Below are 72,089 nucleotides of genomic sequence, written 5' to 3'. Positions count from 1 at the left end.
ATAGACGAGTATGAATTATTAGATGAGAGGGAAAACTGTAGGCACGATAGAATCTGAAAGAAAGATACAACTTTTACTAAAATGTCTTGTAGCCTCTTGCTCATAGATGTGGCACACTACACTCCGATGGGCAAAACTCTACTTAACGTGGCTTATCAGACTCCCTAGGACTCTTTAAAATCCTTAAGCTCTGGTACCAAGTTTGTAATGACCCAAAATAGCCTCCCGAGATGTCACACAGTGCTTAAGGATACAAGTAGCCTCAAGCTAACCCTTTGAGCATGTTTTTAGTAATGACACTCATTTCAAGATAAAATAATTAAAACACCAGCATAGTCATATCATATGAAAGGACATACAAAGAAAATGCTCGATTGAAATGACCACAAAGCTAGAAACCTCAACAAAACCATAATATGATAACTAGTCTGACAAAGCCTCTACTAATCCATGAACTAGAGAGCCTTTGGGATAGGTCCCCAACTGACTCAAAATAAATTGAAAGTAATAATATAGTCTCTCAAATACTGAAATATCTGACTATAGGTCCCCGAACCATGAGGACTCATTACTGTAGAAGTGTAGACAGAGGTACTCAAAAGTCACTAATAAGGCTGGGACTGAGCACTTGTACCTATATTATAAGACAATATAGCACATAGACGTATATGTGGATTAGCAATTGGAAATGTACTGAGTATGTGGGGGTGCATGCGTTTATATAAAAAAACATCAATAATCTTTAATCAAATCATGCATGTAATAATTAATGACTCACATGGATTGAATAATTATAAAATATGAAGCTCATGAATCATGTAAAATGGAACATGTAACACAATCTCGTGAGTCATTATTTTTTCAGCTTTGAAATTTGTGCTCTTCTCTTTTTCTCATTATTCAAGGCTAAAGAAAACTTTAAGAAATACTTTCAACTCATGCATATGTCTCATGGAGATTAAAACAATGCTCAAGAACTCTTAACTCTTTTAAACTCAAATACTTGGAATTCGAAATCATATAACTTTGAAACATACTTGAAGGCATTTTGTTCACTTTAGGAAAATATTCCATTTCAAGCTTTAGAGAAAAATATTCATAGCAAGGTGTAAGTCCCCACAAAATTCTCTCGTAGTCTGAGCCTTAGAGCATATTCAGTGAAATATTAATCCGGCCTTACAAAGTAAGAAGTGTCTTTCTAAGAGAGAAGAATTTGAACCATGTAGAATTTCCCTAATATCGACTTTTTGTCATGTAGATCATTGAATAATCTTTCCGTCGATACAAAATTCACCTAAATCCGACACTCGGGCAAAGATTTAGAGCTATTTTAATGAGACAGTGTACCACTTGGTACTTCTGCGCATCGCGGAGCCAGTGAAAATGCAATCATCAAAATCCAGTGAGCCTCCACAATTATGGTGTATTTCAATTTTAGAATTATCAATTTTCAGTGCACCAACATGATTCCACCGCGTCGCGGTGCCTTTCCAGTTCGCAACCAAGCTGGCAACGCGATTTCCACCGCATCGTGCCATCCAGCAGTTTCTCGATTGTCCAATTTCCAGTGAGCCAGCATGATTATGGCATGTCGCACCAGCATGTAAAATTGGGATTTTTCAGTTTAATTCCAAGGGCGAAAAGGGTCTTTTCCCAGCCACTATATATACTCCTCAACACAGGATTTGGCATCATTTCACCCAAAATACCATTGTTTTCTCTTAATTCTCTTCAACATAAAAAACTAAGGTTTCTACAAAATCAAAACCCTTCTTTCTTCTTCAATAGAAATCAAGAATATCGCCATAAACTTTCAAGAAAGAGTTTCTCTAAGGTATGTAGATATTGATTCTTGGGTCCTTTTCATCAAAGAAACTCAAGAACCCTTTTCTAAATTTCAAAGCTTTCATGTGTATGGGCTTTCATGATTCAATAGAGTTGAAATTGATGTTCATGTTATTATTGAGTGGTGATTCATGTTTTTTTACAAGGTTTTCAAGGTTTGACCTTAGTATGTGATATTCATGTGATATTTATGATAAACCCTCTTCAAGTTGCTTGTTAAGTGACGTGTTCATGTAAATTAAGTGTAGAAATTGTTGAATAAGCAAATCATGCATCCCATATGCTTGATAAAATTTTATGTAACTGAATTAGAGCCATTATAGCATGTTGACTAGAAATCCCCAATTGTGTGTAAGCCCATGCATGCCAAGTATTTGTTAAAAAGCCTTAGTGAATGAATTATGGCATAATAGCATGAAATTCCCCAATTATGTGCCCTTTGATACATGCTAATACTTTAATACATGATAAGTGTTTGATGAATGAATTGTAACATAATTGCATGAAGTTCCCCAATTACGTGTTCTCTGGTACATGCCAAGACTTAAATATGTGCGAAGTGCTTGATGCAAGGCCATGTTGAATGGAGTATGATCCAGTAGCATGTACCCCTATGTTATTACATGTTTAGGATTCCTATATTCTTTAAGTGATGCCTTAGTGATTGTGATGGTGAATAATTGTCCATGTTCTTGATTATTCAAGAATGGTTATGTTTTACTTTTATATTATCGAGTCCTGGGGTATTTATAATCGACAATTAGCTACTGTCTAGAGGCCGTGTCAGTTTTCAAGATAATTCTAGTTGAGCCATGATTCTCAAAACTTAACGAGTTATAGAACTCTGTATTCTCAGACAGATATAGAATTTAAGATATCTCAGTAATCTCTGTAATCACTGTAATCTCAGTATCACTAGTAATCTAGTCTCAGTTCTGTACAAGCTCAGATCTTGTAGTATTCAAGTGTTCATTTCTGACCTCTATAGTAATCAAGTACTCTATTCAAATCTCTGTGTCGTTCTGTCATAAAATGAGATTCAACTTATCTTAGTTAGACCATACGAGAAACATGATCAGTATTAGATTCAACTTAGCTTGTGTTCAGTTAAGAATCAGTTCTGAGTTTTTCAGTTGGGAGTAGGAGCTAGCACCGAGCGAGGATAAGGATGACGGATCCTTGTTAGAGAGGCAGAGTCGTTAGGAGAAATTCCTGAACTCCAAAACTACGTAGACAGTGCAGGATACAGGAGTCACCTATCAGGAAAGGCTAGTCACCCGTCAGATAGGCTTGACTATTAGATTACCTTATGCTTGACTTCCTGCGAGGGTCACCCATCAGATAGGCTTGACCAGAGAGGTCTTTACTCGTGGCATGGTATTGATACCCTTCCAGCTGGGGTTACAGGTTGGACCCCAACAGTTGAGATTCGGGGTATATCGGTTAAGTGTCTACTTCCCATAGTTGCAGTTTCAGTATCAATCTTAAAAAACCAGGACAGTTAGATACAGTCATCTATCTTAGTGAGGAACTCAAATATTTCCAATTATTCATGGACCACCCGTCAGATAGGCTTGGTCCCATATAAAGTTATTCAATATAAGATCTAGAGATCACCTATCAGATAGGCTTGATCTCAGTCTCATATTTAGTTTAGTATTCTTGTTATCAGATCTAGAGATCACCCATCAGATAGGCTTGATCTCTATCTCAAATTCAGTTATGTATTCTTGTTATTAGATCTAGATATCACTCGTTAGATAGGCTTGATCTCAGTCTCAGATTCAGTTAAGTATTCTTAATATCAGATCTAGAGATCACCCGTCAGATAGGCTTGATCTAAGTCTAAGATTCAGTTGAGTATTCTTGTTATCAGATCTAGAGATCACCCATCAGTAGGCTTGATCACAGTCTCAGATTTAGTTGAGTATTCTTGTTGTTGATTTGAACACAATTTTTTCTTATCATTGATAGTAGATTCTGGAATCATCAGTTAGAGAGGTTTGATATACAATGCAGTCAGTCTTGAGTAGAAAGCTCAAAAAAATTTCAGTCAATGATGTGAGTAGATTTAGTCAATTAACTTCAGTATCCTTAGATTCTGACATCACTTGCTAGATAAGACTGATCCCAACTCTAGTACTCAGTTATTGGTATCAGATAATTCAGTTGTTCAGTATATAAGTGTTAGTAGCTAGTTCAGGTGACAGTAATGTAGTATCCAAGTTTTAGTATTTAGAGTCGTGATGGTTGTAGTTATGGTTTGTGCATTCATGCATGTTTTCTCATTTAGTACTTTCATGATTATTCAATTAAGCAGTTGTTCATGCATAAGCCCTTGCATTTAGCCTAACCTTATCTGCATACTCGGTATATTCCCGTACTGACGCATTTGCGCTATGGTGTTTATTTGACACCATAGGTTCAGAGGCATGAGATCCAGAGTACCCTTAGCAGCTCAGTCCCAGTTAGCAGCAGTAGACATAACAGTTAGTCCTCTTCATTCGAGGATGATCCTTTTATCATTATTGCATCAAATTTTATTTATTTTCAGTATACACAGTTAGTTGGGGATATGTCCCATCAACTCCATAGCTTAGACAGTTTAGAGGTTTTTTGGACAAATGTATCAGTATTCAGTTTTCAATTTTAAGTATTTTTAGAAGTTTAGAACCTTATGGCCAGTTTCAACATTTGCTATCTATATTATGCAGTGTTCACTTACAGATATTAGTAGAGGGTTAGCTTGTGGTCCTTTGGGATCATGAGTACCGTGTGATGTTTTAATTCTAGAATATCGGGTCATTACACAAGGGAAAGTATTTTAGTTTTAAAGGAAAATATCTTATATCAATGGAAAATACTTTAGTTTAGGGAGTTTCTCTTAACCGACATAAACCATGCGAGCTACATGGAGTCCAACGTTTTGTCCTCCTAAGGAAGAGACCTCACGTTGGGGACAGGCATCATAATTTTTTTAGGGAGTATGACCTAGGTCCAGTGATCACTAAACAAACTCAGCCTCGGGCCCAATATTAACTCGGCCTCAGGCCAAATGATAATCATAAACTCGGCCTCAGGCCCAACCTATGGTGGCTCATAGATTTAGGGTAAGAAACCGTAGTAACTTACCCGCTCGGTGCTAAATACTACTCCCTTTAGATTATCTGCGCTCATCTCATAAAAATCCACTTTTAGAAATAATCTCATGGTTCACCACGAACCCAATAATGATATCTGTACTCTCATGTAGGAAAATAGATTTCAAAGCTCAATGACCATTAGCTCAAAACATTTCTCAACAATCTTAGAGTATTCAAATCATGAGTGCTTATAGCACAATAGTTCATAAAATCTCAAGTCTCAAGTAGGGATTAATAACCCATAATTCAATGTCAAGTTAAAACTCATGAAAAGCATAATATATAGCATATAGATTCATAACTCATGTAAAAATCTGGAAATTTCAGCAATTTATTTCAAAATCTCAACATACTCATATACTTCAATGTTTCAAACATTTCAACTATTAACTTATAAAAGATTAAAATCATTGGGTATAGAACCATCTACAATTTCTCAAGAAAACCTGTAAAATATCATGCCATTAGACTCTCAATTCAAGGAAAATATCAAAAGCTTGCAACCAATAACAATGGGTGAAAAACCCTAATTCAATTTCATGTAAAATCTCATAAATTATAGAGAATTGTGGTTTAAATAAACCTTTGGGTATAAGGGTGAAAGGATTACCTTTGATCAAAACCCCACATACCTTGAATTAGAAGCTTTGGATGAACTCTCGCTTTTGGAACTCTATTCGTACTCTTGAATGAGGATTCTTGAAGCCCTTGACTTGGGAACGTTGAATCTTGACTCAATTAAGAAAATCTATGGTGGATTCTAGAGATTCTTGGAAGAGGTTTTGGATACTTTAGTGTTTTTGTTGAGAGAAAACTTGAGAAAAATTCATAGAAAGTTTGTAAATGACCTTAATTTTGTGTTTGCACGGTTTAAGAGGCTTGAAAAAAGTCCAAAGTGCCCTTTTAAACTTCTAAACGAAGCTGGAAAAAATTGAACTGGGAACCTGATTTCATTGGCCACCATAACGCGCCACTATCGTGGTGGCTCACTGGAAATTGACAAATGGAAAATTGGTAGTCACCGCGACACGGAGCCATTGCGTTGCCCACTTGTTGGGACCTGAAACTTCAGCGCAATGCATCACAATCGTGCCAGGCCACTGGATATTGACTATTGGAAAATTGGGGTCCTCCGCGATGTGCTACTATTGCGGAGTTCCACTGGAAATTGATATTTTTCAAATAGACGCTCTCCGCGATGCGCCAAGAACTAAAATGACACTGGTTTACAACTAGGACTTAAATTAGCCATAACTTCTTACCTGGGTATCAGATTTCAGCGAATCTTATATCGACGAAAAGCTTATCAAATTTCTTATGTGATAAAAAGTTGAAATTGCAGAAATTCCATTTGGTTAACATGATACTCACTTAGAAAGTCACTTCTCAATCTTTTAGGTCCGGAATTATACTTCACTTGACATGCTCTAAGGCTCAGACTATGAGGAAACTTTGCGGGGTCTTACAATATCTCTCCCTTGGAAATATTTGTCCTCGAATGTCGCTAGTCGGACTAGGAACAAAGGAAAAACAGAGTACACATAGCTGAAGAAAATTTGCTAAATAGCTCAACATGTCTCTAAACTCTTGAATACCTCAGAAATTGTAAGAACTCATGCAAGAATAGATACATAAATGAACTTTAGATTAGAACAACTGAATTAAGGAAGAATTATACCTTCTGATTGATCTAAACTCACGGAAAAGAGGTGCGGGTACTTGGCTCGCATGTCTGCTTCTGCCTCCCAAGTAACACCCTCAAAAGACTGGTTCCACCATAAAACTTTGACCAAGGGAACTTCTTTGTTCCTTAGTCTACGGATCTTAAAATCTAGGATCTCAACAGGAATCTTATCAAAGGAAAGACTGTTCTGAATATCGACATTCTCTGAGGGATCTACTACAACGGAATCACCAATATGCTTCTTAAGCATGGAGACATGAAAAATAGAATAAACAACTGACAACTCTGCGGGCAACTCAACCTCAGAGGCTACCTTACCAACATGGATCAAGATTCTATACGGGCCAACATAACGGGGACTAAACTTTCCCTTTTTACCAAATCTCTTCACCCTTTCATGGGTGAAATCTTCAAGTGTACCAAATCACCCACTTCAAACTCAAGATCTCTTCTCCTCACATCGGCATAAGACTTTTGACGACTCTGGGCGGTCTTCTACCTCTCTCTAATCAACTTAACTTTCTACATCTCCTACCATACGAGGCCTTAAATGGTGCCATCCAAATTCTAGTATGGTAACTATTGTTATAGGCAAACTCTATCACTAGAAAATGCTCATCCCAATTACCCTTAAAATCAAGAGCACACGCCCGCAATATATCCTCTAGGATCTGAATAGTGATCTCTGCCTGACCATCTATCTATGGGTGAATAGCAGAACTCAAAAGAACTTGGGTACCAAGACCTTACTGAAATAACCTCCAAAATTGAGAAGTAAATTGAGTGCTTCTATCCAAAATGATAGACGAGAAATCTCCATGCAGCTTGACTAACTTCCAGATATACAACATAGCATAATCCTCAGCTTAATAAGATATGAGCATGGGCAAGAAATGCATGGACATAGTCTGCCTATCCACAATAACTAAAATAGAATCATGATGATGACGCGAAAGAGGTAACCCAGTCACGAAGTCCATATTCACCACCTCCCACTTCCAAGTGGGTATACCAAACTCTTACATTGGCACATTGTACACTTTGCTACAAATCCAAATATATCTTTTTTCATGCCATTCCACCAATATATTTCCTATAAGTTGAGGTACATCTTGGTAGTGTCGGGAAGAATAGAATACCGCACCATGCGCTTCAGCCAAAATCCTCTACCTCAGATCATCAACATATGGAATACTCAATTTACCTTGCAATCTCAATACACAATCTCCCCTTGGGAGAAAACCTCTACCTTATGGTCATAAACTACCTCCTTCAGTCTGGCCAAACTAGGATCTCTATCTTGCTTCTTCTTCAATTCCGAAACTAAAGAGGATTCAGAACTACTCTGGACCAAAGTACTTCCCTCCGCTAAATCAAGATACCTAACACCCAATCTAGATAGACAATGCATATCAAGATTTAAATCCTTCTTACCTTCCTCTACATGAGCAATAATACCTATAGACAATCTGCTAAGGGCATCCGCCACTATATTGGCCTTGTCCGGGTGATACAACACACTCACATCATAGTTTTTCAACAACTCCAACCACCTCCTTTGCCTAAGATTCAATTCCCTCTAAGTAAACACATACTGCAGGATCTTATGATCAGTAAACACATCAATGACACCATAAAGATAATGTCTCCAGATTTTCAAAGCAAAGACCACAATAGCTAACTCAAGATCATGGGTTACGTAATTCTTCTCATGTGGTTTCAACTGTCCAGAGGCGTAGGATATAACCTTACCTATTTGTATCAACACATAACCCAAACCAATTCTAGAGTCATCACAATATACCACAAAACTATCTGTACCATCAGGCAAAGTCAACACAGGGGCTGAAGTAAATCGATTCTTCTACTCCTGAAAACTCTTCCCACAGGAATCTGACAACTGGAACTTAAATTTCTTTTGGGTCAACTGGATCATAGGAGGCATAATAAAAGAGAAACTTTCAACAAAACAATGATAGTAGCCTGCTAGACCCAATAAACTTTTAATGTCAGATGGAGAGATAGGTCTAGGCTAATTTCTTACAACTTCTATCTTTTAGGGGTAAACTCTAATACCTTCGGCTAAAATAATATGACCTAGAAAGGCTACAGACCTTAGTAAAAATTCACACTTACTGAATTTGGTAAACAACTGGTGATCTCTAAGAGTTTGCAACACAGCTCTAAGGTGATTCGCATGGTCATTCTCATTAAGGGAGTATACAAGGTTGTCATCGATGAAGATAATGACAAGCATATCAAGATATGGCTTGATCACTCGATTCATGAGGTCCATAAAGGCTATTGGGTCATTGTTTATCCCAAAGGACATGCCTAGAAAATCAAAGTGACCATAGCGGGTTTGGAAGGCTGTCTTTGGAATATAACATTCCCTCACTTAAGTTGATGATAGCCGGATCTAAGGTCTATCTTAGAGAAATAACTTGCACCTTGCAATTGATTAAAAAGGTCATTAATTCTAGAAAGAGGATACTTTTTCTTGATGGTGACCTTGTTAAGATAAGGGTAGTCAATGCACATACGAAAGGAATCATCTTTTTTTTTTGCATGAATAAGATAGGTGCACCCCATGGAGAAATACTTGGCCTAATGAAACCTTTGTCTAAAAGATCTGTGAGTTTTTTTTTTCAACTCCTTAACCTCAGCGGGTACCTTATGGTTTAGTGGAATAGAAATAGGTTGAGTAACGGGAAGAAGTTCAATCCTGAATTCTATCTCTCTATTGGGAGGAACCCCTGGGAGATCTTTTGGAAAAACATCTGGAAACTCATTAACAATATCGATTGACTGAATAGTTGGAGCCTCGAACTTAGTGTCTTTGACTCTAACTAGGTAATAGATGCAACCCTTGGATATTAGCTTTTTGTCTTTGAGATAGGAGATAAAATCACTCTTGGGAGATACCAAACTCCTGGACGTCTCAAAAGATGGTTCATCAGGAAACTAAAACTTGACCACATGGGTACGACAATCTATAGATGTATAACAATAATGAAGCCAATCCATACCTAGAATAAGGTTAAAATCTACTATGTCTGACTCTATCAAATCAGCAAGTATGACTTCATGAAGAAAAGTAATAGGACAATCTTTATAAACTTGTTTAGTAATAACTGACTCCCTGACGTGTGTAGAAACTAGGAAAGGCTCAGGAATCTTTTCGGGACTTATTTTGAAATTCATAGATACAAGCGGGGTCACATAAGAAAGACTTGACCAGGGGTCCAACAACACATAGAAATCAAAGAAAAGGACAAGGAGCATACCGATAACAACGTCGGGAGAGTCCTTCTACTCTTGATGGGATAGTAAGGCATAGAATCTGTTCTGGCGCTAAGCGCCAGAAGTGCTAGATGAAGCATCCTGAGCAGGGGCGGGATGGTGTACAGGAGCTGGTGCACTAGTAGCCTGTTCCTGAGGTCGGGAATCTCTATTCTCCAATCTAGCATAAGGACAATGTTTAAGTCTATGGCCCTACTTTACACCAGCAAAAAAACCCCTCAGATCTACAAAACACTCTCCTAGAAGACTCTTACCACACTTAGCACAAGGAGGATAGTGGGGCCTGTTACAAACACTATTCTATGACCTAGACATAAATGATATATCCCCTTACTCCTACCTACTTCTAGGTGTAGGAGCACTAGCTGATGAAGGCACTGGCATAGATGGACGCTTCTAAAACTGAGGACGATTCCCTCGAAGGAACCAAGGCTGGCTAAACTTATGCTATTTAGATCTAGCCCTCTTGTTACCCCTCACTTAATCTCTCTCCCTAATCTTATTAACCTCTATCTACTGGGCATGCATCATTAACCTAGCCAGATACATATCCCTATGCAACATTAAAGTTTTACACTCCTTTAGTACCAACCCAAAAACACCGGTCACGAACTTGCTCATACTAGCACGGGTGTCAAAAATCAAATCAAGATCATACTTGGCCAACTGGTTGAACTTCAAGCAGTACTCATTAACAGTTATAGAGCCCTGCCTCAAGTTCATAAACTCCTCAATCTTTTCCTTCCTCATCTCAAGTGGAAAGAACTTGTCCAAGAATATATCTTGGAAAACCTGCCAAGTCATAGGAGCAACATCCTCACCTCTACCCTTCCTCCATGATACAACCCAGTCATAAGCTATGTTCTTTAACCTGTAAGATGCCAACTCAACACTTTATTCCTTAGAAATATGCATCACCTACATGATCTTTCTCTCCTCCTCTAGGTACAACTATAGGTCCTCACCATCCTTGGACCCATAAAACTCTGGCGGATGCATCTGCATGAAATCATAGATTCTAGCTATGGCTACATCACTTCCCTACTGATTAGCAACAATGGCTTGGTTATTGGCCCAAACATTGGCAGTGACTGCTTAGGCTAACGCCTGAAAGGCTACCTAAAACTCGGCATGAGACACAGTCTTATTCAAAGGATCTATAAGTGGGGGTTTCTCATCATTATTCCTGTGGGCATTCGCTCTTCGGAGAGGCATTTTTTGAAATAGATGAGCACAAATTATTAGATAAGAAGGAAAACCATAGGCATGATAGAATCTAAAAAAAGAAATAACTTTTCCTAAAATATCTGGTAGAGTCTTGCTCATAGATATGGCATGCTACACACCGATGGTCAAGACCCTATCAACGCGGCTTGTCAAACTCCGTAAGAACCTTGGGCTATGATACCAAGTTTGAAATGAGATGAAATAGCCTCCCGAGATGTCACACGATGCTTAAGGCTACAAGTAGACCCAAGCTAACCCTGTGAGCCTGTTTCAAGTAATGACACTTATTTCAAGATGAACTAATTCAAACACCAGCATAGTCATATCATATGATTGGACATATGGAGAAAATGCTCTGTCCAAATGACCACAAAGCTGGAAACCTTAACACTACCAGAATCTGATAACTAGTTTGACAAAGCCTCTACTAATCCATGAAGTAGAGAGCCATTGGGACAGGTACTTAACTGACTCAAAATGACCTAAAAGTAATAACATAGTCTCTCAAATAGAGAAATGTCTGACGATAGGTCCTCGAACCATGAGGACTCACCACTGTAGGAATGTAGACAGAGGTACTCGAAAGTCACTGATGAGGCTGGGATTGAGCTCCTGAACCTACATTATAAGACAGTGTAGCACATAAACGTATACATGGATCTGTAATTGGGAATGTACTGAGTATGTGGGGGTGCATGCATTTATATAAAACAACATCAATACTCTTTAATCAAATCATACATGTAATAAGTAATGACTCACATGGCTTGAATAAGTATAAATTACAAAGCTCATGAATCATGTAAAATGAAACATGTGATACAATCTCGTGAGTCATTATACTTTTCGCTTTAAAATTTGTACTCTTCTCTTATTCTCATTATTCAAGGCTAAGGGAAACTTTAAGAAATACTTTCAACTCATGAATATGTCTCATGGAGAGTAAAACTTCTTCAATTCTCAAGAACTTATAATTCTTTTATACTCAAATAATTAGAATTCGAAATCATATAACTTTGGTACGTACTTGAAGGCATTTTGTTCACGTTAGGAAAATATTCCATTTCAAGCTTTAGGGAAAAATACTCATATCAAGGTGTAAGACCACACAAAATTCTCTCATAGTCTGAGCCTTAGAGCGTGTTCAGTGAAGTGTTAATTCGATCCTAAAAGGGTAAAAAGTATCTTCCCAAGTGAGAAGTACTTTAAACCATATAGAATTTCCCTAATATCGACATTTTTTTCATGTAGAGAATTGAATAAGCTTTCCATCGATACCAAATTCGCCCAAATCCGACACTTGGATGAAAAGTTAGAGCCATTTTGTTGAGACAGTGTACCACCTGATACTTTAGCGCGTCGCGGAGCCAGCCAAAATGACAATTATTAAAATTCAGTAAGCCTCTGTGATTATGGTGCATCACTTAAAGGCTTGATTTCTGAATTGTCAATTTCCATTGCACCAATGCAATTCCACTACATCGCGGTTCCTTTCCAGTTCACAACCAAGGTGCAACACGATTTCCACCGCATTACGCCATCAAGCAATTTCCCGATTGTCCAATTTCAGTGAGCCAGCATGATTATGGCGCACTGCGCCAGCATGTAAAAATGGAATTTTTCAATTTAATTCCAAGGGTGAAAAGGGTCTTTTCCCATCCCTTATATATACTTCTTAACACGGGATTTGGCCTCATTTCACCTAAAATATCATTGTTTTCTCTCAATTCTCTTCAACATAAAAAATTATGGTTTCTACAAAATCAAAACCCTTCTTTCTTCTTCAAGAGAAATAAAGAATCTCTTCAAAAACTTTTGAGAAAGAGTTTCTCTAAGGTATGTAGATGTTGATTCTTGGGTCCCTTTCATCCAAGAAGCTCAAGAACCCTTTTCTAAATTTCAAAGGTTTTATGTTTGTGAGTTTTCATAATTCATATGAGTTGAAATTGATTTTTATGCTATTATTGCATTGCGATTCATGTTTATTTACAAGGTCTTAAAACTTTGACCTTAGTATGTGATATTCATGTGATGTTTATGGCAAACCCTCTTCAAGTTGCTTGTTAAGTGATGTGTTCATGTCAATTAAGTGTAGAAATTGTTGAACAAGCAAGAATGCTCCCATATGCTTGATAAAATACTTATGTAAATGAATTAAAGCCATTATAGCATGTTGAATAGAAATCCCTAATTGTGTGTAAGCCCATGTATGCCAAGTGTTTGTTAAAAAGCATTAGTGAATGAATTGTGGTATGATAAAATGAAATCCCCAATTATGTGCTCTTTGATACATGCTAATACTTTAATACATGCTAAGTGTTTGATGAATGAATTGTAACATGATAGCATGAAGTTCCTCAATTATGTGTTTTCCGGTACATGCCAATGTTTAAATATGTGCGAAGTGCTTGATGCAAGGCCTTTTTGAATGGAGTATGATCCAATATCATGTCCCCCTATGTTATTACATGTTTAGGATTTCTAAATGCTTGAAGTTCTGCCTTAGTGATTATGATGGTGAATGATTGTCCATGGTCTTGATATTCAAGAATGGTTATGTTTTACTTTTATGTTATTGAGTCCTGGGGGTATTTATACCCAACAATTTAGATGCTGTCTAGAGCCCGTGTTAGTTTTCACGGTAATTTGAGTTGAGCCATGATTCTACGAACTTAGAGAGTTATAGAACTCAATATTCTAAGATAGATACAGAATTTAAGAAATCATAGTAATCTTGGTAATCGCTGTAATCTCAGTATCGCTAGTAATCTAGTCTCAGTTCTGTACCCAGCTCAGATCTAGTAGTATTCAAGTGTTTATTTTTGACCTCTGTAGTAATCGAGTACTCTATTCATAGTTCAGTATCATTTAGTCAGATAATAAGATTCAATAGTATTCCATCAGATACGAAACCAAGTGAATTCAGCCTAACTCAATCAAACCATTTGAGAAACATGATCAGTATCAGATGCAACTTAGTATGTGTTCAATTAAGAATCAATTCAAAGTCTTTCAGTTGGGAGTAGGAGCTAGCACCGAGTGAAAGCAGGGATGGCGGCACCTCTTCAGAGAGAAAGAGTCGTTAGGAGCAATCCTTGAACTCCAGAACTGCGTAGCTAGTGCAGGATACAGGAGTCACTCATCAGGAAAGGCTAGTCACCCATTAGATAGGCCTGACTATTATATTGCCTTAGGATTCACTTTTTATGAGGATCACCCATCAGATAGGCTTGACCAGAGAGGTCTTTACCTATGGCATGGTATTGACACCCTTCCAGCTCGGGTTACAGGTTGGACCCCACCAATTGAGATTCGGGGAATGTCGGTTAAGTGACTATTTCCCACAGTTGCAGTTTTTGTATCAATCTTTAAAAACCAAGACAGTCAGATACAGTCATCTATCTTAGTAAGGAACTCAGATAGTTCCAATGATTCATGGACCACCCATTAGATAGGCTTGGTCCCATATAAAGTTTTTCAGTGTCAAATTTAGAGATCACCCGTCAGATAGGCTTGATCTCAATCTTATATTCAGTTGAGTATTCTTGTTATCAGATCTAGAGATCACCCGTCAGATAGGCTTAATCTCAGACTCAGATTCAGTTGAGTATTATTGTTATTAGATCTAGAGATAACCCATCAGATAGGCTTGATCTTAGTCTCAGATTCAATTGAGTATTCTTGTTATTAGATCTAGAGATCACCTATCAGATAGGCTTGATCTCAGTCTCAAATTCATTTGAGTATTCTTGTTGTCACATTTGGACATGATTTTTTTTATCATTGATAGTAGATTCTGAAATCATCCGTTAGAGAGGTTTGATCTCCGATGAAGTCAGTTGAGAGTACAAAGCTCAAAAAAATGTAGTCAATGATGTGAGTTTATTTAGTCAATCAGCTTTAGTATCCTAAGATTCCGAGATCACTCGCTAGATAAGATTGATCTCAACTCCCGTACTTAGTTATCGGTATTAGATAATTTAGTTGTTCAGTATCTCAGTGTTAGTAGTGAGTTAAGGTGATTGTAATGCAGTATTTGAGTTTCAGTATTTAGAGTCGTGATGGTTGTCATTATGGTTTGTGCATTCATGCATGTGTTCTCATTCAGTACTCTCATGATTATTCAGTTAAGTAATTGTTCATGCATAAGCCCTTGTATTTAGACTAACCTCATCTGCATACTTGGTACATTCCCATACTGATGCATTTGTGCTATGGTGTTTTATTTGACACCATAGGTTCAGATGCATGAGATCCAGAGAACCTTAGGAAGCTCAGTCCCAGTCAGTAGCAGTAGACATAACAGTGATTCCTCTTTATTCGAGGATGATCATTTTATCATTATTGCATCAAATTTTATTTATTTTCAGTAGACGGAGTTAGTTGGGGACATGCCCCATCAACTCCATAGCTCAGATAGTTTAGAGGCTTTTTGGACAGATGGATCAGTTTTTAGTTTTCTATTTTAAGTATTTTTAGAAGTTTTTAACCTTATGGCCAGTATTCATATTTATTATCTATATTATGCAGTGTTTATGTACAAATATCAGTAGAGTGTTGGCTTGTGGTCCTTCGAGATCATGAGCACCGTGTGACGTTTCGATTCCAAAAAATTGGGTCGTTACACAAGGGAAAGTACTTTAGTTTTAAAGGAAAATATCTTATCTCAATGGAAAATACTTTAGTTTAGGGAGTTTCTCTTAAGCGACATAAACCATGCGAGCTACATGGAGTCCAATGTTTTGTCCTCCTAAGGAAGAGACCTCATGTTAGGGAGAGACATCATATTCTTGCCAGGGAGTATAACCTAGGTCCAGTGATCACTAAACAAACTCGGCCTGAGGCCCAATATCAACTCGACCTTAGGACCAATGATAATCATAAACTCAGCCTCAGGCCCAACCTATGGTGTCAAATAGATTTGAGGTAAGAAACTGTAATAACTTACCCGCTCGGTCCTAAATACTACTCCCTTTAGATTATCTGCGCTCATCTCGTAAAAATCCACTTTTAGAAATAATCTCATGGTTCACCGCGAACCCAATAATCAAATCTGTACTCTCATGTGGGAAAGTGGATTTCAAAGCTCAATGACTATTAGGTCAAAACATTTCTCAACAATCTTAGAGTATTCAAATCATGGGTGCTTATAGCACAATAGTTCATAAAATCTCAAGTCTCAAGTAGGGCTTAGTAACCCATAATTCAATCTCAAGTTAAAACTCACCAAAAGCAAAATAGATAGCATATAGATTCATAACTCATGTAGAAATCTGGAAATTTCAGAAATTTATCTCAAAATATCAACATACTCATATACTTCAATGTTTCAAACATTTCAACTATTAACTTCTAAAAGATTAAAATCATTGGGTATAAGACCCAACTCCAATTTCTCAAGAAAACATGTAGAAAAATCATGCCATTAGACTCTCAATTCAAGGGAAACATCAAAAGATTGCAACCAATAACAATGGGTGAAAACCGCCAATTCAATTTCATGTAAAATCCCATAAATTGCAGAGAATAGTGGTTTAAATAGACATTTGGGCACAAGGGTGAAAAGATTACCCTTGTTCAAAACCCCACATACCTTGAATTAGATGGTTTGGATGAACTCTCGCTTTTGGAACTCTATTCGTACTCTTGAATGAGGATTCTTGAAGCCCTTGACTGGGGAACCTTGAATCTTGACTCAATTATGAAAATCTCTAGTGGATTCTAGAGATTCTTGGAAGAGGTTTTGGATGCTTAGGGTTTTTGTTGAGAGAAAACTTGAGAAAAACTTCATAGAAAGCTTGTAAATGATCTTAATTTGGTGTTTGCATGGTTCAATAGGCTTGGAAAAAGTCCAAAGTGCCCTTTTTAACTTCTGAACAAAGCTGGAAAAAATTGAACTGGGAACCCGATTTCATCATCCACCGTGACGTGCCACTATCGCGGTGGCTCACTAAAAATTGACAAATGGGAAATTGGTAGTCACTGCAACGCAGAGCCATCGCGTTGTTCCACTAGTTGGACCTGGAACTTCAGCGTGATACATCATAATTGCGCCAGGCTACTGGAAATTGACTATTGGAAAATTGGGGTCCTCCGCGACGTGCCACTATTACGGAGTTCCACTGGAAATTGACAATTGTCAAATAGATCCTCTCCGTGACTTTGACAATTGTCAAATAGATCCTCTCCGCGACGTGCCAAGCACTAAATGATGCTATTTTACGACTAGGACTTACATTAGCCATAACTTCGACGGAAAGCTTATCAAATTTTCTATGTGATAAAAAGTCAAAATTGGGGAAATTCCATATGGTTAACACGATACTCACTTAAGAAGTCACTTCTCAATCTTTTAGGTCCAGAATTATACTTCACTTGACACCCTTTAAGGCTCAGACTACGAGGGAACTTTGTGGGGTCTTACAATATCTCCCCCTTGGAAACATTCATCCTCGAATGTCGCTAGTTGGACTAGGAACACAGGAAAAAAAAAGTACACATAGCTGAAGAAAATTTGCTAAACGGCTCAATATCTCTCTAAACTCTTGACTACCTCAGAAATTGCAAGAACTCATGGAAGAATAGATACATAGCTGAATTTTCGATTAGAAGTGCTGAATTAAGTAAGAATTATACCTTTAGATTTATCTGAACTCATGGAAAAGAGGTGCGGGTACTTGGCTCGCATGTCTACTTCTGCCTCCCAAGTAGTACCCTCAACAGGCTAGTTCCGCCATAAAACTTTGACAAAGGGAACTTTTTTGTTACTTAGTCTACGGATCTGAAAAACTTGGATCTCAATAGGAATCTCATCAAAGGAAAGACTGTTCTGAATATCGATATTCTATGAAGGATCTACTACAACGGAATCACCAATATGCTTCTTACGCATGGAGACATGAAAAATAGGATGAACAACTGACAACTTTGCGGGCAACTCAACCTTATAGGCCATCTTACCAACACGGCTCAAGACTCTATACGGGCCAACGTAACGGGGACTATGCTTTTATATTTTACCAAACCTCTTATCCCCTTTCATGGGTGAAATCTTCAAGTATACCAAATCACCCACTTCAAACTTAAGATCTCTTCCCCTCACATTGGCATAAGACTTTTGACGATTATTGGTGGTCTTCAACCTCTCTCTAATCTACTTAAATTTATCCATAGCTTCAAATACTACATCAGGCCCAATCAAGGTAGCTTCACCCACTTCAAACCAACCTATGGGTAATCTATATCACCTACCATACAAGGACTCAAATGGTGCCATCCCAATGCTAGCATGGTAACTATTATTATAGGCAAACTTTATCAATGGCAAATGCTCATCCCAATTACCCTTGAAATCAATAGCACATACCCACAACATATCCTCTAGGGTCTGATTGGTTATCTCAGCCTGACCATCTGTCTGCGGGTGAAAAGAAAAACTCAAAAGAACTTGGTACAAAGACCCTGCTAAAATGCCCTTCAAAACTGAGAAGTAAATTGAGTGCCCCTATATGAAATGATGGACGAGGTAACTCCATGTAGCTTGACTAACTCCTAGATACACAAACTAGAATAATCCTCAGCTGAATAAGATGTGAGCACGGGCAAGAAATGGACGGACTTAGTCAGCCTATCCATAACAACCCAAATAGAATCATAATGATGATGAAAAAGAGGAAACTCGATCAAGAAGTCTATATTCACCACCTCCTACTTCCAAGTGGGTCTACCAAACTCTTGCATCAGACCATCAGGTCTTTGTGCTCTACCTTAACCTATTGGCACATTGCACACTTTGCTAAAAACCCAGATATATCCTTCTTCATTCCTATAAATTGTCCATAAGTCGCGGTACATCTTAGTAGTGCCGGGATGAATAGAATACTGCTCTATGCACTTCAGCCATAATCCTCTTCCTCAGATCATCACCACATGGAACATACAATTTACCCTGTAATCTCAACACGCCATCTCTTCCTTGGGAGAAAACCTCTATCTTTTGGTCTTTAACTTCCTCCTTTAGTCTGACCAAACTAGGATCTGTATCTTGCTTCTCTTTTATTTCTGAAACTAAAGAGGATTCAAAACTACTCTGCACCAAAGTACTTCCCTCCATTGAATCAAGCAACCTAACACCCAATCTATCCAGACAATGCACATCACCAGTTAATTCCTTCTTACCTTCTTCTACATAAGCAATACTTCCTATAGACAATCTGCTAAGGGTATCCACCACTACATTAGCCTTGCTCGGGTGATACAACACACTCGTATCATAGTCTTTTAACAACTCCAACCACCTCCTTTGCCTAAGACTCAACTCCCTCTGAGTAAACACATACTGCAGGCTCTTATGATCAGTAAACACATCAACATGGACACCATAAAGATAATGTCTCCAGATTTTCACAGGAAAGACCACAACAGCTAACTCAAGATCATGGGTTGGGTAATTATTCTCATGCGGCTTTAACTATCTAGAGGTGTAGGCTATAACCTTACCTCTTTGTATCAACACACAACCCAAACTAATTCTAGAGGTATCACAATACACCACAAAACTATCTGTACCATCAGGTAAAGTCAACACAGGGGCCTAAGTAAGTCGAGTCTTCAACTCTTAAAAACTTCTCTCACAAGAATCTGACCACTAGAACTTAACTTTCTTTTGGGTAGACTGGTCATGGGAGACGTAATAGAAGAGAAACCCTCAACAAAATAACGGTAGTAGCCCATTAGACCCAAGAAACTTCCAGGATTGGAACGACCTATGTTGTAAGGGAGGAGAGAAGGTGAATCAGCTTTCTTTGGTCACCTCTCCTATCTGGTCAAGTAGCTTTCACTTCTTCCTACTTACTTTATTATAATATAAGCTGTCAGATGAAGAGATCGGTCTAGGCTAATTTCTTACAATTTCTGTCTTTTGGGGGTCAACTCTAATACCTTCAGCTAAAGCAATATGACCTAGAAAGGCCACAGACCTTAGCCAAAATTAACAATTACTGAATTTGGCGAACAACTAAGAGTTTACAAGAAAACTCTAAGGTGATTCACATGGTCATTCTCATTACAGGATTATACAAGGATGTCATCTGTGAAGACAATGACAAACATATTAAGATATGGCTTGAACACTTGATTCATGAGGTCCATGAAGGCTACAGGGGCATTGGTTAGCCCAAAGGACATAACTAGAAACTCAAAGTGACCATAGTGGGTTCGGAAGGCTGTCTTTGAAATATCACATTCCCTCATTTTAAGTTGATGATAGCCGGATGTAAGGTCTATCTTGGAGAAATAACTTGCACCTTGCAACTGATCAAACAGGTCATTAATTCTTGAAAGAGGATACTTGTTCTTGATGGTGACCTTGTTAAGTTGACGGTAGTCAATGCACATACGCAAAGAACCATCTTTCTTTCACACGAATAAGACAGGTGCACCATAAGGAGAAATACTGGGCCCAATGAATGCTTTGTCTAAAAGATCTTTGAGCTACTATTTCAACTCCCTAAGCTCAGCAGGTGCCATATGGTATGGTGGAATAGAAATAGGTCGAGTACCGGGAAGAAGGTCAATCCCAAATTCTATCTCTCTATTGGGAGGTACCCCTGGGAGATCTTTTGGAAAAACATATGAAAACTCATTAACAATATCGACTGACTGAATAGTTGGTGCCTCAGACTTAGTGTCTTTAACTCTAACTAGGTGATAGATACAACCTTTAGATATTAGATTTTTGGCTTTGAGATGGGAGATAAAATAACTCTTGGGAGATACCGAACTCCCGAACCACTCAAAAACTGGTTCATCAGGAAAGTAAAACTTGACCGCATGGGTACGACAGTCGATAGATATATAACAAGAATGAAGCCATTCCATACCAAAATCCACTATGTCTAGCTCTATCAAATTAGCAAGTATGACTCTATGAAGAACAGTAATAGGAAAATCTCTATAAAATTGTTTAGAAACAGCTGACTCCCCGATGGGTGTAGAAACTAGGACAAGCTCAGGAATTTTTTAGGGACTTAATTTGAAATTCATAGCTACAAGTGGGGTCACATAAGAGAGACTTGACCCGGGGTCCAACAACACATAGAAATCAAAGCAAAAGACACGAAGCATACCAATAACAACATCGAGAGAGTCCTCCTATTCCTGATGGGATGGTAAGGCATAGAATCTGTTCTGGCGCTGACCGCCAGTAGTGCTAGATGAAGCATTCTGAGCAAGGGCGGGACGAGATACAGGAACAGGTGCACTAGTAGCCTGTGCCTGAGGTCAGGTACCTCTGTTCCCCTATCTAAGGATAATCTCTAAGTCTATGGCCCTGCTTGCCACAACCAAAACAACCCCTCAGATTTACAAAATGCTCCCCGAGATAACTCCTACCATACTTAGCACAAGGAGGATAGCGGGGCCTGTTACGAATGCTATTATGTAACCTAGATGGATGCCTCTGAAACTAAGGGTGGTTCCCTCGATGGAACCTAGGTTGGCTAAACTTATGCTGCTCAGATATAACCCTCTTGTTACCCCTCACTCGATCTCTTTCCCTAATCTTATTTGCCTCTATCTACTGGGCATGCATCATCAACCTAGCTAGATCCATATCCTTATACAGCATCACAGTTCTACACTCATTTAGTACCAACCCAGAAACACCAATCATGAACTTGCTCATACTAGCGTGGGTGTCAGAATTCAAATCAGGAGCATACTTGGCCAACTGGTTGAACTTCAAGCAGTACTCATTAACAGTTATGAAGCCCTGCCTCAAGTTTATCAACTCCTCAATCTTTGCCTACCTTATCTCAAAAAAAGTAACTTATGTAAGAATGCATCTTGGAATACCTGCCAAGTCATAGGAGCAGCATCCTCACCTCTACCCTTCCTTCATGATCCAACCCAGTCATAAGCTACGTCATTCAACCTGTAAAATGCCAACTCAACACTTTATTCCTTAGAAATATGCATTACCTGCATGATATTTCTCACCTCCTCCAGGTACAACTATGGGTCCTTACCGGCCTTGGACCTATAAAACTCTGACTGATTTATCTGCATAAAATCATGGATTTTAGTTGTGGCTATATCACCTCCCTGCTGATTAGCAACTGTGGCTTGGTTATATGCCTGAACATTAGTGGTGATGACTTAGGATAATGCCTGAAAGGACATTTAAAACTTGGTATAAAAAATAGTCTCATTTAAGGGATCAATAGGTAGGGGTTGCTCATTATCGTTCCTGCGAGCATTCGCTCTTTAGTGAGGCATTTTTTGAAATAAATGAGTATGAATTATTAGATGACAGGCACAACTGTAGGAATGATAGAATCTGAAAGAAATAAACAAATTTTCCTAAAACGTCTTGTAGCCTCTTGCTCATAGATGTGGCACACTACACCCCGATGGTTAACACTCTACTCAACACGGCTTGTCAGACTCCCTAGGACTACTTAAAAATCTTTGGTTTTGATACTAAGTTTGTAACAACCTGAAATATCCTTTTGGGATGTCACACGGTGATTAAGGCTATAAGTATCCCCAAGCTAATCCTTTGAGCCTATTTTTAGTCATGACATTTATTTCAAGATGAAATAATTCAAACACCAGCATAGTCATATCATATGAAAGGACATACAAAGAAAATGCTCGATCCAACCAACTATAAAGCTGAAAACCTCAACACAACCACAATCTGATAACTAATGTCAAAAAGCCTCTACTAATCCATAAACTAGAGATCCATTAGGACAGATCCCTAACTAACTCAAAATGAACTGAAAGTAATAACATAATCTCTTAAATAAAGAAATGTCTGACGATATGTCCTCAAACCATGAGGACTCACCACTGTAGAGATAAAGACAGAGGTACTCGGAAGTCACTGACAAGGCTAGGATTAAGCACATAAACCTACATTATAAGATAATGTAGCATATAGACATATATATGGATCAACAATTGGGAATGTACTGAGTATGTGGGGGTGCATGCGTTTATATAAAACAACATCAATACTCTAATCAAATCATGCATGTAATAAGTAATGACTCACATGGCTTGAATAAGTATAAAATGCGAAGTTCATGAAGCATGTAAAATGGAACATGTAACACAATCTCGTGAGTCATTATACTTTCAGCTTTGAAATTTGTACTCTTCTCTTATTCTCATTATTCAAGGTTAAGGGAAACTTTAAGAAATACTTTTAACTCATGCATATGTCTCATGGAGAGTAAAACTTCTTCAATGCTCAAGAACTCATAACTCTTTTGAACTCAAATACTTGGAATTCGAAATCATATAACTTTGGAACATACTTGAAGGAATTTCGTTCACGTTAGAAAAATATTCCATTTCAAGCCTTAGGGAAAAATGATCATATCAAGATGTAAAACCTGACAAAATTCTCTCGTAGTCTGAGCCTTACAACATGTTTAATGAAGTGTTAATCCGACCATAAAAGGGTAAGAAGTGTCGTCCCAAGTGAGAAATATTTTGAACCGTGTATAATTTACCTAATATAGACTTTTTGTCATGTAGAAAATTGAATAAGCTTTCCGTCGATACCAAATTTGCCTAAATCTGACACTCGGGCGAAAAGTTAGAGACATTCTAGTGAGACAGTGTACCACCTGGTACTTTAGCGCATCGTGGAGCCAGCCAAAATGGAACTAATCAAAATCTAGTGAGCCTCCATGATTATGACACATCACGCGAAGTCTTGATTTTAGAATTTTCAATTTCCAGTGCACCAACGTGATTTCACCGCATCGCGGTGCCTTTCCAGTTCACAACCAAGGTGGCAACGCGATTTCCACCGCATCGCGCCATCAAGCAGTTTCCCGATTGTCTAATTTCCAGTGAGCCGGTGCAACTATGGCACATCGTGGTAGCATATAAAATCGAGATTTTTTTAGTTTAATTCCAACGGCGAAAAGGGTGTTTTCCCAACCACTATATATACTCCTCAACATGGGATTTGGACTCATTTCACCCAAAATATCATTGTTTTCTCTCAATTCTCTTCAACATAAAAAACTAGGGTTTCTACAAAATCAAAACCCTTCCTTCTTCTTCAAGAGAAATCAAGAAATCAAGAATCTCTCCAATAACTTTCAAGAAAAAGTTTCTCTAAGGTATGTAGATGTTGATTCTTGGGTCCCTTTTATCCAAGAAGCTCAAGAACCCTTTTCTAAATTTCAAAGATTTTATGTTTATGAGTTTTTATGATACATGTGAGTTGAAATTGATTTTTATGCTATTATTGAGTTGTGATTCATGTTTGTTTACAAGGTTTTCAAGCTTTGACCTTAGTATGTGATATTCATGCGATGTTTATGATAAACCCTCTTCAAGTTACTTGTTAAGTGACGTGTTCATGTAAATTAAGTGTAGAAATTGTTGAATAACAAAGAATTCTCCCCATATGCTAGATAAAATGCTTATGTAAATGAATTAGAGTCATTATAGCATGTTGACTAGAAATCCCTAATTGCGTGTAAGCCCATGCATGCCAAGTATTTGTTAAAAAGCCTTAGTGAATAAATTGTGGCATGATAGCATAAAATTCTCCAATTATGTGCTCTTTGATACATGCTAATACGTTAATACATGCTAAGTGTTTGATGAATGAATTGTAACATGATAGCATAAAGTTCCCCAATTACGTGTTCTCTGGTACATGCCAAGACTTAAATATGTGCGAATGCTTAATGCAAGGCCTTGTTGAATGGAGTATGATCCAATAGCATGTCCCCCTATGTTATTACATTTCTGAGATTACTAAATACTTGAAATGATGCCTTAGTGATTGTGTTGGTGAATGGTTGTCCATGGTCTTGATTATTCAAGAATGGTTATGTTTTACTTTTATGTTATCGAGTCCTGGGGGTATTTATCCTGACAATTTAGCTGCTGTGTAGAGCCTGTGTCAGTTTTCATGATAATTTTAGTCAAGATATAATTCTTATAACTTAGCGAGTTATAGAACTCTGTATTCTTAGACAGATACAAAATTTAAGAAATCTCAGTAATCTCTGTAATCACTGTAATCTCAGTATCGCTAGTAATCTAGTCTCAGTTCTATACCCAGCTCAGATCTAGTAGTATTTAAGTGTTCAGTTTTGACCTCTTTAGTAATCTAGTACTCTATTCCAAGCTTAGTGTCATTCAGTCAGATAACAAGATTCAATAGTATTTCATCAGATACGAAACCAAGTGAATTCAGCCTAACTCAGTCATACCATACGAGAAACATGATCAGTATCAGATTTAGCTTAGTTTGTGTTCAGTTAAGAGTTAGTTCAGAGTGTTTTAGTTGGGAGTTATATCTAGCACCAAGCGAGGGCAGGGATGACGACTTCTCGTCAGAGAGGCATAGTCGTTAGGACCAATACCTGAACTCCAGAACTGCATAGCCAACGCAGGATAAAAGAGTCACTCGTGAGGAAAGGCTAGTCACCCGTCAGATAGGGTTGACTATTATATTTCCTTAGGATTGACTTTCTGTAAGGGTCACCCATCAGATAGGCTTGACCAGAGAGGTCTTTACCCATGGCACGATATTGACACCCTTCCAGCTAGGGTTATAGGTTGGACCCCACCAGTTGAGATTTGGGGCATGTCGGTTAAGTGACTACTTCCCACAGTTGTAGTTTCAGTATCAATATTCAAAAACCAGGATTGTCAGATATAGTCATCTATCTCAGTGAGGAACTCAGATAGTTCCATTGATTTATGGACCACCCGTAAGATAGGATTGGTCCCATATAAAGTTATTCAATATCAAATCTAGAGATCACCCATCAGATAGACTTGATCTCAGTCTTATATTCAGTTTAGTATTATTGTTATTAGATCTAGAGATCACTAATTAGAGAGGCTTGATCTCAGTATTAGATTCAATTGAGTATTCTTGTTATCAAATTCAGATATCACCCATCAGATTGGCTTGATCTCAGTCTCAGATTCAATTGAGTATTCTTATTATCAGATATAGAGATCACCTTTCATATAGGCTTGATCTCAGTCTTAGATTCAGTTGAGTATTTTTGTTATCAGATCTAGAGATCACCCATCAGATAGGCTTGATCTCAGTCTCAGATTCAGTTAAGTATTCTTGTTGTCATATTCTGACATGATCTTTTCTTATAATTGATAGTAGATTCCAGAATCATCCATTAGAGAGGTTTGATCTTTGATGTAGTCAGTCGAGAGTAGAAATCTCAAAAAAATTAAGTCAATTATGTGAGTATATCTAGTCAATCAGCTTTAGTATCCTCAGATTCTGAGATCACTCGCTAGATAAGACTAATTTTAACTCCAGTACTCAGTTATCGGCATCAGATAGTTTAGTTGTTTAGTATCTTAGTGTTAGTAGTGAGTTCAGGTGAAGTAATGCAGTATCCAAGTTTCAGTATTTAGAGTCGTGATGGTTGTAGTTATGGTTTGTGAATTCATGCATATGTTCTTATTCAGTACTCTCATGATTATTTAGTTAAGTAATTGTTCATGCATAAGCCCTTGCATTTAGCCTAACGTCGTCTGCATACTTGGTACATTCCCGTACTGATGCATTTGTGCTATGGTGTTTTAATTGACACCATAGGTTCAGAGGCATGAGATCCAGAGTACCCTTAGCAGCTCAGTCCCAGTCAGCAGCAGTATACATAGCAGTAAGTCCTCTTCATTCAAGGATGATCCTTTTATCATTATTGCATCAAATTTTATTTATTTGTGGTAGACGGAGTTAGTTGGGTACATGTCCTATCAACTCCACAACTCAGACGGTTTAGAGGCTTTTCGAACAGATGTATCAGTATTCAGTTTTCAATTTTCAGTATTTTTAGAAGTTTTGAACCTTATGGCCAGTTTCCACATTTATTATCTATATTTTTTAGTGTTCAGGTACAGATATCAGTAGAGGGTTGGCTTGTGGTCCTTCGGGATCATGAGTACCGTGTGATATTTTGGTTCCAGAAAATATTGTCGTTACAAAAAGGAAAGTAATTTAGATTTAAAGGAAAATATCTTATCTCGATGGAAAATACTTTATTTTAGGGAGTTTCTCTTAACCGACATAAACCATGTGAGCTACATGGAGTCCAACATTTTATCCTCCTATGGAAGAGACCTCACATTGGGGAGAGGCGTCATACTCTTGCTAGGGAGTATAACCTAGGTCTAGTGATTACTAAATAAACTTGGCCTTGGGCCTAATATCAACTAGGCCTTAGGCCCAATGATTATCATAAACTCGGCCTCAGGCCCAACCTATGGTAGCATGTAGTTTTTGGGTAAGAAATCATAGTAACTTACCCGCTCGGTGCTAAATACTACTCTATTTAGATTATATGCGCTCATCTCGTAAAAATACAATTTTAGAAATAATCTTATGGTTCACCACGAGGCTGGGACTGAGCACTTGAACCTATATTTTTAGACAATGTAGCACATAGACGTATATGTAGATCAACATTTAGGAATGTACTGAGTATGTGGGGTGCATGCATTTATATAAAACAACATCAATACTCTAATCAAATCATGCATGTAATAAGTAATGATTCACATGGCTTGAATAAGTATAAAATGCGAAGTTCATGAAGCATGTAAAATGGAACATGTAACACAATCTCGTGAGTCATTATACTTTCAGCTTTGAAATTTGTACTCTTCTCTTATTCCCATTAATAAAGGCTAAAGGAAACTTTAAGAAATACTTTCAACTCATGCATATGTCTCATGGAGAGTAAAACTTCTTCAATGCTCAAGAACTCATAACTCTTTTGAACTTAAATACTTGGAATTCGAAATCATATAACTTTGGAACATACTTGAAGGCATTTCGTTCATGTAAGGAAAATATACCATTTTAAGCTGTAGGGAAAAAATACTCATATCAAGGGAAAGTATTTTAGTTTTAAAGAAAAATAACTTATCTCAATGGAAAATAGTTTAGTTTAGGGAGTTTCTCTTAACCGGCATAAACCATGCGAGCTACATGGGGTCCAACATTTTATCCTCCTAAGGAAGAGACCTCACGTTAGGGTGAGCCATCATACTCTTTCCAAGGAGTATAACCTAGGTCCCGTGATTACTAAAAAAACTTGGACTCTGGCCCAATATCAACTCGGTCATAGGCCCAATGATAATCATAAACTCAACCTCAGGCCCAATTCAGGCCCAACCTATAGTGGCATGTAGTTTTGGGGTAAGAAACTGTAGTAACTTACCTGATCGGTGCTAAATACTGCTCCCTTTAGATTATCTACGCTCATCTCATAAAAATGAAATTTTAGAAATAATCTCATGGTTCATCGCAAACCCAATAATCAAATCTGTACTCTCATGTAGGAAAGTGGATTTCAAAGCTCAATGATCATTAGGTCAAAACATTTTTCAACAATCTCAAAATACTCAAATCATGGGTGCTTATAGAACAATAGTTTATAAAATTTCAAGTCTCAAGTAAGGCTTAATAACCCATAATTCAATCTCAAGTTAAAAATCATCAAAAGCATAATAGATAGCATATAGATTCATAACTCATGTAAAAATCTAGAAATTTCAGTAATTTATCTCAAAATCTCAACATACTCATATACTTTAATATTTCAAACATTTCAACTATTAACTTCTCAAGGATTAAAATCATGGGGTATAGACCCAGCTGCAATTTCTCAAGAAAATATGTAAAAAAATCATGCCATTAGACTCTCAATTCAAGGGAAACATCAAAATCTTGCAACCAATAACAATAGGTGAAAACCCCTAATTCAATTTCATGCAAAATCTCATAAACTACAGAGAATTGTAGTTTAAATAAACCTTTGGTCACAAGGGTGAAAGGATTACCCTTGTTCAAAACCCCACATACCTTGAATTAGAGACTTTTGATGAACTCTCCCTTTTGGAACTCTATTTGTACTCTTGAATAAGGGTTCTTGAATCCCTTGACTTGGGAACCTTGAATCTTGACTCAATTAAGAAAATATATGGTGGATTCTTGAGATTCTTGGAAGAGGTTTTGGATGCTTAGGGTTTTTGTTGAGAGAAAACTTGAGAAAAACTTCATAGAATGTTCGTAAATAACCTTGATTTGGTGTTTGTATGGTTTAAGAGGCTTGAAAAAAGTCCAAAGTTCCCTTTTTAACTTTTGAACGAAGCTGGAAAAAATTAAACTGGGAACCCAATTTTATGGGCTACTGCAATGCGCCACTATCGCGGTGGCTTACTGAAAATTGACAAATGGGAAATTAGTAGTCATTGAAACATGGAGCCATCGCGTTGTCCCACTAGTTGGGACCTGGAACTTCAGCGCGACACCTCACAATTGTGCCAGGCCTCTGGAAATTGACTATTGGAAAATTGGGGTCCTCTACGACGCGCCACTTTTGTGGAGTTCCACTGGAAATTGACAATTTTCAAATAGACCCTCTCCGCAATGCGCCAAGCACTAAAATGACTCTTTTTGATGACTAGGAGTTAAATTAGCCATAAATTCCTACCCGGGTATCAAATTTGGGTGAATATTATATCGATGGAAAGCTTATCAAATTTACCATGTGATAAAAAGTTGAAATTGGGGAAATTCCATATGGTTAGCATGATACTCACTTAGGAAGTTACTTCTCAATCTTTTAGGGATAGAATTACATTTCACTTGACACGCTCTAAGGCTCAGACTATGAGAGAACTTTGCGGGGTCTTACATTTATACCTTGTTCAGACATTATTTAGTTTTGAACCTTTTGGCAGATTTCCACATTTATCTCATTTTTATTGTTATTACAGTATTACTATGTACAGTGCTCATAGTAGGTACCAGTCATGGGTTAGTTTGTGGTCCTTCGAGATTGTTAGCACCGTGTAGTGTCTGGGTACCAGACTCGGGGCATTACAAACTTGGTATCAGAGCCTAAGGTTCAATAGTGTCCTAGGAAGTCTAAAAAGCTGCATCTAGTAGATTCTTGTGCATAAGGCTACGAGATGTTTTAGGAATAGTTTACCTTCTTTTAGTATTCATGTCATGCAAGTGATCATGAGCTCAAATTTAACTCTCAGTCTAATCCATTTCCCCCTTTCATTCACAGAATATTCTTCCTAAAAAGACTAATAAAAGGAGAAATGGGAATCAATCAGTACCGCATCCTGTTCAGGAAAATCCCATGGATGAACACAGCTTATCCAGAGTTTAGAGTTGCATTCACTACTCTTGGTAATTTAGTTTTAGGATGTGGCTCATACATGGTTCAAGCAGTGGAAAGAAGAGAGGGCCGCAGATACAGGGTTCATTGAGTGGGAGGAGTTTTCCACTGCCTTCTTAGATAGATTCTTTCCCCTAGAGCTGAGAGAAGATAAGGTATTAGAGTCTATCAACCTTAGGCAGGGCAACATAAAAGTGAAAGAGTATTCTCTTAAGTTTACTCAATTAGCTAGATACACTCCTTATGTAGTGGCAAATAGCAGAGCTAAGATGAGTAAGTTTATTTCTAGAGTAAATAATAGTGTGGTCAAGGAGTGCAGGACTGCAATGCTGATTAGTGAGATGGACATAGCCAGATTTATGGTCCATGCTCAAAAGATAGAGAAATAGAAGATTAAAGAGAGGGAGAAGTAGAATAAGAGAGCAAGGATAGGTAGTTTCACCTTTGCTTAACCTAAGTCAGGGGGTGGTAAGCGCTCTTAGTTCCACCTGAAGTCTTCGGTTCCAGCTTCTTCCTTAACCAGTACTCCAGTTCTTAAGTTTAGGAATAGTAACAAAGATAGGGCTCAAGGCTCTAAGTCTTAGGGTAGTGTCAGCAGTGCCCGAACCCATTATTTTGTAAGACTTATGGCAAGTGCCATCAGGGTATTTGCAGAGATGGAAGTGATATTTGTTTTGGATGTGGCAAGCCCAGCCATAGAGTTAGAGATTGTCCTCAGTTAGGTTTTCAGGGTCAGCATAACCATTCCTCAACTTAGTCCGATAGCCCGAATTAGCAGGGTGCCACCTCCAACGCTACCAGTGGGAAACACCAAAAAAGACTCTATGCTCTTCAGTCCTAAAAGAATCAGGAAAATTCTCCTGATGTGGTCACTGGTACTTTACAGATCTTTTATTTATGTGTTTATGCTTTACGAGATCCAGGAGCTTCTTTGTCTTTCATTACTCCTTATATAGAAGTTGATTTTGGAGTCAGTCCTAAAATTCTAGCAGAGCCCTTCTCAGCATCTACTCTAATGGGTAAATCTATCATAGCCCGACGGGTATACAGGAACTGTCTGGTTATGGTATCTCAGAAAGTCACATCAATAGACTTAGTTGAATTAGAGATGACTGATTTTGATATCAATCTCGACATAGATTGGATTCATTCCTGCTATGCCACAGTAGAATGCAGAAATAGAATTGTCCAATTTTAGTTTTCAAATAAATCCATCCTAGAGTGGAAGGGTGGTACTTCAGCATTCAATGGTCAACTTGTTTCCTACCTAAGGGCCAGAAAAATAATATCTAAGGAATATGTCTATCATCTTGTTCGAGTTAAGGACTCTATCTCTGAAACTCCTAGTCTTGAATCAGTTCCAGTAGTGAATGAATACTTAGATGTCTTTCCTGAAGATCGTTCAGGAATTCCTCCTGAAAGGGAAATAGACTTCAGCATTGACCTTCTTCCATATACTCAACCTATATCTATTCCGCCATAAAGAATGGAACCAGCAGAACTCAAGGAGCTAAAAGAACAGTTGAAGGATCTTCTAGATAAGGGATTCATTAGACCTATTCCTAAATAGAATTTTTGAATCTAAGTGTGGAAGGTCGAAGTCCTCCACTTAATGTCTAATGAATGAATGTTTTTGAGTCTTGATCTTTTGATTAACATATGACATACATATATATAAGGATTAGTGCGTGGATATTATTGAATATGATATATTGAGTTGTGGAATAATAATGCTATTTTATCCCTATACTTGAGTTACTTGCTAGCGCTCTAATCGCTAACTATCTCCAGTTGCTATGTCCCCATGCGACATAGGGTCAGAGCATCATCTTTTCTTTCTACGCAGTGATTAGGTGATTAAAGTGGTTCGTGCATTAACTTCGGAGTGGAAATCTCAATATACTAACAATCTGATAACTAGTCTGACAAAGCCTCTACTACTCCTTGACTAGAGAGCCATTGGGATAGGTCCCAACTGACTCAAACGGAACTGGAAGCAATAATATATCTACTAAAATACTAAAATATCTGAGGATAGGTCCTCGAACCATGAGGACTCACCATGGTGGAGATATAGACAAAGGTACTCAAAAATCACCAACGAGGCTGGGACTGAGCACCTGAACCTATATTATAAGACAATGTAGCACATAGACGTATATGTGGATCAACACTTAGGAATGTACTGAGTATATGGGGGTCCATGCATTTAAGTAAGCTTTATCATTACTCTATATAAAATCATCCATGCATAAATGAATAACTTACATGGCTTGAATAAATCTGAAATAAAATCCTCATGAATCATGAATAGTGAAACATGAAATATAAATCTCGTGAGTTATTATACTTAAATTTAAAATCTCTACTCTCCTCTTATTCTCAATACTTGAAGGCTAAAGGAACTTTAAACAATACTTTCAAACTTATACTTTTATCTCATGGAGAGTAAAACTTCTTTAAAACTCAAGGACTCAGAACTTTAAGGAACTTTCAACACTTGGAAACTCTAAAACTCTTTTAGACTCGGGACACTTAGAACTCGGGATTATAACTTTGGAAACTTGGGAGTTTCTTCTAACTGACATAAACCATATGAGCTATATAGATTCCAACATATTGTCCTCCTAAGGAAGAAACCTCATGTTGGGGAGAGGCATCATACTCTTGCTAGGGAGTATAAACTCAACCCAGTGATCACTATCTTAGTCTCAGGCCTATAAATCTCAATCCTAAGGTGGCACGTAATTTTGGGGTATGAGACCTCAGAATAATACTTAACTCGGTGCTAAATACTACTTCCATACTCAACTCAGAACTCTTAGGAAATCCACCTCAAAATAACTCAAGGGTCTATAGTGAATACCAAATTATAATTCTCTTAGCTCTAAATCATAAAGACTGAACAATGTGGATTCTTGTCTTAACTCAGGCTCAAAAGTAATCTGTCTTTAAAATCAAAGTACTTATTGATTGAATCATACTAAACAACGTACTCTTCAAGAAACATCAAAACTCATACTTGATTTAAAACTTATACTCATGCTCAAATAATCTCCATTTCATAATAAAGGTTAAATCATGACATCAATCTTGGAAACATCAAATCAATACAAGGATGTGCAACTCATAGCATAATTTCATAACTCATGTCATAAAATAGTGAAATAATCATGCAAATCAAGACTTGAACAACTCGTAATCTCATAATCTCAAAATAAAGTAATTTGGGTATAAACCTACTTGCAAAAATATGAAATTCTTTAATAAAAATCAACAATTTGGATACAAGAACGAAAAGAGTGTTCTTGTTCAAACTCCACATACCTTAGGTTATGAACTTGGGTGGATAAACTTGCTTGAGACTCTTTCTCGTACTTTTGGATGAGGGTTCTTGAAGCACTTGACTTGAGAACCTTGAATCTTGACTCAATTTGGAAAAGCTATGGTAAATTCTTGAGATCCTTGGAAGAGGTTTTGGGTACTTAGGGTTTTTGTTGAGAGAAATCTTGAGAAAAGTCATATAAGGTGTTTGTAATGACCTTAGATCAGGTATTTGGATGATTTAAGAGGCGTGGAAAAAGTCCAAAGTGCCTTTTTAACTTCTGTATGAAGCTGGAAAAATTGAACTGGAACACCCAATTTTATGGGCCACCGCGACGCTTCACTATCGCGGTGGCTCACTAGAATTTAACAAATGGGATTCTGGGGGTCACCGCAATGCTGTGCTATTGCGTTGTCCCACTAGTTGGGACCTGGAACTTCAGCGCGTTGTGCCACTATCACGGAGTTTCATTGGAAATTGACAATTGTTAAATAGACCCTCTCCGCAATGTGCCAAGCACTAAAATGACACTGTTTTATGTCTATGACTTAAATTTACCATAACTTCTTGCTCGGTTATCGGATTTGGGAGGATCTTATATCATTGGAAAGATAATTGAATTTCCCACATGATAAGAAGTCAAAATTAGGGAAATTCTATATGGTTTAAATGTTATACACTTAGGAAGTTATTCCTTAGCCTTCTAGAGATGAAATTAAGCATAAGGAAAAGTTTGAGGGTATTATATTAAGGCCGTTGAGTTTTCTTCCTTCCAATTAAAAGATGTAGCAAACAAATGGTACGAGGGCATGAGTTTTTAGGGGTGTTGATGCTAGTCCCTCCATATGGGATGACTTCTCTAAGGCTTTCTAAGATTTTTTTTTCTTCAGGAGTTGAGGGAGACAAATGCGGAAAATTTTATGAACTTGAATCAAGGAAAGATGTCCGTTCAAGAGTATGCCTTAAAATTTCATCAATTGTCAAGGTATGCTCCCGAGATGGTTTCTATTATGAGAGATAGAATGCATAAGTTTGTCTCAGTATTGTCCTATGTGTTAGTCCTTGAGAGTAAGATGGTGTAAGACCCCACAAAATCCTAAGCTCAACTCAGTCTTTTAATTTTGTTAAGGGGTCCAAGACTTAGAAAATTCTACCTAAGTATTTAGACTTAGTATTATTTTAGACTTTGTAAGTTGGTAACTCTATTTCATGACTCTTATGACCTTAAAGCATCAATATTTAGATTGATTCATGATAAGAAATGTTAGCAAATGTTACCGGATGAGTTTCAAATTTTTTGGACTTTTTGAACCTCGTTTGACACATGTCTGGGAACCCAAACTAGTGTATCAACGCGATCTCAACGTAGTGCATCATCCATCGCGTCGATTAATATTTTTTTAGATCCCAGTGGCAAATTCCAATGAATTGATGTAGACTCGACGCGATATATTAGCCTTCGCGTCGATGCCAATGGCACGACGCGTCGATAGTCTGGTTTTCAGTAATTAAAAAGTTGTATCCTAGGGGGTATTAGGTTCTTTTCCCTACCTCAATTCAACCCTAAAACCTGAGATTCAACCCTTATTGAGCAAAATATACTTACTTTCTCTTAAATTACTCAAGAATAAGAACCCTAGGTGATTTAATTTCAAAGCCAAGGCTCAAGGTTTCACCATTTTTCTTTAATAATTTAGCAACCAAGGTATGTCAAGTGTTTATCCAAGGGTTCTTTCCACCCTTGGAGTCCAAGGAACTCTTTTAAACTTCAAATAGCTTGATTTTATGCTTTCCATGATTTGGATTTAAGTGTATTTAGGATTATAATGTTGATTGGATTTCTATTCTATGATTAAGTGCAAGATTTATGTAAAAAATACTATTATGTAAGTAGTATCATGTGAGTTCATGTTAAAGCCTTGAAATTGTGATGCTCATGTGTTGATTAGTACTATGTCCATATACAATGCCTTCAAGTATTTGATGAGTTGTTCATGAGAATTAAATAATGAAATTATATCATGTTAGCATGTATTCAAGTTTATGTCATGCAAGTGTTTGCTAGAATGTCCCAATGAATGAGTGATGTTCAAGTAGTTATTTATCATGTTTCAAGATTGTGCCATGTCTTATAATTTATGCTACCAAGTCCTGAGGGTATTTAATACCTAAAAATTTAGCTAATTACCTAGAGCCATGGTCAGTCTCAGGATAGTATTAGTCATGTCACAATCAGTAGTACTCTCAGTTAGTTACAGAACTCAGAAAAACTCAGTAAACTCAGTATCAATCCAGTCCAGTTCAGTATTCTGTTCAAGCCTCAGTAAATTCAGCCAGTTAACAGAATTCAATAGTATTCTGTCAGTCAACGGAACTCAGTGAACTCAGTGAACTTAGTGAACTCAGTTTAGTTCAGTTAGCTAGTATAATCAGTAACAATTCAGCCAAGCCTAGAATGAACTAGGAGTTAGTTCAATGTCTATTCAGATGGGAGTAGGATTTAGTACTGAGCAAACCTAGGGATGGGGGTATTTCTGCTAGCATAGGGTTTGACCCTTAGTAGCAATCCCAGCATTACAGAACTATGTATCCAGCATAGGTTGAGATATCCTCCTACCAAATTAGGGTTGATACATCTCGTATGATATTTCTTTCCAGCGAGGCTTAATGAAAGAGCTTCCTGTCAGAGAGGGTTAACTCACAGCTTGTCTTTACCTATGACACGGTACTAACACCCTTCTAATGGGGGTTACAGGTTGGACCCCAATCAATTTATAAAAAGGCATTTCAATTAGATAATTATCTCCTACAATCTCAGTTTTAGATTCAATCTCAAAATAGAACTCAGTTCATGATGTTGGGTGTATTTATACATTCTAGCATTACTATTTTAGCCCTTTTTAGCCTTGTTTTGAGGATAATTCTTATGATATATGTGCTTATAATGAAATAAATGTGCATTAATATGTACAAATATGGGTTTATAATGCTTAGTGGTGTTTTTACATAAGTTTTAATTCACTTTGAACATTTAGAGTTCAATCGAGAAAACTTGTGTGACTAGCTTGAGCTAGGCATTTGTTTAGTCTATTGTGTTAGGTTCTAATTTGTTTTAATGAGTTAATAAGGTTTTTATTATGTATTTATATGTTAAAAAACTTAGTTATAATATTCATAGGTCAATTGGATCAAGAAAAGATTCAAAACAAAGAGCTAAAAATCAAAGTGAAATTAGCCTATGCTTAGCTCGTGTTTTGAGTTCACCGTCTTGGATGTTATTTTGTTTTGAGCTCTAATTTGTGGTGTTTAATGATTTATGATTCTTTTTTAATGGATCATGATGATATATGAATGATATATAAGTTTTAAATCAAGTGGAAACAACTCAAGAAGGCTCAGAATGACTCAACAAAACCGAAATTAACTCCATTTGGAGTCCTAAAATGTATTAGACCATTAAGGGCGTATGGAAGATTCAATTGATACATGTAAAACACTAATGGATTCATAAAATTCTTTATCTTAATACCCATTGACGCATGTAGGAGTTTATCAAGTGTAAGAAGGTGCCACGATGCTGTGAAATCGCCAGTGAAATTCAGGAAATTGACTCATTGGTGGTCAAAATGGTGGACCACTAGTCTGGCGACTGACCACCAGTTCAACCACCAAGTTAAAATAGAATTCAGGATTTTAGGACACTCAGTAAAGGTCAAAATGGTGGACCACTAGCTTTGTGACTGACTGCCAAACTGACCACCAGATTCAAGATTTCAGAAAACTCACTACTGGCCAAAATGGTGGACCACCAGTCTTGTGACTAACCCCCAAACAAACTACCAGAACTAAAACTTAAGTCTAGATTTCATCACATCCAGCGAAGTTCAAAATGGTGGACCACTAGTTTTGCGGTGGACCACCAACTTGGATGAAATTTTTCTGAATGCAAATTTTAATTCCTTTTTACTTGGGAACATATAAATACCAGTTTTAGGTTTTATTAGGGGATATATCATTATATTTGCATCTTTTATCATAGCCTCTATACTTGGAACTCTCTGTAAGGTAGTATTTTTTTTGGAATTAAGCAAATCTTGTAGATCTAATCATTCCATATCTATTGAAGATTCATGAACAAATTCTTGTAACCTTTGTAAGTAAATCTTGAATTTATTTATGAATAATACAAAGATGATTTCTATTTCTTCTATGGAAATGTGTGGCTAAGCTCCCATAACTAGGATTATGGAAGCCGTGATGTGAAAAATAGATTTTGAATTGTGAATCTAATTGAGTTATATGAGTAATGGACATTTTATAAATCTTTCTTCACTTTAATGACTTTTCTTGGTTGCAAACTTGAAGAGTGATCCCTTAAACATCACTTGTCCAAAAAGAAAAGTGTGTGTTGGGAAAAGAAAGAGTTTACATAAATTCTCAAGGCTCTAAACCTTTGATTAATGATGAATGCCTTAGCAGGATTGATCTACATGAGAAAATAGTTGAATAAATAATATATCCTTTGAGTTTGAGAGAATTGAGGGATAAATTACCCAATCAAGTTGAGAATCTAATGGGTAAATAATAGAAATCAACTACTTTTACAATGGAAATTGTTAATTGGAACTCTTAAGTGATTCACAACCCTAATTGTTCAAGCATCTTGGTAACCATAATCTGGTTTGTTTAATATCATTGAATTACAACTTACAAAATGAATCATTAGCTGGAATAACTCTGTTACAATTAATTAGGACATAATTCACTAATTAAAAACCCCCATTTTATCTTTTCATATCATTTATTTGAATTCAACTTGTAGCTATAGTTTCAAATTAGTTTAATCGCCACTCATATTGTTCCCTGTTGATTCGACCCCGACTCCAAATTTAGGTAAATATATTGATGATGACCGGCTTGCACTAAATTGATGTGTAAGTTGAGCATTATCAGTTTAGTTCTATAGATTCAGGACTGTCAGATACAACCACTTAGTTCAGTACAGAACTTAGTATAATTCTATAGAATCAGGACTGATAGATATAGTCATTCAGTTATCAGTAGTACAGTATCAGTAAACTAAGATATCAGTTAATCAATATTTAGATTCAGTATTCAGTGTTACCGCAATCTCAATTACAGTTTATGTATTCATACATGTACTCTTATTTAGCTATATTCATGCCATTCAGTAAATGTTGTTCATTCCTATAAACCCATGCATTTCAGGCTACCTCACTTTGTATACGAGTACATTCAAAGTACTAATGCATACCTTTCTTTGCGTATGATGTTTTATATCATAGGTTCAGATACATAGGCTCCTGATTATACTTAGCAGTTCAGATATTCAGCTGACACAGTTAGGGGTGAGTCGACGTGCGGGCTCCTGATCATACTTAGCAGTTCAAATATTCAGCTGACAGAGTTAGGGGTGAGCCTTTTTAGTTTGAGGACATGATGCTTATTTTAGTAGTTCAGCTTATTTCAGTAGTTTGGAGTTAGTTGGGGACTTGTCCCATCAACTCCATATTTCAGACAGTTTAGAGGTTTTTCAGATAAGAGTATTTTCAGACAGATATATCAGATTTGGTATTTTTATACCGTATTAGTTTTATTATAGTATTGAACCTTATGGCATATTTTCTGCCTAATTTCTGCATACTACAGTATTATTATAAAGTTAAAACATTACAAACTTGGTATCAGATCCTAAGGTTCAACAGAGTCTTAGGAAGTCTGAAAGCCAAATCTAGTAGAGTCTTGTGCATGGGTGTGTAGCGTGCCACACTTATGGATAGGAGGCTATTCGATGTTTTAGGAAAAGTTTCCCTTCTTTCAGTAATTATGTCGTTAGAGTGATCATGAGCTCAAGTTAAACTCTTAGCCTAATTCATCTTTTTCTCATGTTTCTAGAACATGTCTTCCAGAGAAGATGATGAAAAAAGTAATGAAAACCAGTCAGCCCCTCCGCATGTTCAGACAGATCCCCTGAATGAGCATATTTCTCATGCTGAGTTTAGAGCTACTTTTACTGCCCTAGCTCATTCAATAGTTTCTCAGAATAATTAGATGGCCATTATCCTAACTAGGCTTATAGATTATGCTCTGTAGAGTAAGGAAGAGAGTCTTAAAAAAGGAGAGAAAGAATAAGAGGGCCAGAACATCTAGGACAAAGAGTGGTCGAACCAATCCTCTTTGTTAGAAGTGTGGCAAAAACCACCAGGGTATCTGTAGAGCTGGTAGTGATGTGTATTTTGGATGTGGTAAGCTAGGACACAGGGTCAAATAGTCTTCTCAGGTGGGTTCTCAGAGTCAGCATAATCATCTCCCAGCTTAGTCTAGTCGCTCGAATCAGTAGGGTGCCACATCTAGTGCCACCAGTGGGCAGCGCCCAAACAAACTCTATGTACTTCAGTCCCGACAATATCAGGAAAGTTTTTCTGATGTGGTCACTGGTATGATACAAGTTTATCATTTATATTTTTATGCTTTGCTAGACCTAGGAGCTTCTTTGTCCTTTGTTACTCCTTATATAGCTGTTGACTTCAAAGTCTATCCCAAAATCCTAGTAGAGCCTTTCTTAGTCTCTACGCCAGTGGATAAATCTATCATAGCCTGATAGGTATATAGGAACTATCCAATTATGGTATCTCAAAAAGTCACTTCAGCAGACTTAGTTGAACTAGAGATGACCGATTTTGATGCTATTCTTGGCATGGATTGGCTTCATTCTTGCTATGCCTTAGTTGATTCCAGAAACAAAATTGTGTAGTTTTAGTTTCTAAAGGAATTCGTCCTTGAGGGGAGGGGTAGTACTTCAGCACTCAAGGGTCAGCTTATTTCTTACCTAAGGGAAAGAAAAATGATATCTAAGGGATGTGTCTATTATCTTATTCAAGTTAAGGACTCTAGATCTAAAACTCCAAGTCTTGAATCAGTTCCAGTAGTGAATGAATACTGAGATGTCTTTCCTGAAGATCTTCCAGGAATTCCTTCTAAAAAGGAAATAGACTTTGGCATTGACCTTCTTCCAGATACTCAACCTATATCTATTCTTCCATATAGAATGGCACCAACAGAACTCAAGGATCTAAAAGAAAATTTGAAGGATCTTTTAGATAATAGATTCATCAGACCTAGTGTGTCCCCATGGGGAATACCAGTTCTATTCATGTGTAAGAAAAATTGTTCTCTCAGAATAGCGCAATAAAGTCATGGTTAAAAATATGTATCTGCTTCCCAGAATCGACGACCTATTTGACCAACTTAGGGTGCTAGTTACTTCTGTAAGATAGACCTCAGATCAGTCTATCATTAGCTTAGGGTTAGAGAATGTGATATATCGAAGACAACTTTCAGAACTCAATTTGGTCATTTTGAATTCTTAGTCATGTCCTTTGGTATAACCAATGCCCCATTAGCCTTCATGGATTTAATGAACCATGTGTACAAGCAATACTTGGACATGTTCATTATAGTCTTTATAGATGACATCCTTATCTATTCCCGCAGTGAGTATGATCATGCAGACCATCTTAGAATAGTATTGCAGACCCTCAGAAATCATCAGTTGTTTACCAAATTTAGTAAGTATGAATTTTGGTTAAGGTCAGTAGCATTCCTTGGTCATGTAGTTCTGGTAATGGCATTAGAGTTTATCCTCAAAAGGCCGAAGCAGTGAGAGATTGGCCTAGACCTATTTCTCTGACTGATATCAAGAGTTCTTGGATTTGGCTGGCTATTTCGGATGGTGTGTTGAGGGGTTTTATTCTATTGCATCCCCTATGTATAGATTGACTCAGAATAAAGTCAAGTTTCAGTGGTTAAATTTATGCGAGAAAAGTTTTCAAGAGTTAAAGACTTGACTTAACTTAGTCCTAATTTTGACTCCTCCAAATGGTTCAGATGGGTTTTTCGTGTACTGTGATGCATCCAGAGTAGTTATGGGTTGTGTCCTCATGTAACATGGTAAGGTCATAGCCTACGCCTCTAAATAACTTAAGCCCTACGAGAAGAACTATCCAAATTATGATTTTGAGTTAACAGCTGTAGTTTTTGCCTTGAAGATTTAGAGGAATTACTTGTATTTGGAGAATGTGGATATGTTCAAAGATCACATAAGCCTTCAGTACATAATCTCTTAGAAAGACTTAAACCTCCATCAAAGAAGGTGGTTAGAGCTCTTAAATGATTATGACATGAGTGTCCTTTATTATCCAGGCAAGGCCAATGTAATGGCTGATGCTCTTAGTAGACTATCTATGGGTAGTGTTGCTCATGTTGAGGACAGTAAAAAGAAGCTAGCCCAGGGATTTCATATATTATCCAGACTAGGTATCTGCTTAGTCGATTCAGCAGAAGGTAGTGTATGGGTTCAGAATAGTTCAAAATTATCTCTAGTTTTTGAAGTTAAGGAAAAATAGGATAGAGATCTTAGTCTAGTCAAGATAAAAGAGTCAGTCAAATATCAGAAGGTAGAGGTTTTCTCCCAAGGAGGAGATGGTGTTTTGCGTTCTTATGGTTGTCTGTTATGCCAGGTGTTGGTGACTTAAGGCAGCAAATTCTTGCAGATATGCATGGTGTGTGTTACTCTATTCATCTAGGGTCCACTAAGATGTATTGCAATTTATGAAAGATCTATTGGTGGAGTGGGATAAAGAGAGATATTGTAGAGTTTATGGCTAAGTACTTAACATGTCAGCAAGTTAATATTGAGCATCAAAAGCCTAATAGGTCCATATAGGAGTTCCGTATTCCTACTTAGAAGTGGGAAGAAGTGAACATGGACTTTGTGATAAGTTTGCCTCGTACTCATCGTCAGCATGATTTAGTCTGGGTCATTATAGACAGAATAACCAAATTAGCTTATTTTCTTCTAGTTCATACCTCTTATTTATCCAAGGATTACACTAAAATCTAAATTAGAGAGTTAGCCAGATTGTACAGTATTTCATTATCTATTATCTCAGATAGAGGTACCCAGTTCACCTCTCATTTATGGAAAGCGTTCTAAAAGGGTCTTGGTACCTGAGTTTACCTCAGTACAGCCTTTCATCCCCAGATTGATAGTCAAACAGAAAGGACCATCTAGACTTTAGAAGATATGCTGCGAGCATGTGCAATTGACTTTAAGGGTAATTGGGATGACCACTTGCCTTTGATGAGTTTGCATACAAAAACAGTTATCATTCCAGTATTCAAATGGCTCCATTCGAAGATCTCTATAGTAGGAGATGCAGATCTCTAATCGATTGGTTTGAAGTCGGTAAGGCCACAGTGATAGGGCCTGACTTAGTCCTTGATACCTTAGAGAAAGTTCATTAATCAGAGAGAGGCTCAAGATAGCTTAGAGCCAACAAAAATCGTACGCAGATGTGTGTAGAAAGGATCTCGAGTTCGAGATTGGTGATTATGTGTATCTAAAAATATCTTCCATGAAGGGAGTAAAGAGGTTCATCAAGAAAGGAAAGCTCAGTCCATGATATGTCGGTCCCTTCAAAATTCTCAGTCGCTTTGGCAAAGTAGCTTATGAGCACGAGGTGGCTTTAGATATAGCTTCAGTCCTTCCAGTGTTTCATGTTTCCTTGTGTAGGAAGTACATAGGTGACCCTACAGTTATAGTCCCTATTGAGGGAGTAGATATTTAGAACAGTCTCTCTTACGAGGAAATTTTATTCAAAATCCATAACTATCAGATTCACAGACTGAGGAACAAAGAAGTCCCTCTAGTCAAAGTTCTTTGGTGGAATCAGTCCATTGACAAATCTACTTGGGAAGTAAAAACAGACATACGGACCAAGTATCCTCACCTCTTCTCTGCTAATTTAGACTCAGTCCAAGGTAATGGCTTTCCTTAAGCTTATTCCATTTCATATTCAGATTTTAGTTACAAACTTGGCAGTTTCATGCTCAGTTTTCCATTTCAAACTTGGTATCCTTTACCATTGCATGTTCAGTCGCATGTTCATGAGTTAGTTCAGTCATGTATTCATGCATCAAATATGCATGATCAACTTATCATTACTCCTAGTCATACATTTATGTATCAGCTAAGTCATGAAATCATGCATCAGATATGCATGCTCTGTATGAATCTCAGTAAATCAAAAATATTAGTCATGTAATCATGTTTCAGTTGTTCATATTCAGTATGTACATCAGTTTATCATTTCTCCCATCACAGTCAGTCTCATTCGAGGATGAATGTTCCCAAGGAGGAGATATTGTAAGACCTAAGATTAATTTAGTCCTTTAAGCTTTTCAAAAGGTTCCAGACTTAGAAAATTCTAGCTAAGTTTCCAGACTTAGTTTATTTTTATCCTTTGAAAGTTGGCAATCTTATTTCGCTACCTTAATGTCCTTTAATGGTCTATATTTTTGTTAATTCATGATCAAAGAGGTCAATAGGTGTCCCTGGACAAGTTTTGGATTTTTTGGACCTCGTTTAGACCTTGTTTAGAATCTCGAGATAGTGAGTCAACGTGATATTGGTGCATTGCATTACCAATCGCGTCGACAGATAAAATTAACCTTAGCTCAAGCTAAATTCTAGTGAACCTACGCTATGTCGGCGCGTCGCGTCGATTATCGCATTGGTACCCTCGACGCGCCATATTGGTGGTAGCATTGCTGGGCATATTTTCTGACTTTTAAAATCGCGTCCTTAAGGGTAATTAGGTATTTTTCCCTCTATCTTTATCCCTCATAACATGAATTTTAGCCCTCTTTTGGCTAATGATAGTCATTCTTTCACAATTGCTTAAGAACAAGAAAACCCTAGGTGATTAATTTCAAATCAAGAACTCAAGATCTCTCCATTTACTCTCAAGAAATTTTCATCCAAGGTATGTAAAGTGTTCATCCTAGGATCTCTTTAATCCTTGGAGCTCAAGAAATAAATTTTTAAATCATGAATTGTGATTTCTATATTGTGGATTGTATTCCATCTCTGTTAATGTTAATGTATGGTTTCCTAGTTGAAAACTTTATTGTATCCCATGATATTATGATAGCATGTATGTTGGAATTAAATTCGCTTATGTTGATATCTTGAATTATGAATGAAATATGATAGTCATGATGTTATACCCTGTTTTCCATGCTCATGTATAAAATTATGCCCTCTAGGTGTTTGACAAAATGCTTAAATGAATGAATTGTGCAATTGTGACTCAATTGTGATCTAAATTATGATCCCATGCTATTTTCATGTTTTTAGGTTGACTCCCATGCTAAGGCTATGCCTTGTAATTAATTGATGGAATGCTCATGAGATTTGATTTGTGAACTTATGATATATTATAATGAATTCCTACTCGTGTACAATATTATGATTATCAAATGCCTTATGAAATCCCTCAATGATTGTATTATGAATTGTTTATTATTGTCGTGTGTTCAAGAAGTGTCATGTCTTATTTATGTTCATGCTATCGAGTCCTGGGGGTATTTCATACCCTATAATTTAGCATGTGCCTAGAGCCAGTGTCAGTTTTCAAGATACTCTTAGTCAAGCCATGATTAGTAGAATTCAGTCAGTCACATGACTCAGGAATACTTAGTAAATTTAGTATCAGTCCAGTCCCAGTAAGTACTAAAAAATCATAGTAAACTCAGTTAGTTAATAGAATTCAGTAGTATTCCATCAGTCAATGGAAATTTCGTGAACTCAGTCCAGTACAGGCTAGTATACTTAGTTCAGTGTCTATTTAGTTGGGAGTAGAATTCAGCACTGAGTGAACCCAAGGATGGAAACTCACTTGCTAGCAGAGGGTGTGATTCTTAGAAGCAATCCTTGCGTTCCAGAACTACATAGCCAACATAGGTTGAAATATCAAACCTGCTAGATGAGGGTTAATGAGGTGGCTTAACCTATTAGATTAGGGTTCCACCGCTCTCATTAGAGTCCTGGATAGATGAGGGTTACTCATAATTTGTCCTTACTAGTGGCACGGTATTGACACCCTTCTAATTGGGGTTACAGATTGGACCCCAACTTAGCTATATTTTTCTATTTGGGACATATTGGTTAGATGACTACCTCCCACAGTCTCAGTCTCAGTCTTCAGTAAAGAACTCAGCTAGCTCTACAGATTTTAGGATTGTCAGATACAGTCACTCAGATCAGTATGAAACTCAGCTAGTTCCATCAGAATCAGGACTATTAGACATAGTCACTTAGTAATCAGTACATCAATTATTAGGATATCAGTTATCAGTAATCCATGTTAGCTGTAATCCATGTTATCAATAACTTAGAATCCATAATCAATATGATTTCAGTTATAGTTATGTATTTATGTATATATCCTCACATAGTCATGTTCATGTTATTCAGTTAGTTATAGTTCATGCATATGAACCCTTGCATTCATCCTTACCTCACTTTGCATACCAATATATTCGCACGTACTGATGCATACTTTTCTTTTGTGCTATGGTGTTTTATACCATAGGATCAGATGCTTAGGTTCTCGATCGGGCATAAAAAACTTTAGGTTCACTCAATAGCAGTACACTATACACGAGTCCTCATCATTTGAGGATGTTCTATAAGTTTATTATTTCAATACTTAGTTATTTTAGCAGTCGGAGTTAGTTGGGAACATGTCCCATCAACTCCTTATTCAGACAGTTTAGAGGCTTTTAGACTAGATGTTTTGACTAGATATTCAGACTTCAGTATTTTTAGTAATTATGTCTAGTTTTGGTATTCTTCTACCTTGTTCAAACATTATTCAGTTTTGAACCTTATGGCATATTTCCGCATTTATATCAATTTTATTGTTATTACAGTATTACTATATACAATGCTCACAACGGGTACTAGTCATGGGTTAGCTAGTGGTCCTTCGAGATTGTTAGCACCGTGTAGCGTCCGAGCTACCATACTCGAGGCATTACATTACCATAACATAGTCTATAGCTCATCATAGGATAATGACAATCTAATCAATTAGTCCATGGTCATTACTTTCAATGTTATTATCACCATAATCAATTACCATGATTCCTTAATATTGTCTCAAAAAGGTTACTCTCTAGGTATTCAATAAGTGTATGAGGGTTCCAAGAGAACTGATCATCAATCTTGACTTAAGGTGGGCCAAATATCCAACTTCTAAATCCCCAAAGTACATTTTATGTCAAATTTTATCCCAGACTCGACTAAAGTATCTAAATCCACTCTTAGATGTATAACAATCCATAATTAGCCCTAAGGTGAACATTCTTGTCAAGCACTTTAACTAAGTCAAATGGAAAGTGAGGTAACCTTCATTAGTGTAAGTAACTAAGGCCATTATTACCCTAAGCATGAGTGACTAAAGCATTTTTATTTAGTCATTAGTGATCTAAAATATTTTGATACTAAACATAAGAAATGATGTCCAATTCACCTAAAGCATAAGGAAACAAGCTAAGTGTTCTACTCTACGATTTAAATGTGGCCTAAATAGTCCAACTAACCTAAGCCTTGAATTTCATCAATCCAACACCTAAAACCCATCCCAAGCCTTGCCTTTCTCGATGCTGAAGAATGCTCAACGAACCACTAAACCATAACTTTTTCCTTTCGAGAAGCCTCCTCAAGATGCTAAGCTACATAAAAACATTCCACTCATCAATATGAGAATAACAATACCCATATTGTACCATTGTGCTTTGGGTCCGAAAATCACATTAAGACCCTCATGTGGGTTCCACTCATAAAAAATGAATTTATGAAACCAACCCAATATAATATCAAGCTCAAGGAATCATTAACCTAAAAAATAGGTGAAAACCAAGCTAAATTAGTTCTAAAATCAAGCCCTAAAGATTTTGAGATTTTGAGCAATAAATCATGAAATTTCACCAAGAAAAGAGTGAATTCTTACCTCAAATTGGAAGATAATCATCGCAAAATTAAATATTACTCAAGCTACTCAATCACCAACAAGCTTTAATCTCAATTTCTCACACTATTTAAGGTTTTTATCTCTTCAGGAAGTGATGAAGAATGGCCAAAATTGTGGAAAAGGGTCCTTTTATACGCAGTTCAGGTACATGAGAGTCGCTATCGTGACCGCGAGGTTGGCGATCATTGTTTCTCACTTTTTCCACCTTAGTCATGATCATGACACCCCTTCACAATCATAGTATCTCCTCTGCTCAAGTGAGTCGTGGTCGCAATCCAAAGGGCTGTTATCACTGTGCACTAGTTGACAACAATGGACTTGGAATTTCTAAGTCCTCGCTAAGTGCTCGAGATTCATTCAGAATCCCATATATGCAAACAAACTATGTAACCACCCCAAATTAAACATTTTGGACTCAATGGTGTAATTTAATTTTCCATTCTAGGTTGTTTTGACCAAATATGGGCCCCACACCCATGTTTAATTTTCTTAACTTTTTGACCAATAGGTCAAAATATGCCCGTGTGCCTCGAGACTCAAACTAAATATTTACCTTGACTAAAATAAATATTTCAGAGGTGCTGGCACAATTAGAATTTATATATAGGATTATTTTGCTGAAGTTTTTGCCTGATGGCCATTTGGAACCAGCTAAGACTTCTAAATAGGAAATTATCTCTAACAACCAAATGAACTAATTATTGACCAAACTGTCAATCCCAGCAAGTGACAAATGACATGAGGTAGCAATATAAAAGCTCTAACGGTGAAAATAAGCAGAAATATGGAAAATAACCTATACGATCATTACATCAAGCTCATTTTAAACACATTTCGACTTTCAAAACTTCATTGCTCGGGTTCAAACCATCAAATTCATCTTGTAATTCCTCTTTTTGTTTCTTTAATTCTTAGCACTAATTGACATCAAACACTTGATCTCTTTAGATAGTTAATTAGTTCTTGTTTTTTTTTTTTCATGTCCAAATTCCTTATGTTTCCTTTTTTTTTATCTTTTGTTTTCTTAGTTTAACCTTTTAACTCAAGTTCTTAACTTCTTAGTTATTTCTTGAGTCTTTTTCTTTTATTCTTTTCTCTGTGTGTTTTATTGTTTCCTTCTTTGTCAACTTCGTTGAATCAAGTCCTTTACCCTTATATAAGCCATCCATCTTTGTTTAATTCCTTTCCTTAATTGTGCTAATAATAATGGATGAGAAAACCCTTGATACCATCTGGGAGACACTCCTAGGGTGCAATAAGCTATAGATAAAATGAGCAGAACCTTAAAATATATTGAAGATAAGTTGGCATACAAGGAAAATCGATCCCAAAACCAAACAACAGTCACTACACTGAGGTTCATCCATCAAATTATGCCTCAATAACTCAACATGTTCCCTCAACACAAAACAATACAAACCAAGCTCCACGAGACATTGTTCAACTAATTTAAATCTAATTATGCAATGATTCTTCCCATATTAGGCCTATTAATAATGTTACTAGTAAAAATACTTAATATCACTCTTTTGTTTATGTAGGTTCATGAACAAACAATCTCAAAGGAAGATGCAAGGAGAGTGATTTATGAAAATAAGCTTGAAGGCTTATTAGAGTTTATACAAAAGGATTCCAAGCTTGGAAAGTATGACAAAAAGTTGATAAAAAGAGTTGGATTAGAGGACCAATACTTTTCAAGAAAGGGAGGATTATACAAGACTAATAGATTTACTTTGTTGTCCACTCTTTTGGGATTTATGCTTTAAGGTCCACACCTAAGGATCCACGACATGATTGTTTTGGGGAAGCAAGTACGTGATTAGAGGATAGATTGGAATGGGAGTAGCTATATTTGATGATATCTCATGAGAAGATAGTGAGAAACATTGCATTTGGATAATATCATATGTCACGGGAGAGCATTGGCTCAAATATATGGCCCATATAACATATTATTTGGATTTTGGGTCACTTTTAAACTCAATTAGCATTTAGGATCACTTTTTGGCCCAATTATAATAAATGGCCTTGGTCTATAGCTAGGACTCTCTTAATTTTAGGGTAGATGATTCTGAATGTAAGTTTACACTTGAGAGTGTTATTGAAGTTTGTTGGGAGCTTTATTTGATAGTAAGAAATATGGGTTGATCGAGATTACATTTCCTTGAGGTTTACCTATGTATTGATGCTTTAGGTTATTTTATGTATGTCCACTTATATTCACCATTAGAGCTTTTCTATATTTGACCTAAGTCATTTATGACTTGCTGGGATTGACAGTTTTGTTATAAGGTAGTTTATTTGTTTTTAAGAGTCAATTATATGTTTTGAAGTCTTTGATAGTTTCAACTGTCTATCGGGTGAAAAACTTTAGTAAAGAAATCTTGAATTCAAATTCCTACTACACTGTAGCCCTAAAATATCAAATTTAGGCTATGTAGACCTTTGGTTTAGGTCCCAATGCACCCAAGTTCCTTTTGACCTATTGGTCGAAAAGTTAAAAAATAAAAAATTTAATTATGGGATCCATATTTGGCTGTAATAACCTCAGATAGAAATCTAACTTTTCCATTGCAACTAGAACATTGAATTTAGTATGGTTACATAGTCCATTTGCATATATCGGATTCTACATAAATTCAGAGACCTTAGCGGTATCTTGGAAAAAATATAAGTTTCAGCTGTTAACTGGTGTGGCTCGCAATCGTACATAATTTGCATGGGGTAGTGTGATTTCACCAATAAGTATGGCGATTGGCATATCTACTTTTACCGCCAGGTTGTGTGATTGCACACTTGGTTGTGCTATTGCTATACCTGATTACCTGGAAGGGGTATAAAAATACCCCTTAGGTCGCGAATTGGTCCATTTTCACCCATTCTCTTTAGACCAAAACCCCTAAAAGAGTGTGATAACTTTAAATTAAGTCCACTTGGGAGCTTGATTAGCTTTGATTTTAACTTATATCTTCAGATTTAAGATAAGAATCCTTCAAATTCATGCTTAATTTTTGATTATTTGACCAAAACCCCAAATAGTTTGAGGGCTTGATTTTAATCCTAAATGAGCTTGTTTTTCACCTATTTTTTAGTGTTTTGATTCCATGATCTTGATATCATATTGATTTGGTCCCAAAAATATGATTTTCCATGAGGGATCCACATGGGGTTTTTGGCATGCTTTTTAGACCTGAAGCATAATGGTGCAATTTAAGTATCGATATTCTTATACTGATGGGTAGAATATGTTTATGATATCTTGGAATCTTGAAGAGGCTTATCCAAAGAAAAAGGCAAAGGTTTAGTGGTTCGTGAGCTTTATTCTCCGTTGAAGTAGGCTAGGTTTATCTCTTGTTAGATTGAACTTTGTCATAGTATTATTATAATTTTGTGTTGGATTTGGGATGAATTTTAGGTGTTGTATTGATAAAATGAAATATTTAAGCTTATTGTATTATTTAGGCTAAATTGGAATCATAGAGTTGAAACACTTAGCTGGTTGCCTTGAATCTTAGTGCATTAGACTTCATTACTCATGTTTAGCATGAGAATGCCTTGGTTCACTCTAAAATTAAGTAAAATGCTCTTGTTAATAATGCTTAAGGTTAAGTGGCCTAAAGAGCTTACACCAAATAAAAGTTTCCTTAGATATGATATCGACTTAGTGGTTGTGTTTGAGAAAAACCTTTACCGTAGGACTAATGATGGCTTGTTATACATCTAAGAGTGGATATATGCCTAGTATGGGATAGAAATTTACCTAGTATGTATTTTGGGGATTTATAAGTGGGATCTTGTATTTTGGGGATTTAAAAGTGGGCTTTTTGACCCACCTTAAGTAAAGATTGATTTTACTTATCTTAATCCCTTTGTACACTTGTTATATTCTTAGAGAATGCCTTTATAAGGCAATATTGATAAATCTTGGTACTTGTTGGTTATGATGAATGACATTAGAGGTAATGCCTAATGATTATGGCATATGTATGATGATCTATTGATAATGCTATTGTCGTGGTCATTGATTGGGATACCGAATATACTATTGAATGAGCCCTTGACTATAAATTGTTAAAGCCATTAATGATGTTATGGACCACGCTGTGAATAAGCTATAGACTATCCTATGGATTAGCTATTGCTCAAGATATCTTTATGCTAAAATTAGTTCATTGAATAGGCTATTAATGAGTGATTTCTCATGATATTTCTTATGATTATGATCATGCTAAGAAATTATGCTAGAAAATATATTAGAATGCATTATTAATGTTGATGTTAGAAATTGTACCATGAATTATGTCAAAGGTAATGATTAGTGATTATATTGGGAATGTATGCCCTTAATTATGTTGAAATCATGATACCTCATTATATGCTTTTTTTATGCTATTGAATTTGCCACTGATTATGATTTTGATGATATGATAATACTCAACTAGGCTGGAGGATATTATGATGATTGATGATACCCTTCAAGGACGAAGGATATTATGATGGTATATTGATGCCCGACATGACCGAAAGATATTGAGACAATGTATTGATATTTGGCAAGGTCGAAGGGTACTTGATAATATTTATGCCCGACAAGGATGGAGGACATTATTGTAATGCATTGATATCTGACAAGGCCGGAGGATGATTATATTAATGTGCCTATATGTAGATCTACCAGTTCAAGTTTGTCTAGCCCTATGTATGACAGTTATATGCTTATATACACTTATATGTATTTGGGTATGTTGTTGACATTAGTGATGCTGGTTATAGCCCATAAGTGTTAAATGTTAGTTAAGAGGTATAATTATTTATTATTGATGATTGATAATTAGTGATGATAGAGGATTAATAATAATTGATGAGTAGTGGTAAATATGGTTTAACTGTCTAAAAATAACTAGTTGCTAATTGAGATTTAATGGTAAATATGGGATAGATAGAAAATGATGTTATCTTAGTAATAATGTGTTCCTAATGAATAGTGATTAGTAGCTATATGGTAAATAGTTATTGAATGATGACTAGAGGTTATGTGATGACTAGTAGTCAAATGGATTAATTAGTAAGAGATTGTTAACTAGTAGATGGTGACTAGTGTATTTTGATGCTAAGATTGTTAAATGATGATGATATTATGGAATGTGAGAACTTTTTCTAAAGGTTGAATAGTTGTGATAATGTTGGTAAAGGACATATTGATGATAATTGAGGAACGATGATCAAATGATGATGAAAGTTGACTATTGAGTTGGTTGATTGCTTTATTCTTCTCTTGGGTGTACTCTTCGGTCGTTTGGAATTTTGCAATGAGTTCTTTACCTTTTTTGTACCAATTGGAGTATGGGAGCCAATTTTGTAGTTATGTTTGCTTGGGGGGATCCTTCATGATGCATTATTATTCCAAATTGCTTATGTATGTTTACAAGACAATGTTAGCATATGTTGATGCCTTATGTTATATTGTAGTTCCTGCTTACTTGTTTATTGTGTACAACAATGTTTGAGATGATTTAAGTTCGATTCTATATCTTGACTTCATTTATGCTATCTTGTATTTTATCATTCTTATATCATAATTTATCTTAGTCGACCAATGATGCCTACTGAGTACTCGTTATTTTGGTACTCATACTACACTTCTGTACTTTTTTAGTTTAGATTTGAGTACAAGCTATCGTCGTTGACCGTTGATTCAGGGTGAGTTGATCTTTTGGAGATACGGTGAGCTCTTGAAGTTCTGAGTCGTTCATTTCTTTTTATCTTATTGTTATCCAATCTTTTGTATCAAGACTAATGTATTGGATTTTTTTTTAAGTCATTTGGGTTGTATTATTGACATTAGATGCTCCTGTACTGGCTCTACTAGGTCTTGGGATTGGTTTTCATATGTTGTCTTATTTATCGATTTAGAACACCTTGTTTATTTATAACTTCTGGTCATTGAATTTGGCCTATGTTTGGAATTTCTTATTGAATTAACCTATTACATTAGCTACAGATTATGGTTTGGCTTACCTACCGGCGAAATTTAGTAGGTGCCATTATAACTCACAAATCGGGTCATGACAAATTGGTATCAAATCCTAGGTTTCACTGGTATTGTTGGTAAAAGAGCAAGCGTCTAGTACAGTCTTGTTAATTGGAATGTTGGCATCCATTTCCTATCTTTAGGAGGCTATAGGACATTTTTAGAAGTTCTTAACTTCTTTCTCTCATATCATGGTAAGAGTATGAGTTGGTTTGTAGAAGTATTCCTTTGACTTTACTCTTTTGTAGATGGCTAGGACACATGCTACCACTACACGAGATGAGGGTCTCGAGACCAACCTAGGGATACTTAACCTGTTTGTGGATAACGTAGAGGTCATGGACAATGAAATTCCTCAAAATCGATCCATGTTGTATGGACACCTTAAGCCCACATGAACCGGAGGTCACCCCAATAACCTATCACAATCATCACATCAATCACATGGGTTAGGAGAATCCCAGCCATATAATGTGACAGCGGAAAGTATACTACAAGTCGTAACTTAAACAATGTCTAATCATTTCATAAATATCAACACACTAACCAATATACCCAAGTCCACAGTCGTCCATAATAACACTATACAAATTGAAGTTTAGCTATGTATATGTCTAGACAAGCCCACGACAATAGCTAAGTCTAAAGATAGGGGACCAAGAAGAAATGTCTTCCAAAATAAGAAAGCTCACCACTCCGTAGTCAATGCAAGAACTTCTTCGATCACCTAATCACTACGCAGGAAGAGAATATGATACTTCGACCTTTATGTAGTATAGAGACATAGCATCCTAAGAAGGTTAGCGGTTGGAACACTAGCATGTAACTCAAGGATAAGGATAAAATAACATCATCATTCAATAACAAACAATACATCATATTCAAAAATATTCATAACCTTATTCACATTCATAAACTATTCCATATATATATATATATATATATATAAAAATATATATAGACATATCACGTGCTAATCAAGGGGACAAGATTTATCAACAGTTTTGAAATACTCATTCATCATACATGCAGTAAAGGACTCCAACCTTCCATACTTATAGATTCAAGAATTTCTCATTAGGCATAAGATTTTAACCACATTCACATATCATCAAGTAAGGGACTCTAACCACATACATATCCACTTATGTGAGGGACTCTAACCACTCACACACATTCATATAAGTGAGGGACTCAACCACTCACACACATTCTTTCAAGAAATGAACTCTCACTATATGCTCATACATTTGTCAATGGACTCTAACATCATGCCACATTAGATAGGGGACTATAACCCTAAGAAAATTCATTTGGTAAAGCACTTCGACCTCGTGAGATCTTATTATGCAAGGGACTTTAGCCACAAGAAATTTCATTAGGCAAGGGACTTTAACCTCAAGCCATCATGACTATTATTAGTCGACATTGGGACTCTAACCTTTTGTCCACGCATCCACATACATTCAATTCCACACATAAGAAGTTTTAACTCATTTAGCCAATTCAACATTATACATAACCACATGGTCCTTATGAGGGCCTTTATTACTCAACCATTTCAATAGGCCAATGCCTTAATTAAACTTATCATATAATACAAACTACGGTCCTTAACACCCTTACAAGCCATTCATATTTCATTAGTAATTCTATACCATAATTTAGTCCCACACACAATTCATGTACATTTTTGTGTTAGGGACTTTAACCTCTTTCTTATTCATTAAGCTATTAAGGTCATCAATTACACAATACATGTGTCACTTTACCTTTACAGTATCATTTATGAAGCATTCATACATCTTGGGCCATTGCCCTAGTTCACAACAGCATCATCATGTAACTAGATATTTCACTTAGACATTTTCACAAACACCTTATGTACATGCCTTTACCAAGGACAATTTCATGGTATAAACCATTAAGAATAGGGTTACTCAAGACCCACATGTTATACCATATACAATAAGCATTCACATGTGCAAACTACCATCAATAACATGTATAAACATAAGTCTAAGCAAGAATCATCATTATTCATCATTAGGCAACAAAGCCCTTTTCATTTAATTTCAAAACCACTAGAGAGGTGAAGAGGTATATTCCTTAAACAATATGAATCACCAATAATATTGACTTCACTTTGCCTCTTGAAAGTCACCCTTGAAACCCTAGCCTCTAATGTTCCAAAGATACACCCTTGAAACCCTAGCCTCTAATGTTCCAAAGATAAGTTATAGAGAGAGGTTTAGGGTGTTTGATTCATCAAAATGGATGTTTAAGAGAATACAAACACTTATATAGTAATAGGGTTTAGAGTTTTAGGCATGGGAAAAGACTACAAGGCCCTTAGTTAAAAGCTAGAAAATGACCCCTTCCTGGGGTATGACTCCCTTATACGACTCATTAAGTAGTTGTACCCTAGGGTATAAGTGCTACACTGAATCATACCCTAGGCTCTTTCTAGGCCTTCTACTCTGGTTAGGGTATGAGTGGACACCCTTGATTCATATCCAAAGGGTATGAATCATGCCTTAATCGTATGCTCTATTCATATAAAAAATAGTCCACTTGACTTGAGACTACAATTCATACGATTGAGTTGGGTACGACTCGTATACATTGGTTTTGATTGAAGAGTGGTAATGCTGTATAAGAGACCATGTACTACCCTATCATGCTAGTAAAGTATGAGTGAGGGAGGGGAGAAGGATACGACATGTATCTAAGGGTACGACTCAATCACCTAGTCGTACCCACCCAGTGACATCATATAATGAAGTTTTGAAAAGGGTCTAAAGTCTAGGTGTTTTAGACAACCTTATGATGTATCCTCAATTTAGGGCCAGGATAGGTCACCTTACCCAGTTTCTATTCTTTCTCTTATGCTAAATAATATTCTTCCCTAGCTAGCGGTGGGAAAGGACCATAGCAGGCTCTATCAAGGTTTATTCATTTTTCATTGCTTAGAGAAGCATTGATTCAGCTGGTGCATCAACACCTAGGGCATGCCTATGTCCTTCATCACTATCGCAATAAGGAACCCCATGATTATGAGAGTTTATAACCTTGGTCATCATGATTGCTAGGATTGAGCTCTTATGACCGCAATAAAAGAGGCCATAAGAATGGGCTGACTTGCTCACCAAGACCTTATGGCTAGACCACCATGATTATGATGGTCCCATTAGTGGAATGTTGCAATTTTGACCAGGAAACCTCGCGACAACAATGAGAAAAGCCCTGTCAGTATATAAATAATTCCCCTTTTTTCCTCCTCTATTTCCACCTAAATATAAATATTTCCCCTTATTTCATCCTCTATTTCAACCCAAGTGTTAAAAAACATTATTGACTGTTAGAAAATAAAAAATAGTGTAGGAATTGATACATGAAGCTAGCTTTAGCTCCAAAGTGATCATAACCATTTTAGCATCATTATCTCATAAGTTTACGATTGTATTTCTGCTTAAATTATTAGTTTAAATCCTTGTTTCATTAAATTCTTTTGGTTATGATTAAAGGCTGCATTGAGCTCACATTTTGTTGAATTTTGGGGCAAATGGTCCTTTAGCTAAGAGGGATTCTGTGATGGTTTTAATTTTGTGATTTCACATACAAGTCACACATTGGATTTTTAGTCTGACTTCTGACCCAATGTGTAAATATGCAATATGGTATTGTTATTCTCCTCTTAATGTGAAGATTATTTATTTGATAGTGTGATAGTGGTCGAAGGCTTCACGAAAAGAAAAAGCTTTAGAGTGAAGGATTTTGTTGAGCTTTAAGCGACATCTAGGTAGGCTATGCATACCTTTATTCTGGACTATTCTTAATTATGATATTAGTATTGTAAGCTATGTATGGATACTTATTGAAACACCTAGACTTTGTACCATTGAAAAATTCCCTCATTTGATGTCTCTGGACTTGTTATGACTAAGGGTATCACTCGTACCCTTTGGATATAAGTTGGTGACCCTCTATCGTACCCTTGAAAGTGTGTGGAGAGTTATTAACTATGCTAGGTATGAGTTAGCCCTCCCAATCATACACTAAGGTACTAGTCATACCACACATAGTCGTATAGAGTGGTGTCTTGAACTTGAAGTGGACTATTTTTGGTACTAATGTTGTGTACGATTTAGGGAATGGGTCATATATTTTGGGTAATATTCAAGGATGTCTAGTGATACCATAACCAGTATAGATTACCTAGGATAATCCTATAGTACCACTCATACCCTAGGGTACGATTGACTCAAGTGAGTCGTACCCACCTGGATGCTCATTTTCCAGCTCTTAATTAAGGACCTTATGGTCATTTCCCACACTCAAAACCCTAAGTCCCCTTAGTATATAAGCATGTATGGCCTTCTAAAATACACTTTAAGTAGATCAAATATCCAAAACTCTCTCTCAAATATAATTTGTGAAGAATTAGAGGCTAGGGTTTAAGGGTGTCCATCTAGGAGCAAAGTGAAGTCAAGCTTATTGGGTGAATTAAGTTGTATAAGGCATGTAACTCTTTCCCTTGTTTAGTAACTCATAACCATGTATTTCACATATGGATTAATAATTGTAAATGGTGATTTTGAATCAAATAATAAGGGTCTTGTTGTCTAAAGATCAATAATGTTGATTCTTGCTTAGACTTGTGTGTATGTATGTTATTAGTGATGGTTTACTTATGTGGATGCTTGTTGTATGATGTTTAACCAATGGGTCTTGAGTAACACTAACATTGATGAATTCCACCATGAATGTGGCCTTGATAAAGGTATGCACACAAGGTATTTGTAAAAATATCTAAGTGAAATGTCTAGTTACATGTTGACAATGTTTTGAACTAGAGCAATGTACTAATGAGTATTAATAGTGAATTAATCATATTTTAATGATTTTATTAGCCATCTAATTTGTTGAATTATTATATTATTGATTCAATGGTTAAAAAGGGGTCAAAGTCCCCAAATATGAAATTGAATTATGCTTGAACTGAGATGTGGTGTGGTATTGTTAATGAGAAATGATAGGTTGTAAGTTTCTTGATGGATATAAATTTAATTGTATAATGAATTGGATTGAGGCATTGGTCTATTAAAGTGTTTGAATGATAGATGAGTTAAAGTTCTTATGTGTGGTATTGAATAGACGTCAATGTATCGACAAAGGATTAAAGTCCCATTGTCGACTAATGAAAATCATGATGCCTTGAGGTTATAGTCCCTTGCCTAATAAAAGTGCTTGAGGCTAAAGTCCCTTGCTTGAAGAGATCTCTTGAGGTCAAAGTACCTCGATGAGTGAAATAACTTGGGGTTAGAGTGCCATATAGAGTGTGGCAAGTTGTTGAATTAGATGTAATGACTTTGATTTAAATAAAAATGCTATTTTATCCTTATCCTTGAGTTATATGCTAGCGCTCGAACTACTAACCATCTCCGAATGATATGTACCCTTGCGACATAGGGGCCTAAGCTTATTCTTCTCTTCCCGCATAATGATTAGAAGATTGAGCCAGTTCGTGCATTGCCCTCGGCATGGTGAGCTTCCTTACTTTAGAAGACATTCATACTTGGTCTCTTATATCTGGACTTAGTTTTATTTAGACTTGGTTTGGCTATTATTAGGGGCCTGTCTTGACATATATATTTCTAGACATCGGTATATACAGAGATATTATGGATGATTTTAGACTTGGGTATATTGGCTAGAGTTGATATTTATGAAATTGTTAGACATTGTTAGGTTCTGACTACTAATATTGTTTCTACAATCTTACTATATAGTTGGGGTTCATCCAACTTTTGTGATTCATTTGATGATTAGGTTGTGTTAATAGGGCGACCTTCTATTTACGTGGGCTTGAGGTGACCATACGACAAGGCTTGATTTTGGGTCATGTTAAGTTGGTATAGTGCCTAGGTTCATGGTCAGTTGGGTGTCCACAATGTAGTGTCAAGTAGAGTCTCTTTTATGGGTGTAAAGTGCACTATACTTATAAGAAAGGGGCTATGAGACATTTAAGAATGTTTCCCTTTCTTATGTTTTAATATCAAGATATAGAGTCCAAGTTCTTGGATTTCTATTTGCTATTTTTTCAATCATGCCTCCAAGAAGATCTGAGGTTTAGGCAAACACCGCAGCCCAGACTGAGGGCCCCATGGATGAAGTTTGTCCAACTTCTGGAGTTTAAACCTGGGATAGAGCTATGAAATCTGACCATCTTTCTGGGGTTCAACCTGTCCCTACTAACCAACTATGGGAGTAACCCTCCTATTTTATCACCTCAATGGGATGCTACTAATGCTAAGTTTCATTACTCTATCAACCTCTTAAATCAATTGGTAGCCTATCAATGGGATCTTGGTGCTTTGTTTGAGGCCATAAGAATTGGTCAATTTACAAGGTTAAGCCCTCCTATGTTTATGGGTACGAAGGTTAAGGAGGATCCTCAAGGCTTTATTGATGAAGTAAAGAAGATCTTCTGAATCATGCATGCATAGGAAGTTAAGGCCATTGAGTTTGTTTCCTACTAATTGAAAGATATAGCATACTAATGGTATGAAGGGTGGGAGTTGTCTAGGGGTATAGATGCTAGTTTCATCGTATGGGAGGATTTCTCTGAGGCTTTCTTAGATCACTTCTTTCCTCAAGATTTGAGGGAAAAAACAAATGAGTTTGTAATCTTTAAGCAAGGAAGAATGTCTGTTCAAGAGTATGCCTTGAAATTTTATTAGTTATCAAGGTATGCTCCCTAGATGGTCTCGAGCATAAGGGTTATGATACATAGTTTGTCTCGATATTATCCCGTGAGTTAGTCTTTGAGAGAAAGAAGGCTTTATTGATTGAAAATATAGACATATCTAGGTTGATCGTGTATATACAATAAGTGGAAAAAGAGAAAAAGAAGAAAGTTGAGTTTAGTAAAAGGCAAGGGAAGAAGTTTAGGTCTTTCTAGCATAGTGGTAGAGATAGGGGTAAATAGCCATAAAAAAAGTAGGGAAGTTTGGGTTCTTTCTCTTTGGCTAGTGCTCACTCTTCTTACCTGAAGTTATTGGGTAATCATCGATCTTAACTTAGTAGTGGGTTCTAGGTAAAGGGTACCTAATTCTAGACTAGTGGTGCTTAATTAACTTTACCCCGCCCTCCTTATAGATTCTATGGTCAGAGTTATCATGTTCAGTGTGATAAAGGGAGAAAAATGTTTTAGTTGTTGTTAGATTTGGCACATACAGCGTGAGTGCCCTTCTTTAGTAGCTTCTTAGGCCAACAAGGATCCTATTGCTACTTTATTTGCTCCCACACCGAAGGGTACTATTTTTGCTTCTACTTCTATTTTTTGCATAAGCGCTAGCTGGAACCGGCTTGTATGTACTTGATACTCTCTAGGACTCTGAGGTATTTCCCGATATGGTCATAAGCATGTTGAAGCTTTTATCCATTGATGTGTATTACTTTCTTGATCCATCGCCTACTTCATCTCATGTGACCTCGTATCTAGCTGTGCATCTTGGTTTTGGTCTTGTGAGTTTGTCAGTTCCTTTCTCTATTTCTACCCCAGTAGGGGACTCTATGATTGTTAAAAGGGTCTATTGGTGTGCATGGTGTCTGTTAGTGGTAGAAATACTCTCATAAATTTAATAGAGTTGGACATGGTTAGTTTTGATGTCATTCTGAAGATGGATTGGTTGATTTATATTATGCTTTCTTAGATTGTCGAACCTATAGGTTCATGTTTAAATTCCCTAATGAGTCTGTTAGTGTTTGGGAGGGTGGTTTTTTAGTGCCTAAGGAAAGGTTCATTTCATATCTTAAAGCCCAAAGGTTGATCTCAAAAGGGTGTTTGTATCATTTGGTTTGAGTAAAAAATTCTAACTAGGATGATCCTTCTCTAAAATTCGTGCCCATGGTTAATGAGTTTCCTGAGATTTCCCCGATGATCTTCCCGGTATTCCTCCTGATAGGGAAATTGATTTAGGGATTGATCTTATCCTGAATACTCGTCCGATTTCTATCCTTTTTATAGAATGGCTTTGGCAAACTAAAATAGCTTAAAGATCAATTAAAAAACCTCTTAGATAAAGCTTTCATCCATCCTAGTGTGTCTCCGTGGGGCGCCCTCGGTGTTGTTTGTGTGCAAGAAGGATGGTTCCCTTGTTTTGTGCATTGACTATCATCAGTTGAACAAGGTGACTATAAAGAATAAATATCCTCTTCCTAGGATAGATGATTTGTTTGATCAATTTCAAGGTGTGAAATATTTCTCTAAGATTGATCTTAGGTCGGGCTATCACAAACTTAAGATTAGGGATGCAGATATCTCTAAGACTGCTTTTAGAACCTGGTACAGTCACTATGGGTTTCTAGTTACATTTTTTGGCGTTGACCAATGCCCCAGCGGCATTCATGGACTTGATGAATAGGGTCTTTCATCCATTTTTGGACATAGTTGTCATTGTCTTAATCGATGATATCTTGGTCTATTCTAAGAGTGAGGCGGATTATGTCGATTACCTCCATGCCGTATTACAAACTTTGAAGGATCATCGTTTGTATGCCAAGTTCTCCAAGTGTAAGTTTTGTTTGAAAGTTGTGACCTTCCTTGGTCATGTTATCTTTGGTGAAGGGATCATGGTAGACCTTCAAAAGGTTGTAGTGGTTAAGAAGTCGCCTAGACCCGTGACTCCAATCGATATTCGAAGCTTTTTGGGTCTAGCCGATTACAATAGGAGATTTATGGAGAGTTTTTTGACCATTGCTTCACCATTGACTAAATTGACCCATAAAAGGTCAAGTTCTTATGGTCGGATGTGTGTGAGGGTAGTTTCAAAAAGTTGAAAGATAAATTGACTTTAACTCTAGTTTTGACCTTACCCGAGGGTAATGATAGTTTTTGGTATATTATGATTCTTCTCGCATTGGGCTTGGTTGCGTATTGATGCAACATGGTAGGGTGGTGGCCTATGCTTCTAGGAAATTGAAAATTTATGAGAGAAATTGAAAATTTATGAGAAGAACTACCTTACTTATGAATTAGAATTGCTAGAACTACCTTACTTATGAATTAGAATTGCTACCCGTGGTCTTTTCCTTAAAGATTCGGCATCATTATCTCTATGGTGTTTATGTAGTCATTTTTTCTGATCATAAGAGCCTTTAGTATGTATTTACCCAAAGGGATTTGAATCTCAGATAAAGGAGGTGGCTTGATTTATTGAAAGACTACGATATGAGTCTTCATTATCATTCATCTAAAGCTAATGTAGCTGTCGATGCTCTTAGTAGATTGTCCATGGGAAGTTTGGCCCATGTAAATAAGGATAAGTGAAAATTGGTTGAGGACATTCACCATTTATCTAATCTTAGATTTTGACTGGTAGACTCTGAAAATGGTGGTGTGTATATGTGTCCGGTATCTCAATCATCTCTCATTATTGAGATGAAGAAAAAGAAAGTGTTCGATCCCAAATTGATGAGGATCAAGAGTAATGTGGGTCTACAAAAAGGTTGTTAACTTTGCGATTAGTAGTGATGGTATCATGAGGTACTAAGATTGGATATGTGTTCCTGATATTGATGGATTAAGGGAAAGGATTATGTCCAAGGCTCATGAATCTCGGTATGCTATACATGCCAATTCTACCAAGATGTATCATGATCCTAGAGAGTTCTATTGGTAGGGCAATATGAAGTAAGATATGGATAGTTATATGGCTAAGTATATGGTTTGGCAATAAGTGAAAGTTGAGAACATGAGGCCCGGGGGTTTCTATCAAGAGATTCCACTGCCCGAATGGAAGTTGGAGGCAATTAATATAGATTTCAATATCGGTCTTCCTCGGTCTCAAAATCAATGTGATTCTATTTAGGTTATTGTCGATAGAATGGCCAAGTTCTCTCACTTCTTGCCCATGAGAACTAATTACTCAGCAGAGGATTATGCTAGGTTCTATCTTGTAGAGATTTTGAAATTTCATGGTTCTATGGTTTCTATTATCTTGGATCGTGGTCCTCCATTTTTATCTAACTTTTAAAAGTCATTCCAAAAAGGTTTGGGGACTAAGTTGTGCCTTAGTACCACTTTCCACCTGTAAATAGATGGATAACCAAAGAGGACTATTCAAACATTGGAGGATATGTTGCAGCCTTGTGTGATTGATTATGGTGGTAATTGGTATGACTATTTTCCCTTGATTGAATTTTCCTATAATAATAGTTACCCCTCTAGCCTTGGCATGGCGCCTTTTGAGGCATTAAATGGTAGGAAATATCATTCTCCCATTGGGTGGTATGAGGTTGGTGAGGGTAAGTTTCTTTTCTCTAATTCTGTTTACCAAGCCATTGAAAAGGTTAAAGTGATTCATGAGAGGTTGAGAACTGCTCAAAGTTTTCAAAAGTCCTATGCAGACGTGAGACGAAGAGATTTAGAGTTTACTGTTGGCGATTGGGTATTCTTGAAAATATCTCCCATGAAAGGAGTGATTCATTTTGGTAAGAAAGGAAGCTTATTCCTTATTATATTGGTCCCTATTTGATTTTTAAAAGGGTTAGTAATGTTTCCTATGTGTTTGAGTTGCCTTCTAGTATGGATTCCATTTACCCAGCTTTCTATGTCTCTATGTTGAGAAAATGTGTGGGTAATCCTTCTTTGGTTGTTTCCTTAGAGGATGTTGGTATTTAGGACTTTTTGTCCTATAAGGAGGTCTGGGTGAGGATCTCGGATCGATAAGTTCACCGATTGGGAATGAAAGAGGTGGCTTTGGTGAGGTTCTATGGAGGAACAAAAAGTCTGAGGAAGCTACTTGGGAAGTGGAAGAGGACATGAAGTTCAAGTATCCGCTTTTGTTTCCCATTCCAGAAACTCATGATTGAGGTACGTGTTAATCTTGTTACCTTGAGTTATGTCTTGTCTAGACAATGGGTTGAAGTCCCTTAACTTTGAATTGATTTATATCTTTCTAGACCTTGGGTTTAAGTCCCCAATGCTTTGAATTGATCGTGTCTTTGTCAAATGATGGTTTTAAGTCCCTAATACCATGAGTTGATTTATGTCCTTGATAGATGATGGGTTTGAGTCCCAAGTCTTTGAATTGAGCAAGTATCTTTTATAAGTCGATCGATTAAAGTCACTGAGTTGTGAAATGAGTAAGTGTTTTGATAAGTAGTGGGTTTGGGTCCCAAAGTCAATAAAATGAATAGTCGATTTATAATGAGCATGATATGTGTTGTATCCTTATTGTGTGCTTGTTCCTAACTTGTCTAAAAAGTTTGTTTGATGTGTAATAAATGTGTTACCTTGTGTTTATTCTTTCCTTACCCATCATGCGAGGATGAATGATCCAAGTGGGGGAGAATTGAAACACCTAGACTTTGAACCATTGAAAAACTCCCTATTTGATGTTTCTGGACTTGTTACGACTAAGGGTACCACTTGTACTCTTTTTATATGAGTTGGTGACACCCTATCATACAATAGGCAGTGTGTGGGGAGTTATTAACTATCCTAGGTATGAGTTAGCCCTCCCAATCGTACACTAAGGTACGAGTCGTACCTAACGCAGTCGTATAGAGTGGTGTCTTAAACTTGAAGTGGACTATTTTTGGTATGAGTGTTGTGTATAGTTTAGGGAATAAGTCGTACCATTTGGGTACAATTCAAGGGTGTGTAGTCGCACCCTGTATAGATGACCAAAGAGAAGACTAGGGTACGGTTAGGGTACCACTCGTACCTTAGGGTACGATTGACTCTAGTGAGTCATACCCTCCTGGATAGTCATTTTCCAGGTTTTAGTTAAGGACCTTATGGTCATTTTCCACCCTTAAAACCTTAAGTCCCCTCAGTATATAAGTGTGTATGGCCTTCTGAAAAATACATTGAGTGGATCAAACATTCAAAACTCTCTCTCAAACATAATTTCTGAAGAATTGGAGGCTAGGGTTCAGGGGTGTCCATCTAGGAGCAAAGTGAAGTCAAGTTTCTTGGGTGAATCAAGTTGTCTAAGAATTTTAACTATTTTCTTTGTTTAATAACTCAAAAACCATGTATTTCACACATGGATTAATAATTGTAAATAGTGATTTTGAAATCAAATGATAAGGGTCATGTTGTCTAATGATGAATAATGTTGATTCTTGCTTAGACTTGTGCGTATGCATGTTATTGGTGATGCTTTGTTTATGTGGATGCTTGTTGTATGTTGTTTAACCAATTGGTCTTGAGTAACCCTAACATTGATGAATTCTACCATAAATGTGGCCTTGATAAAAGCATACACACAAGGTGTTTGTAAAAATGTCTAAGTGAAAAGTTACATGTTATCAATGTTTTGAACTAGAGCAATATCCTAATGAGTATGAATGGTGAAGTAATCATATTGTAATGATGTTATTAGCTATGTAATTTGCTGAATTAGGATCTTATTGATGCAATGGTTAAAAAGGGGTCAAAGTCCCCAAATATGAAATTGAATTGAGCTTGAACTGAGATATAGTGTGGGATTGTTAATGAGGAATGAATGGGTTGTAAGGGTCTTGATGTCTATAAATTGAATTGAATGATGAATGGAATTGAGGCATTTTCCTATTGAAGTGTTTGGTTGATAGATGGGTTAAAGTACCTATGTGTCGTATTGAATAGACGTTAGTGTATGGACAAAGGGTTAAAGTCCCAATGTCGACTAATGATTGTCATGACGACTTGAGGTTATATTCCCTTGCCTAATGAAAATGCTTGAGGTTAAAGTCCCTTGCCTTAAGAGATCTCTTTAGGTCAAAGTACCTCGATGAATAAAACAACTTAGGGATAGAGTCCCCTATGCACTGTGGCTTGTGGTTAGAGTCCTTTGCCAAATGAAATATGAAATGGGATAGAACCACATGCATAGCGACCGGGTTTAAGGTTATAGTCCCTTTCCTAACAGAGATGTATATCTGTAGTTAAAGTACCTTTCTTATGAGTATGAGTGTGGGGTTAAAGTCTCTAGTTTAATGAGAATGTGTTAGTATGGTTAAAGTCCTTTATCTAATGAGTAATATTTGAATCTATAAGTGTGCAAGGACGGAGTCCTCCACCTCATGACATATAAAGGAGTATGTTGAGAATATTTGCTAAGTCTTGTTTCCTTGTGACACATTATGAACTTATATGATTATGTATATAAAAGTGGTCGAATATGATGTGATGACTTGGCTTTAAATGATAATGCTATTTTATCCTTATTCTTGAGTTTCATGCTAGTGCTCCAACCTCTAACCATCTTCGGATGATATATCCCCACGCGATATAGGGGTTGGAGATTCTTCTTCTCTTCCTACATAGTAATTAGGAGATCGAAGAGGTTCGTACATTATCCTTGGAGTGGTGAGCTTCGTTACTTTGAAAGACATTCATCCTTGGTCTCTTATCTCTAGACTTAGTTTTATTTAGACTTGGTTTGGCAATTGTCGGGGGCTTGTCCCGACATATACATTTCTAGACACCAGTATGTATAGAGGTATTGTGGATGACTGCGGACTTGGGTATATTGGTTAGTGTGTTTATATTTATGAAATGGTTAGACATTGTAAAGTTATGACTACTAGGATTATTTTCGCTATCTTACTATATAGAAGGAGTTCATCCGACTCTTGTGATTTATGTGATGATTATGCCGGGTTAGCGAGGCAACATTCGATTCATGTGGGCTTGAGGTTCCCATACGACAAGGCCCTATTTAAGGTCTTGTCACTTATGAACTGACTATTGGTTTAACTTTTATTGATTAAATTAGTTGATTAGGATTCCTTTTTAAATAGAAATTCCTTTTTAAATAGAAATCAGACCTGTTATCTCTTCTATTAGTCTATGCTTATTCATTAGGGATAGTGTTAGTAGGCTTAGCTCCTTTAGATAAGATTGAAATGACTTAGACTAGGTTTGGGTAGGTGTTTGCCTTAGGTTGGGTTTTTAGTTTGGTAATGTGCCCCATCGTCCCTTCTTTAGGTATAATGCCTAGAATAGCCCCCTGTTGGCCTAAATTACCTTCTTTAAAATCGTTGGACTAAATCTTTAATTTTAGGTTTACTCAGTTAGTTTATTGAGCCCTAACCAGCCTTATCACCCCAGTTAGAGTAGTGTCTAACCTTAGACCATATCCTTAGACTTAGTGACTAAAATACTTATCGCTTGTAGAATTGACTACATAAATTGGAAATTTATGACTACTTGGAATCAGGAGAAATTATAAATCTTTGATCATTTTTTCCTTTAGCCAATTTATTAGTTTTGATTTGTAGCTATTTTATTACTTATCAGATTGGTTTCATCCTCGACTTACTATTTTAGTACTATTATCTGGTTACTGTTCAAGTCTGGCATTGGTGATCTACATGCGATATTTTACTTTTAAATAGTATTTCCTTGTTTTGGGTCTACTCTAAAATTTATGATTTATTTGGGTACCGATTGGGCATTGAAAACCTGGTAAGGACAAGTAAAACTTGTATTACGACTGGAGAGGAACATCAAGTATGATTACTATGCGTTGGCTCATTTTATGCTTACTATTGTTGTTATTTTATCATCATATTAGTGTTACTCTTTATTTGTACAAGTTGGACTTATGGGAGGACAATTAAGTAATTTTCTTCTTGTTTGCGTCTTTTTGGGCTTATGTAGGCTAATTTAGGTTATAGTTAGAACTTGTTTCCATTTCTTGAGTTATTTATCTCATATGTATCACCTCCATTTGGTATGATCCATTATCTTCTATTCATGTCCTTTATTTCTGACTTTAGTTTATATTCTCATAGTTTATTTACTTTCACTGTGATTTAGCTTAGTCAGCCTATGATGCTTACTAAATACCTATAGGTTTGTTACTGATACTACACTTCTTCATCTTTTCCCTGATATAGATCTAAGTTTGAGTCACCGCCACTAACGTAATCCTTGAGCTTGCAGCTAATTTAGTGATATGGTGATCTCTCATAGTCCAAAGTTAATCTTCCTCTTTCTACATAGGCACAACTTTGTAGGATCCTTAGGATGACCTGCTTTAATACCACTTATGTCATGCCTCAAATCCCATTGGGGAGGACAGACACTCATAGCCGTAAGGGACTGAGAGCACCAACCTGTTACATCTACTTCTTATGCATGTAACTACTTCTCAAGCAACACTACCCCTTACCATAGGACCTTTTTCATGTGTGCCCTTATTTATGTTCCCAATGACAATGAAGACTCGAATTTGGTTACTACAACAAAAATCTTTTCACACATGGATAGGAAAGTATTAACAATGCCCCTCTTCATAAAATGGAGTGGCAAGTGTGCAATGGATCTTGGGGATCGACTATGTGACAATTACTAACACTCTAGAAGTGACTCACAAGCTGGATTTAATAATGTCATACATCCACTCATCTCATTGTTTGGAAGATGACAAAATCACCCTCCTTAATTAACTCACATGACCTTCTCACAAGAAAGGAAGGTTCACACACCTAGTTACCATTTACACAATAAGAAAAGTTAGGTGCAATCACTCGCTCTCTCAGGAAATTCTCCATGTTACAAGTACCATGCCATAAGCTTGCCCTAATTTTCAATCTCCACTATAATGACCATTATTGGTTGGAAATCATAAACGGCTTTTTGAGTTTGTAATGTAGGCTTAGGGAAGGGTAAGATAACAATTTTGGACAATAAGGCTATACCCTCCTTGAACTTCTACATCAAATTCTCATTATTTTTTTCTTATTGCTCCACTTTATTTTCTTTTGTTTCTTTACCTACTTTGTATCTTTTGCTTTGCTAAAAGTCTTTTCATCTCTTTTCATTAATTCTTATGCATGCATCAAGCTTTATGCACTCATTCTTTTGGCAGACTATCTTTTCCTTCAAAGCAAAATGCTTACTTGCTAGGCTAGTAGGTAATTTTTCTTTTTTATGACTTCGTGGCTCAACTACACTTTCTTTCTCTTTCTATCACCCCCAACTTAGGACTTTGGCCTCAATTTCTATTTTTAAGTTCAAGGAGAATAGGGTTCAAGAGAGGATGAATAGAAAGGTCACGACTTATAATGTGGTTAGCAAAGAAAATTCCAAAGGTTCAAAGAGGGTGACTAGGGGTAACTTATATGGATTGGTAGGAATTTTAGGCCAAAGTAAGTTTCCAAAATCACAAGATGTCCTATGATCATTTAACCCACCAAGCACAACCAAAATTTAGATTTGAAAGACTAATGGGGCAAGTTCTAGATGGTACAAGTACACCAGATGTAGACAATTAAGCTCACACACAAGACATGTGAATGTTGTCAAGGGGGTTCAATTGTTGTCTTCACTCGAGACAAGGGTGGAGTATCTCGTATTTTTCTACAATCAACTTTCGAAGTAAAAGAAAGAGAATTTTGTCACAAAGTTTCTAACGTCCATGCCTTTGACTTTATTTTTTGCAAAATTTTTTAGATGGAGGGGGTATTTCCTTTTGTACCTGAACCATGCATAATTTTCTAGTCATGGCAACAACCCAAGCTATCAACTGATATTGCAAACTATAGGATAGGAGAACTTCCATGTGGTTACTAAGATTTCACCATTGGGTGTGAATGCAAATCCCAATAATTGACGCCACAGGTACTAAGACTTCCGTTGCATCTATGGTTAGAAACTAAAATCACCAATTTACGAAACAAGAACAAAATCTACTCCATGCAGGTGTAAGAACCATCAGACTGCCCAAAAATTACAACGTAAATAAAAAGTAAGAACTATCCAAAAAAGAAAAAAAGTATGCAAAATATCAATAATACACGCCCAAATCAAATAAATAAGGAGACACCCCAACTGATAAGGTAGCAGTGTCACCAGTGCATAAATAATTATGGATTAAAGAGATAAGGGAGATAATTGAATCCACATCAAGGCCCGCTATCACTCTCGGACCCAGCATCTTTAGCATTCTCCTAAAGATCTGACCACTCTGTTGGGGTCTCATCATAGTTGTCTACCCAAGAAGTGGGATGCCTGCTTTGGGGTTTAAGAATATTCCATAGAACCTTCACTCCTTTCTATATCTTGGTAAAGAATTCATCCCTCTTTTTACTCTTAGTGATCATCTTTTCATGTGCGCTCCGGAAGTTTTGCTGTGATTCCGCCAAAGAGGAGTAGGCTTCATCAAGCTTATCAATAGTAGATTTTTACTTCTTTTGTTCCTCCTTGTACTCATCATAATTGGTATGTGACACATATGAGTGATGGGTGGTGGAGGGCTCTCCCGTCCCTTGAGGCAAGATTGCCACAAACTTTTTAATGGTTACAATATTAACTCTAATCTCTTCAAGAGGTCCCATGGTGGTTGGCCTATGAGGATCGGGTTTGCTATATGTTTGCTCTTCCAAGTTGGTCTTTCTTTTCTTGCATTTTATAGATGTGCTCTCTTCTGAAATCCTTAATGGATAGATGGGGGAACTAGGACATACCCATGTATCACTAACATACTCTTCCAACCCTACTCTCTTGAAATGATCAATAATAAGAGAGGGGTAAAAGAGATTTTTACCACCTTAGTTTTTAAAATGATCTATTTCATTGACCATGAGTTGACAAACATCCAAAGGGATACCGTCTAGGATACGAGCAACCATCTGCGCATGCAATTTTGGGACTGCTGTCATGTGGGTGCAAGGAGACACTTGGCTACAAATGATGTGCAACCATATCCGAGATTCGGAAGTAAGTCATTCATGGAGATGTTTCTTTTAGTTTTGGTCCACGAGACTTCCTTTAAGGACATAGTCGTTGTGCCAACCAATTCCCTGATTTACACCCTTACGCTTTGAATTCACCCATGTCTGCCTGCTTGATCCTATAAACATAATTGATTTGCTTAGACCCAACTTTCACCGGCTTTCCCCGCATTATTACAATCACATTGAGTGGGTCTAAGAAAGATACTTCACTTATATTAGCGTAAAATTCACAGACCCATTGTTCATTTCCAAGGCATGGATCTGGGGAAAAGCACTTCCACTTTGTGGATTCTAGTTTGTCGTGAAAAGCCGATAGCTTCTCCAGTACATTCTCCAAACAAATTCCTCTTCCCAAAAGAAACTTTGTCTTTGAAAGATCACAGCAGTAGTGAGTATGGCATTTGGGTGCCATGAATCTGGTGTGATCAAACTTATCGATGATGTTTTCCTAAAAGCACTAAACGTACATTGTATTATTTAATGTTATTTTAATTATGCAAGCTATGATAGATTTATCATTAAAGTTCATTGGACTAGGTGCTTGGGGTTGCCTGGATAAAAATAAGAAGTACATAATTTATGAGATGGAAAGAACCTGCCTTCAGTTACTGTGATCGCAATTCAGAACCGTATCCACATTACCTTGGTCGCAGTCTATGACCGCGATAGCA

This window comes from Capsicum annuum, chromosome 4 (genome assembly GCF_002878395.1).
Source record: "Capsicum annuum cultivar UCD-10X-F1 chromosome 4, UCD10Xv1.1, whole genome shotgun sequence".
In the NCBI taxonomy this organism is placed as follows: Eukaryota; Viridiplantae; Streptophyta; class Magnoliopsida; order Solanales; family Solanaceae; genus Capsicum; species Capsicum annuum.
This window is presented reverse-complemented; position numbering follows the sequence as displayed.